At 41.2% G+C, this 62,836-nt stretch overlaps 1 long non-coding RNA gene across 1 annotated transcript; it reads left to right on the top strand.

Annotated features, from left to right (window-relative positions):
- Positions 1–23,435: 23,435 nt before the first annotated feature.
- LOC129814456 (uncharacterized) lies at positions 23,436–62,525 on the top strand. Its single transcript, XR_008753262.1, has 3 exons — positions 23,436–23,861; positions 61,383–61,551; positions 61,721–62,525. It is a non-coding gene; the product is annotated as an uncharacterized LOC129814456 (long non-coding RNA).
- The last annotated feature ends 311 nt before the right edge of the window (positions 62,526–62,836 follow it).

Raw genomic sequence — 62,836 nt, 5'->3', positions numbered from 1 at the left:
ATGGCGCCGGGCAGATTGCTTGAGTAGTTGGACACTATTTCCATTGTGTAAGCACGATTTGTGCCGCTAAATATGCACATTTTCTAACAAACTCTATATGTATGTTGTAATATGATGTTACAGGAGTGTCATCGGAAGAATTCTGAGAAGGTTAGTGAAAAAATTAATATATTTTGGCGATGATAACGTTATCACTCTCTTTGGCTTGAATCAATGCTCGGGTAACGTTTGCACATGTGGTATGCTAATATAACGATTTATTGTGTTTTCGCTGTAAAACACTTAGAGAATCTGAAATATTGTCCTAATTCACAAGATCTGTGTCTTTCCATTGCTATGCGCTGTGTATTTTTAAGAAATGTTTTATGATGAGTAAATTGGTAATACACGTTGCTCTCTGTAGTAATTCTAGTCGCTTTGGTGAGATTTGTGATGGTGGCTGCAATGGCAAACTATGATTTATACCTGAAATATGCACATTTTTCTAACAAAACCTATGCTATACAATAAATATGTTATCAGACTGGCATCTGATGAAGTTTTTTCTTGGTTAGTGGCTATTTATATCTTTATTTGGTCGAATTTGTGATAGCACCTGATGGAGTAAGAAACTGATGGAGTTAGAAAAGTGGTGTCTTTTGCTAACGTGGTTAGCTAATAGATTTACATATTTTGTCTTCCCTGTAAAACATTTTAAAAATCAGAAATGATGGCTTTATTCACAAGATCTGTATCTTTCATTTGGTGTCTTGGACTTGTGATTCAATGATATTTAGATGCTACTATTTAATTGTGACGCTATGCTAGCGATGCTAATCAGTGGGGGGTGGGTGGGGGGTGCTCCCCAAGTGGGACGCAAGCGTCCCGCGACCCCAGAGAGGTTAAACGACATCATAACCGCCATCGTTAAGAGACATTACTGTGCAGACGTATTCATCGACCTAGCCAAGGCTTTCGACTCTGTCAATCACCACATTCTTATCGGCAGACTCGACAGCCTTGGTTTCTCAAATGATTGCCTCGCCTTGTTCACCAACTACTTCTCTGATAGAGTTCAGTGTATCAAATCGGAGGGCCTGTTGTCCGGACCTCTGGCAGTCTCTATGGGGGTGCCACAGGGTTAAATTCTCGTGCCGACTCTTTTCTCTGTATACATCAATGATGTCACTCTTGCTGCTGGTGATTCTCTGATCCACCTCTACACAGACGACACCATTCCGTATACCTCTGGCACTTCTTTGGACACTGTGTTAACTAACCTCCAGACAAGCTTCAATGCCATACAACTCTCCTTCCGTGGCCTCCAACTGCTCTTAAATGCAAGTAAAACTAAATGCATGCTATTCAACCGATCGCTGCCCACACCTACCCACCCATCCAGCATCACTACTCTGAACGGTTCTGACTTAGTATATGTGGACAACTACAAATACCTAGGTGTCTGGTTAGACTGTAAACTCTCCTTCCAGACTCACATTAAGCAACAAAGCATCCTTCACTCATGCTGCCCAACGTACCCTCGTTAAACTGACTGTCCTACCGATCCTCGACTTCGGCGATGTAATTTACAAAATAGCCTCCAACACCCTACTCAACAAATTAGATGCAGTCTATCACCGTGCCATCCGTTTTGTCACCAAAGCCCCATACACTATCCACCACTGCGACCTGTATGCTCTCGTTGGCTGGCTCTCGCTTCATACTCGTCGACTAACCCACTTGCTCCAGGCCATCTACAAGTCTATGCTAGGTAAAGCCCCGCCTTATATCAGCTCACTGGTCACCATAGCAGCACCCACCCATAGCATGCGCTCCAGAAGGTATATCTCACTGGTCACCTCCAAAGCCAATTCTTCCTTTGGCCGTCTTTCCTTCCAGTTCTCTGCTGACAATGACTGGAACGAACTGCAAAAAACACTGAGGCTGGAGACACATATCTCCCTCACTAGCTTTAAGCACCAGCTGTCAGAGCAGCTCACAGATCACTGCACCTGTACATAGCCCATCTGTAAATAGCCCATCCAACTACCTCATCCCCATACTGTATTTATTTATTTATCTTGGTCCTTTGCACCCCAGGATCTCTACTTGAAAATGTATCTTCTGCATATCTACCATTCCAGTGTTTAATTGCTATATTGGAACTACTTCGCCACCATGGCCTTACCTCCCTTATCCTATCTCATTTGCACATACTGTATATAGACTTTTTCTACTGTATTATTGACTGTATGTTCGTTTATTCCATGTGTAACTCTGTGTTGTTGTATGTGTCGAACTGCTTTGCTTATCTTAGCCAAGTCGCAATTTCAAATGAGAACTTGTTCTCAACTATCCTACCTGGTTAAATAAAGTTGAAATAATTTTAATTTAAAAAAAATGTATTTTTGTAAATATCAGCTGGTGCACGATATCTAAGGAAGTCTCGAGCTATTGCTCACCTGAGGTGTAGTATCTCATGATAAACTGTAGACCACACTATCTACCTAGAGAGTTTTCATCTGTATTTTTCGTGGATGTTTACATACCACCACAGTCAGAGGCTGGCACTAAGACAATATTGAATGAGCTGTATTCCGCCATAAGCAAACAAGAAAATGCTCACCCAGAGGCGGCTCTCCTAGTAGCCGGGGACTTTAATGCAGCGAAACATAAATCCATTTTACCAAATTTCTATCAGCATGTTAAATGTGCAACCAGAGGGAAAAAACTCTGGACCACCTATACACACAGACGCATGCAAAGCTCGCCCTCGCACTCCATTTGGCAAATCTGACCATAATTCTATCCTCCTGATTCCTGCTTACAAGCAAAAATTAAAGCAGGAAGCACCAGTGACTAGATCAATGAAAAAGTGGTCAGATGAAGCAGATGCTAAGCTACATGACTGTTTTGCTAACACAGACTGGAATATGTTCCGGGATTCCTCCGATGGCATTGAGGAGTACACCACATCAGTCATTGGCTTCATCAATAAGTGCATCGTTGATGTCGTCCCCACAGTGACTGTACATACATACCCCAACCAGAAGCCATGGATTACAGGCAGCTTCCGCACTGAGCTAAAAGCTAGAGCTGCCGCTTTCAAGGAGCGGGACTCTAACCCAGAAGCTTATAAGAAATCCCGCTATGTCTTCCGACGAACCATCACACAGACAAAGCGTCAATACAGGACTAAGATCGAATCGTACTACACTGGCTCAGACCCTCGTCGGATGTGACAGGGCTTGCAAAGCATTACAGACTACAACGGGAAGCACAGCTGTGAGCTGCCCAGGGACACAAGCCTACCAGACAAGCAAGATTTGTTCTATACTCGCTTCGAAGCAAGTAACACTGAAACATGCATGAGAGCAACAGCTGTTCCGGAAGACTGTGTGATCATGCTCTCCTCAGCCAATGTGAGTAAGACCTTTTAAACAGGTCAACATTCACAATGCCCCATGGTCAGACGAATTACGAGGACGTGTACTCTGAGCATGCGCTGACCAACTGGCAAGTGTCTTCACTGACATTTCAACCTGTCCCTGACTGAGTCTGTAATACCTACATGTTTCAAGCAGACCACCATAGTCCCTGTGCCCAAGAACACTAAGGTAACCTGGCCAAATTACTACAGCTCAGTGTTCAACACCGTAGTGCCCTCAAAGCTCATCACTAAACTAAGGACCCTGGGACTAAACACGTCCCTCTGCGACTGGATCCTGGACTTCCTGATGGGCCACCCCGTGGTAAGTGTAGGTAACAACACTTCCACCACGCTGATCCTCAACACGGGCCCCTTGGGTGAATGCTCAGTCCCCTCCTGTTCTCCCTGTTCACTCATGACTACGTGGCCAGGTACGACTCCAACACCATCATTAAGTTTTCTGATGACACAACAGCGATAGACTTGATCACCGACAACGATGAGACAGCCTATAGGGAGGAGGTCAGAGACCTGGCTATGTGGTGCCAGGACAACAACCTCTCCCTCAAAGTGATCAAGACAAAGGAGATGATTTTGGAATTCAGGAAAAGGAGAACCGAGCACTCCCCCATTCTCATTGATGGGGCTGTAGCGGAGCAGGTTGAGAGCTTCCAGTTGATTAGTGTCCACATCACCAACAAACTATCATGGTCCAAACACACCAAGACAGTCGTGAAGAGGGAATGACAAAGCCTATTCCCCCTCAGGAGCCTGAAAAGATTTGGCTTGGGTCCTCAGATCCTCAAAAGGTTCTACAGCTGCACCATCGAGAGCATCCTGACTGGTTGCATCACTGCCTGGTATGGCAACTGCTCGGCCTCCGACCGCAAGGCGCTACAGAGGGTTGTGCGAACGGCCCAGTACATCACTGGGGCCAAGCTTCCTGTCATCCAGGACCATAGGAAGGCCCTAAAAATGATTGAAGACTCCAGCAAGGATGGCAAGCGGTACTGGATGGCAAGCGGTACCGGAGCGCCAAGTCTAGGTCCAAAAGACTTCTTAACAGCTTCTACCCCCAAGCCATAAGACTCCTGAACAGCTAATCAAATGGCTACCCAGCCTATTTGCATTGCCTCCCCTCTTTTATGCTGCTGCTATTCTGTGTTTATAATCTATGCATAGTCACTTTAACTCTACCTACACGTACATATTACCTCAATTATCTCGACTAAACAGTGCCCCCCCGCACATTGACCCTTTACTGGTACCCCATGCATATAGCCTAGCTATTGTTATTTTACTGCTGCTCTTTAATTATTTGTTACTTTTATTTTTTATTCATCAATTTTTTTCTTAACACTTATTTTTCTAAAATCTTGCATTGTTGGTTAAGGGCCTTTAAGTAAGCATTTCACTGTAAGGTCTACACCTACCAGTATTCAGCGCATGTGACAAGTACAATTTAATTTGAACTCACAACCTCTTGGTTCACAGATCTTCCTGCTACGCCACCATTTCTGTCTCAGTTACTAGTTAATCTGACTGTTCTCTCAGCATTTGTAGGGCTTTTTGTATAGTTTCCTAATGTTGGTGGGGCATATAACCCCTTTTAATCTTACTCCTGAATCACTATGATAAATATAATTGTTTTTCTTGAGGTGTACTTATAACAGAGCTAAGATTAACTTTTTTTTGGAACCAATCAAATTTCACCCAAACATAGACGTTAAGATTTGGTCCGGTCCGGCTTTGATTCAGCCCAAACATAGACGTCTATAATTGGTTCAGATTTGTTTCAGTGCGGACCAAATCTGAACCAATCATACAGTAGACATCTACAGTGCCTTCGGAAAGTGTTCACACCCCTTGACTTTTTCCACATTTTGTTGTGTTCCAGCCTGAATTTAAAATGGATTACATTTAGATTTTTTTGTCACTGGCCAACAAACAGTACCCCATAATGTCAAAGTATAATGTTTTTTTTCTTCTCTAAATTCTTACAAATGAATTAAAAAAGAAAAGCTGAATTGTCTTGAGTCAATAAGTATTCAACTACTGTTGTGGCAAGCCTAAATAAGTTCAGGAATAAAAATGTAAGGGCTTTGTTGCAGATCTTCAATAATGAGAGGTAAGACACATGTTAGTGATATGACTTGGAAGCATGTCCAGGGAAGCATGTCCATCAAAGGGGGGCACCGAAATCAAATCTCACTTAGGGTCCCAAATCCTCTTGAGCTGACACTGCTCCTGTCTCATGGGGAAATATTTTCTATTTGCACTGTAATGCACTGTAAATATTTTAATATTTGATAAAACATTCAGCCTATATTCAGTCAGCAAAACAGGCTTTTTCAAATTCAAATGAAGTAATCAAAGTAATACCTGACAGATTGATGATCAAAAGAGTTGTTAGTTGCAGCTCTAAAAATAATACTTAAAAAAACACATTTGTAACAGCTTTTAGTTCATTTGCCTGAATAGTGTAGGCTCACAAGAATAATAAATTTGGCAAGCAGCAGTGGTGCAAGCCTCCACAGTCGGGCCATGCTGCCCTTCCCGGCCTGCCGCCAAAACAAGTAACCTAAATACCTGTGGGAAACACTGGTCAGGATAGGTGGCAAAGCAAGCTAGGTGTTGAAAATCTTGGAGAGTCCCTTTAAGCTGTCCAGGAAATAATGCATTAAATATCCCAAAAGCCTGATTATTAAAACACCCTTTTACATACAGTTTGTAATTGACCAAAAATGTCCTCAGAGTGAATATAGTTCAACAAAGCTGGTGTTTTTTTCAGAGTCAAATTTGCAAAAATGTTGTGTTGATCGACAACTGTACCAATCACAATGTATCTCTTATCTTTCTCGGGCTTTTCATCATTCTTGTCAGGGTCGTTGAGCCATCCTCTATAGTTTCAACTTGCCTCAAGTGTAGCCCCTGAGCAAATTTGCAATATTGAAACAAAGAAATTGACAATAAAACCCCAAATCTTTTTTTCATATATTAAACCCACGATACCCCCCAGACAACCCATTGAGACTCAGCTTTTGGTAACACAACCATACCGTTCCCTTAAACAACATTCTCTTCAGCCTGGAGAGACCTGCTCGCCGTACCTTGCGCCACTTCTGTACTAAACTATGCCATACAACGTTAATAACTAACATAGAATTACTTTGCAGAGAGACCCACACTCACCAGTACCTTGTGTATGTTATTAAAAATCAAAGAGGTCTAAATTATGTATTTTCTGACTTTGGCAGGTCTACCACTAGCCCAACTATTTAATCATCAATGAAGCATCCCATCCCAGAGTAAAAACAAAAAAAGTTTTACGGATTTTTGGAAGCTCTTTTGGGTAATGTATGTGAACCACTTTCTAAAAATGTCATTATCCAAAACTTTCTTAGTGAGTCAAATTCATTAACCTATCGATGAAGAAATGTTACCCAATCCGTATGTGAATTGTGCTCCCTATTATCACTTAGTGTCTGTCCTTCTCCAATTGTTCTGGATGGAGCAGGACGTAGTCTGATGATGCCTCCTCTTGTTTCGACAAATCCTGCAAGGAAACATGCACATTTAACTCAGACACAGATGCGTGTTTTAGAGATAAGTGATCATTGAGATTGAACGTAGTCTCAGTAATTCTATTACATTCAATTCTATTGTACTATGATTATTCATGCTTTTTCAGTAGCAATAGGAATACATCCACATTGTTAGAAATAGGAGAACAAAAGCTTTCCAGACAGACATGAAACATATTGAGTGATAGGCTGCAGGCCAAAGGTAGACCAGAAGAGTGTGCGTCTCCTTAGCTCTTCACTCACTCTACATGGGCTTGCAGTCCAGAGTGTCCAGAGTTGGAATGCAGCCTGGACACAGAGGAGCACAAATTCTTATAGGAAGACTGGAAATTACATGTCTCTCAAAGCACATATGAAGGACACTGGCCACTGGAAAGCTTAGATTATACGCTTCAATGTATGTTCATGGTATTTAAAAAAAAAAATATGTTCAGGCTGGTGAAATAATTTATGGGTCAATGTCAGAGGAGGATGGTGGAAGGAGCTATAGGAGGACGGGCTAGCTCCAAGTTTAACTCTAGAGCTGTGTCTCTAAACCTTACTAGCTGTTAAATCATTCCTCTGACCTTGTTTTCTCTGACAGGGTTTAAGAAGAATTCTTACGTGTCTTTATTTTGTTCACGCCAAATTACACAAATATGACTCTGTGTATGCGACAAGAACACAGCATGTCATGAATGTTTCGTTTCACATCACAAAAGGGGCGGGTCCAGGTACGCAAATGCATTCATTCATGATCCCATTTTGGCAGAAATGTTCAACCAGTGTAGACTACTGCCTGATTGGCTTGGCTGCATTCATGCAGAAAGAAATATAGGTACAGTGCCTTTTCCCTATTTTGTAGCATTACATCCTGTAATTTAAATGGAGTTTTTGGGGGATTTCATGTAATGGACATACACAAAATAGTCCAAATTGTTGAAGTGAAATTTAAAAAAAAAACATAAAAATATTTTTTTTTACGGAAAGCGGTGCGTGCATATGTATTCACTCCCTTTGCTATGAAGCCCTTAAATAAGATCTGGTGCAACCAATTACCTTCAGAAGTCACATAATTAGATAAATAAAGTCCACCTGTGCACAATCTAATTGTCACATGATCTCAGTATATATATATATACCTGTTCTGAAAAGCGCCAGAGTCTGCAATACCATTAAGAAAGGGGCACCACCAAGCAAACGGCACCATGAAGACCAAGGAGCTCTCCAAACAGGTCAGGGACAAAGCTGTGGAGAAGTACAGATCGGGGTTGGGTTATAAAAAAAATATCAGAAACTTTGGAAATCCCACGGAGCACCATTAAATCCATTAATAAAAATGGAAAGAATATGGCACTACAACAAACCTGTCAAGAGAGGGCCGCCCACCAAAACTCACGGACCAGGCAAGTAGGGCATTAATCAGAGAGGCAACAAAGAGACCAAAGATAACACTGAATGAGCTGCAAAGCTCCACAGCGGAGATTGGAATATCTGTCCATAGGACCACTTTAAGCCGTACACTCCACAGAGCTGGGCTTCATGGAAGAGTGTCCAGAAAAAAAGCCATTGTTAAAGAAAAAAATAAGCCAGGCACTCCCCAAACATGGAAGAAGATGCTCTGGTCAGATGAGACTAAAATTGAGCTTTTTGGCCATCAAGGAAAACGCTATGTCTGGTGCAAACCCAGCACCTCACATCACCCCAAGAACACCATGGTGGCAGCATCATGCTGTGGGGCTGTTTTTCATCGGCAGGGACTGGGAAACTGTTCAGAATTGAAGGAATGCTGGATGGCGCTAAATACAGGGAAATCCTTGAGGGAAACCTGTTTCAGTCTTCCAGAGATTTGAGACTGGGACGTAGGTTCACCTTCCAGCAGGACAATGACCTTAAGCATACTGCTAAAGCAACACTCGAGTGGTTTAAGGGAAACATTTAATGGCCTAGTCAAAGCCCAGACCTCAATCCATTTGAGAATTTGTGGTATGACTTAAAGATTGCTGTACACCAGCGGAACCCATCCAACTTGAAGGAGCTGGAGCAGTTTTGCCTTGAATAATGGGCAAAAATCCCAATGACTATATGTGCCAAGCTTATAGAGACATACCTCAAGATACTTGCAGCTGTAATTGCTGAGAAAGGTGGCTCTACAAAGTATTGATTTTGGGGAGTGAATAGTTATGCCCGCTCAAGTTTTCAGTTTTTTTTTGTTTTACTTCTTGTTTGTTTCACAATAAAACATATTTTGCGTGTTCAAAGTGGTAGGCATGTTGTGTAAATCAAAAGATACAAACTCCCCAAAAATCCATTTTGATTCCAAGTTGTAAGGCAACAAAATAGGAAAAATTCCAAGGTGGTGAATACTTTTGTAAACCACTGTAATCTCATGGAGGTATAACAATAAGTGTACTTGCTGAAAGCAAGAACACTCTTGTTTTTCTGCATAATTAATATTATTACTCCTCTTCCGCCCACTTTCTGTGCACCCTATCTACTTTAAAAACAGTTTAAACTAGTATCACCACTGAAACTGTATTCAGTCTAGTGTTACATGCTATTTCCAGCTATGACTTTTCTTCTTGATACTACTTTTACTTTTTATGTTACAGATCTTTTAATACCCCGAAAGCTCCCGTAGTGTCACGGAATGCTAGGTGTGTGAGGGAAGAATCAGGCGCAGAGAGTTCCATAGGGAGAAGTACACTTTAATATGGCACCAAAAGCAATGCCCAGGGCACAGGGCACGAAAAATATGGACCAACCCAAAACACAGGGTACCCGGTCCGGAGCACGAACACACCCAACAACACAAACACGTAACACAAGAAATAATCCCGCACAAAACAAGGGCGGGTAAACTAGCTTTAAATAAGGAAGCCCATCAGGCAAGCACAAATAGACACAGGTGCAACTAATAAGACAAAACAAACAGAAAACGGAAAAAGGGATCGGTGGTGGCTAGTAGGCCGGTGACGACGACCGCCGAGCACCGCCCGAACAGGCAGGGGAGCCAACTTCGGCGGAAGTCGTGACACATAGACTCCTATTCAATGTTCTCAACATTCCAGACTGGCCATTGTTAAGTCTGCTGAGTTCTATCGCTTGTCATTTCAAATTAAAACAGCTCCTGAGTTAAGGGCTGCGTAACTCCCATTTTGATACCATTTGTTTTCTTCTTTCTTTTTCTTTTTTCTTTCTTTCTTTCACTACCCTAAATATTCCAACTACTCTAAATACCCTGACTACTAATGTATGGAATTCTATGAGAGATATGCTTCTAAATCGGCACATGCTCATTGTTTAATCAATTAAATCTTATCAATGCCAAACCGTAGCGCGTGTGTGTGCCAGTGAGTGTGAAATGGAGGGATTCAATTCAATGCTTTGATAGCCCTATTGATTATTTACCTGAACACAAATAAAAAATTACTTGGTTGTGGTGGGTTGTCGGTGTGCTGCATGCACCGCACAGTCAGGTTCAGCAATCATTATATTCATGTGTAACTGGAAAAGGTTTGTTTTGTAACATATGACTTACTCTCCCATTATCTTTCAGGGGACAACGTTGACAAGATGTGTGAGTCGGCTCTGATTTTTCAAGGTCAGACAGCTCGTCATCCACTGACAGCGGAAATGAAAAAAAAGAAGAAGAGGGAAACAAAATTGACCAACAAAAAGACAGCTAAATGCAGAGGTGTGTCATGGCACTGCACAAATTTAAATAATGTATTCATTGAACTCAACGAGCATCCGACACTTTTTCTAAACTAAACTGTCTGCACTGGCAAAAGTTTTGGAAAACCTGGTGAACTCACATTTTGAAGACTTTCTTTATAATAACTCAGTTTTATCTCAAATCCATTTGGGTCTTAGAGCCAAGCATAGTACAATTACTGCTGCAAGTAAGGTTGTAGGTGACATTCTAGATGCTCAGGACAAAGAAAATGACTGTGTTTCACTTTTTATTGACTTATCGAAGGTCTTCGACGCTGTTGACCATGCCCTGCTGTTTTATAGACTAAAAAAGGTTGGTTTAAGTGTTGATGCATTGGATTGGCTCCAAAACTACCTTTCTGACAGAACACAGTGTGTAGCTCAGGAGGGTAGGAAATCTGAGTTTCGAAGGCTTAAAAAAGGAGTTCCCCAGGGCTAAATTTTAGGTCCGATCTTTTTACACTGTATATAAAGGATATAGGGAAGACTGTTGACTCTGCAAATCTCCATCTGTATGCTGATGACCCAATTATTTATTCTAGCACGTCTGATATTGAGAAGGCTTTTCAGGGCTTACGGTTGGCCTTTGATGTTATTCAAAGGCAGCTTTTTCAATTGAAACTTGTGCTTAACGAAAGGAAAACATAATTTATGATTTTCTCTTTCCTGAAAGTTAACAGATGGAGTCACTTGCAGATTTTAACTAAAACAGGCCAGCAAAATGATAGGGTCACCTCCTATAAGTATCTTGGGATTTGGTTAGATGAAAAGTTGAATTTCCAACAGCACATTGATACCTTGACCGAAAAACTGAAGTTGAAATTGGATTGCTATTACAGGAACAAATCTTGCTTTTCAATGTTAGTCAGAAAAGATCTTGTTCAAAGCACTTCTTTTTTTACCGGTGCTGGATTATGGTGGTGATATTGTCTATATGCAGGCCTCAGTAAGTACCTAAAGTCCTGGGGCACTTTTGTGGACAAAGCATTGATAGGACAACTCCCTTTGTATCTCTGTTCCTTACTGACCAGATCAGTCACTCAATACAGTCTTTGTTCACAGTCGCTGCTGTCCTTGTCTGTTCCTAAGGCTAAACATTTTTCACATAATGCCCCTTCACCCTGCAACATGCTTCAGAAGATTTTAAAGTTAGGGGAGTTAGTGTATTTTCCTGTTTTTAAGACTCTGATCGACAACAATGTTTGTGATAACTGCAGTTGTATCTTTAACTTGTGACACTTTGTCTTTTGTGTGTGTTCTCTATTTTTTTGTTAGGTTTTATGGACACGCTGCTATCTTCTTGTTTTGCCTTCTTGCCACGTCGCCCTCGCAAAAGAGGTTTCTAACCTCAATGGGTTTTACCTGGTTAAATAAAGGTTAACTTCTTATGGCTGCAAGGCAAAGTGTTGAGTAGCCAGTGAAATCGTGCCCATTTCAAACGGCCTCCTACTCAAATCTTGCTCGTACAATATGAATATTATTATTCTTTTTGGATAGAAAACACTTTCTAGTTTCTAAAAGAGTTGGAATTATTTTTCTGAGTGAAACAGAAGTCCCTCTGCAGCACTTTTCCTGACCAGGAAGTGAAATGTCAGAAATCGATGCTCTTTTCAACTTGATGCCTATACATGGTCTTAACACTTAGGAGTCTGCTGACACTCTATACGCCTTCCTATTGGTGTAAAGAGGATGTCAGAGAATATTTTTTTTTGCTCCTCTTGGTCTGTGGGGGGGGGAAAAACTATTTCTTTGACGTGACGGTCCACTTCCGGTACTCTGAAGGAAGTGGGATTGACTTCTGTTTTGCCTTGGTAACGAACGGCTAACGTCTCCGGCTCGATTTTTTTTTATACATGTGACCATATCATCGTAATGTATGTTTTTTCAATATAGTTTAATCAGATTATTGAAACTTTATTCTGGAGTTTTGCCGTGTTCCGTCCTCTGACTGTGTTTACGTTGGAGAAATTTATGCCACTCGGCTAGTGCCAATGCTAATTGAAGAGGGAAATTTGCCATTCTGAATCGAAACAACGACTCATCTGGACAGAGGACACGTTCTTCAACATTCTGATGAAAGATCAGCAAAAGTAAGACCCATTTTATGATGTTATTTCATATATCTGTCGTACATGAACTGGCCGTGGGCGCCCAATTATTTCTGTCTATTGTAGCTACGCTAATATAGCGATACATTTTGTTTGCGCTGTAAAACATTTAATAAATCGGAAATATTGTTTTGAATCACAAGATGCCTGTCTTTCAATTGCTGCAGACTATGTATTTTTCAGAAATGTTTTATGATGAGTAATTAGCTATTTGACGTTGGTGTCTGTAAATATTCTGTCTGCTTTCGGTGCAATTTCGGATTGTAGCTGAAATGTAAACTATGGTTTATACATGAAATATGCAAATTTTTCGAACAAAACATATGCTAATAATATGCCAATAGATATGTTATCAGACTGTCATCTGATGAATTTGTTTCTTGGTTAGTGGCTATTTATATCTTTATTTGGTCGAATTTGTGATAGCACCTGATGGAGTAAGAAACTGATGGAGTTAGAAAAAGTTGTGTCTTTTGCTAACGTGGTTAGCTAATAGATTTACATATTTTGTCTTCCCTGTAAAACATTTTAAAAATCGGACATGTTGGCTTGAGTCACAAGATGTGCACCTTTCATCTGGTGTCTTGGACTTGTTAATGTGTGAAAGTTAAATATAAAAAAAAAAATAGATTTTGAATTTCGCGCCCTGCACTTTGAGCTGGTTGTTGTCATAAGTGTACCGGTGTCGGGCTGCCCCCGTAAAAGGTTAAATAAAATATATATAATATGGCATGCATATTCACTAATGCACATTTTTTAAATTTAAAGTTCTCTCAATACTACCATAGAGTAGAAATGTAACAACATTTCCCCACACCCACGGAAAATCCCAAGGTTACGTCGGAACGGCACGATAACTGTAAGGGGAACAGAAGTGGCCAGCTCCCTCCCTCTCCCAGCAAAATTTCTACGTTTTACAATTAAGGTCATACGTCTTTGAATTGCTATCAGCTTTTTTGACAAAAGCATATTATAGTCTGCATACATGTCAACACATACAGTACCTAATGTTTATGTCAAAACATATTCCTGTTAATTTACTCAAATCAATTTGAAGTTCAGCTAGCTCACTCCTGCACAGGCTAGCCGGCAAAGAAGCATTAGATGGTAAACTTGAGCTGGCATAAGTTTAGCCTTGTTTAGTTGCTTGGGTCTTCCCTCCTGTCATAAAATAGTACATTGTGCATTAAAACAAAAAAAAATTGTGTGTACTATTGGCAAATTTCAACTGCTTACGAGTTCTGTAAATGACCTACGTTGTTACTTTTGTGGATATTTTAGCGTGGAACCTTGTCTTTAAAAGCAAGTTTTAAGCATAATATACATGGGCAGTTGTCACTTTAAGGCTAAAACACACCAACCGGACGGTTGGCTGACTGCTCCTCACCCAACATGATGGGGCTCCCGAGCGGCGCAGCGGTCTAAGGCACTTCATATCAGTACAAGCGGTGTCACTACAGACCCTGGTTTTGATTCCAGGCTGTATCACAATCGGCCGTGATTGGGAGTCCCATAGGGCGGTGCACAATTTGGCCAGCATTGTTAGGGTTTGGCTGGGGTAGGCCGTCATTGTAAATAAGAATCTGTTCTTAACTGACTTGCCTAGTTAAATGAAGGTTAAATAAATAAACATTTAAAGCATAGGATAGAGAAGACCAGAGTTAACCACAAAATCATTATATAAACACAGTGTTCACACAGCCCCAAGGTTGAGTTATCACATCATTTAAACAGCTTGTTCTGTGCCTGTGCACAAGTGGAGCCAGCTGGCAATTTATATTAATACTACCACTCGGATTTCCAACACCTTAATTAAGGTTACTCCACACTATAATTTTGGGCCCAAAAGCCCCCTGGCAAAAGCCATATGGCATATTTGACATGGCTTAAAGTATAAAATTAGCAAATTACCTGAGTAGCGATAGTAACTACTTAGTATTAATTACTAGATAGTAATTATGTTATTAACAATATGTTGTTTTATTGGAATTGCAAGTATGTAATTACATGGTAATATTGTTTAGAGCCATAGGTTATTTCACAGGGGGAACAAGGTATGGGGGAGGGGTGACTCAGGGGGAGGCATCCTGTAATAACATCACCAAACTCTAATTCCATTGCACTTACTATTTACCTACAGTGTTGTTACTAACAGCATTACTATGTAGTTACTATATAACATCAATTTAAGAATAAGTGTTATCGTGCTTTCTAATTCAACATCCTCAATCATTCTGCACATGAATAAATTGCTTTATGGTGTATATGTTAACAGCCCAAACCCTGGACGACATAGCAAAAAGGTACAAGAAAGTCCTGGCGGCCTACAAAAAGAATGGAAGCATATCCACTGCTTTCCACAGCGACGGCGTGGATCGCAACACTGCGGTAATGAGTGCCCCTCTGGCAGAGATCATGCTAGTGGCGCCGGAGTTCCTTCGCTTGACAGCTCTAAAGAGACGCTCAACCAATAGGCAAAAAGGATCACCAAAAATACAACAGCAGAGATGAGCGACGCCATAAAAGAGAAGAGGCGTAATGAACTGCTCCCTATCACTTACATAAGTTCAAATAAACACTGTTTATGCACACTCAAACACACCACATCACTCACATCACACACACACGCACACGCACACACACTAGGTAGAGAAAATGTGAGAGAAAGTAAGATACAATGTCTGTTTTCGGAAATGAGGTGCACGGAACTGCTTCATATCCCCTATAAGTGTGCTTTATTGCACACATTTATGTTTAAATGTTAAGGATACAGCATATTATGGCTGTACATTTTTGATAAAAAACAAAATATAGTGAGTGGTTGACGTTTGCTCCAGACGTGAAGTGGAGAGAGCAGTAATGTACACCATGTAAAGATAACCTCTGAATTGACATTAAGTTGCTTGTTCCTGTGTATAAACATTGTAATTACAATACTATTCTTTGAAATGACATTGTAGTGACTGAAATTGTGATATACCCTGCCAAATGTTTAATATTAAAAGTACATAGTAATGCCACTTAAAGTTGCTGTAACAACTTTTTCCCTAAATTGAGATGGATTCCCATTGATCACAACTACAAGTACTCTACTGGGTGTCTGCCATCGTTGTAACATCGTAAATACATTAGTAATTTATGATGTGTTTCACTTTACATTAAGTTCCATGTTCCTGTGTAGAAAAATTGTAATTGAAATACTTGTCTTTATAATGACAGTGTAATAATTGACCTTTTGATATACTGTACCCTGCAAAATATTAAATAATATTGACAGTACATAGTGATTACACTTGAAGTTGCTGTAGCAAGGTTTTTCCGAGATTAAGATGGATTCCCATTGATCACAACTACAAGAAATATATATTGGGTGTCTACGTAAATTGTAACAGTAATAGTTACGACATAGTAATTACATGAGTAAATCATAATGTGTTACACTTAACATGAAGTTGCTTGTTCCTGTGTGGAAACATTGTAATTACAATACTTTTCTTTATAACGACATTGTAATAACTGACATTTTGATATTCCAAGCAAAGTATTTAATAATATCGAAAGTACATAGTAATTACACTTAAAGGTGCTGTAACAGCGTTTTTCCTAGGTTAAGACGAAGTGTTCTATTGAGAGTAACTACATTTACAATGTGTTTCACTTTACATTGTTGCGTATTCCTGTGTAGAAACATTGTAGTTATTGCACTTTTCTTTATAACAGCATTGTAATAACTGTAAAATATGAACTCGCATTGAAAGTACATTGTAATTACACTGATAGGTGCTGTAACAACACTATTCTACATTGAAGTGTCTTCTCCCAATGATTGTAATAAAACTGTTTACCCTATTGTGTTTCACTTCACTTAAAGCTGTTTGCTCAGAAGTACCTACATTAACCTCTACCGAGCACCTACCCCGGGTCCGGGAGCACCCCCCACCCCCCCACACTGATTAGCATCGCTAGCATAGCGTCACAATTAAATAGTAGCATCTAAATATCATTAAATCACAAGTCCAAGACACCTAATGAAAGATACAGATCCTGTGAATAAAGCCACCATTTCAGATTTTTATAATGTTTTACAGGGAAGACACAATATGTAAATCTATTAGCTAAACACGTTAGCAAAAGACACAATTTTTTTACTCCAACAGTTTTTTCCTGTGTCAGTAGCTATCACTAATTCGACTAAATAAAAATATATATAGCCACTAACCAAGAAACAACTTCATAAGATGACAGTCTGATAACATATTTATGGTATAGCATAGTTTTTTTTTGAAAAATGTGCATTTTTCAGGTATAAATCACAGTTCTACATTGCAGCTGCAATCTGAAATAGTGCCGACGCAGCCAGAACAATTACAGAGACCAACGTCATATAACTAATTACTTGTCTTAAAACATTTCAGAAAAAATACACAGCGTACAGATATTGAAAGCCCAACATCTGGTGAATCCAAACAATATTTCAGATTTATTAAATGTTTTATAGCGAAAACAAAATGTAGCGCTAAATTAGCATAGCCACGCCAGCCAGAACCAGCTGGGCGTCCCCGACCAGTTCACATGCACGACAGATATATGAAATAACATCGTAAATTGGGTCTTACTATTGCTGATCTTTCATCAGAATGTTGATCAAGGTGTCCTTAGTCCTGATGAGTCGTTCAATCCATTCATAATGGCAACTTTCCCTCTTCATTTAGCATAGGTACTGGTCGACTGGCACGGTTCTGTCCAAAGTAAAAAAACTCACAGAACGGAACACGGCAAAACTCCCGAAAAAATTCAAATAATCTGATTAAACTATATTGAAAAAACATACATTAAGATGATATGGTCACATGTATCAAACAAACTTCGAGACGGAGATAGTTTTCATCCGTAACGGCAGCATAACAGTAGACAATCGCACCTCAAAATCGCGAGATTCAGAGAACCGGAAGTTGTCGGTCACGCCAAAGAAATAGGTCTTATTTCACGTCAGTACAAGATAAACAAAAAATTTCTCCTCTGACGTCCTCTTGACACCCAGAGGAAGACGAATGAAGTGTGTTTCGGGTCATAGGTGGCGTGACCATATATAGGCAGAGCGTTGAAGCGAGCATACACATCTTGCATTCTTCTTCTTGGTCAGGGAAAGTGCTGTCAAATGACTTCTGTTTCACTCAGAACCAAAATTGAAACGGATTTATCATCATAAATAGTTCTTACTATGAGCTGTTCTTCCATCAGAATCTTGGGCAATGAATCCTTTCTCCGGTCTAATCGTCTTTTGGTCGAAAGATGTCCTCTTGTCCCGTCGAAATGGCCACTAACGTTCACCATGCACTCGAAAAGTGCCCAGCTCCTCGAAGTGCGTCACACAGAAATGCCATAAAATCGCCCTAAACGGATATAAATTGCTATAAAACGGTTCAAATTAACTACCTTATGATGTTTTTAACACCTATAACGAGTAAAAACATGACCGGAGAAATATTACTGGCTAAACAACAGCTTGGAAGGAGGCAAGTCCGACGTCCATCGTGCGTCAGGCGCAGAGACGAAAAGAAATGTACTTCCGGTCATTGGTGTTTTATACAGGCCCTGATTGCGCAATCGACTCCATTCAAAGCGTCACCACTTACTGACATCTAGAGGAAGACGTAGGCAGTGTTTGTTTCTCCATAGCATTTACAGGGACATTACAACTGACATGGGAACAGGGGCCAAGATTTCTGAAATCTCACTCCCTGTCATGAAAAGTGCTGTAGAAGGAGTTCTGTTTCACTCAGAGACATAATTCCAACGGCTATAGAAACTAGAGAGTGTTTTCTATCCAATAATAATAATAATATGCATATTGTACGAGCAAGAATTGAGTACTAGGCAGTTTAATCTGGAGACCGATTTATGCTAAGTCGAAACAGCACCCCCTATATTCGCAAGAAGATAAACTGAACAAGTTCCATAGACATGTGACTAACAGAAATGGAATAATGTGTCCCTGAACAAAGGGGGGGTCAAAATCAAAGTGACATTCAGTATCTGGTGTGGCAACCAGCTGCATTAAGTACTGCAGTGCATCTCCTCTGCATGGACTGCACCAGATTTGCCAATACTTGCTGTGAGATGTTACCCTACTCTTCCACCGAGGCACCTGCAAGTTCCCGGACATTTCTGGTGGGAATGGCCCTAGCCCTCACCCTCCGATCCAACAGGTCCCAGACGTACTCAATGGGAATGAGAACCAGGCTCTTCGCTGGCCATGGCAGAACACTGACATTCCTGCCTTGCAGGAAATCAAGTACAGAACGACCAGTGTGGCTGGTGGCATTGTCATGCTGGAGGGTCAAGTCAGGATGAACCTGCAGGAAGGGTACCACATGAGGGAGGAGGACGTCTTCCCTGTAACGCACAGCGTTGAGATTGCCTGCAATGACAACAATCTCAATCCGATGATGCTGTGACACACCGCCCCAGACCATGACGGACCCTCCACCTACAAATCGATCCCTCTCCAGAGTACAGGCCTCAGTGTAACGCTCATTCCTTCGACGATAAACGCGAATCCGACCATCACCCCTGGTGGGTCAAAACCGTGACTCATCAGTGAAGAGAACTTTTTGCCAGTCCTGTGTGGTCCAGCGACGATGAGTTTGTGCCCGTAGGCGACGTTGTTGCCGCTGATGTCTGGTGAGGATCTGCCTTACAACAGGCCTACAAACCCTCAGTCCAGCCTCTCTCAGCCTATTGTCTGAGCACTGATGGACGGATTGTGCATTCCTGGTGTAACTTGGGCAGTTGTGGTTGCCATCCTGTACCTGTCTCCGCAGGTACCGATCCTGTGCAGGTGTTGTTACACATGGACTGCCACTGCGAGGACAATCAGCTATTCGTCCTGTCTCCCTGTAGCGCTGTCTTAGGCGTCTCACAGTATGGACATTGCAATTTATTGCCCTGGCCACATCTGCAATCCTCATGCCTCCTTGCAGCATGCCTAAGGCACGTTCACGCAGATGAGCAGGGACCCTGGGCATCTTTCTATTGGTGTTTTTCAGAGTCAGTAGAAAGGCCTCTTTAGTGTCCTATGTTTTCATAACTGTGACCTTAATTGCCTGCCGTCTGTAAGCTGGTAGTGTCGTAACGACCGTTCCACAGGTGCATGTTAATGAATTGTTTATGGTTCATTGAACAAGCAGGGTCCTGAAAAAGGGACGTTTCTCTTTTTTGCTGAGTTTATTTGGTTACATATTAATTTATGTACAATAAACGTAAAGTTTTATTCTTTTTCTCACACAATACCCCATAATGACAAAGTCAAAACATGTTTTTAGAAATGTTTGCAAATATATTGAAAATGAAATACATTTACATAAGTATTTACACCCCTGAGTCAATAATTTGTCGAAGCACCTTTCTGGAGTTTATCTCTAAGAGCTTTCCATACCTGGATTGTGCAACATTTGCCCATTATTCTTTAAAAAATTTCTTCAAGCTCTGTCAAACTGGTTGTTGATCATTGCTAGAAAACCATTTTAAGGTCTAGCCCTTATTTCAGTGTAATTACATAATATTTACATGTAGCTACTATGTTATAAATATATTTATTGCTATTTAGTTACATAGTAATGAATGTACATCTAAGGGAAAGGTGCTTCTACAAAAACAGTACAGTACAGTAAAAAAAAGCAGAGTCTAGTGCAGTTAAGTACAGTACAATACATCGAGCAGCAAAAAATAAGTTGTGTACTGTACCCTACCTTACTCTAATGTACTCTCCTGAACTAAACTGTACTCTACGGAATAAAACTATTGTCCTGTACCGTACCATACCATACCATATTGTAATGTACTCTGTTCTACTGTGCTCTACTGTACTAAACTGTGCCATACTGTACTGTGATGTTCAAACTTGTGGAACATAGCCTACATACAGTACCGACTGTACTTGTTTGGGGGAGGAGCTCATTAAAATAATACCCAGCATGCTTTGCAAGCGTTCGTTTTTTACGTAAAGATGTTGGTCCTTTAGTTGATAGCAGCGTCTGCTAAGGTAGATAAACAACAACATATCACAGTCATAGCAAGAAAGAAAAAAATCTGTAATCGCCACTCAGAGGTTTGTTGTAGTTCAAGTGGTCTGTTGGTTTATTCTGTAGTTTGGAAAATTTTCAACATCATCGCTGTTAGTTTTAAAGATTTTGTAAAAGCTAACATAAGTACATGTGATAGATGAGAGCAATAATACATATTTTGTTACAATCTTCAGTTGGCACCTCTTTCCTATTAACTTCTTATGGCTGGGTGGCAGTATTGAGTAGCTTGGATGAAAAGGTGCTCAGAGTAAACTGCCTGCTACTCAGGCTCAGGGGCGAAGATATGCATATTATTAGCGGATATCTGTATGGCTTATTTGGGCTCTGAGCGCTGTACTCCGATTATAGCATGGTGTGCTTTTTCCATAAAGTGTTTTTGAAATCTGACACAGCGGTTGCATTAAGGAGAAGTTTATCTAAAGTTCCATGTATAATACTTGTATCTTTTATCAATGTTTATGATGAGTATTTCTGTAAATAATGTGGCTCTCTGCAAAATCACCGGATGTTTTGGAGGCAAAACATTACTGAACATAACGCACCAATGTAAACTAAGATTGTTGCATATAAATATGAGCTTTATCGAACAAAACATACATGTATTGTGTAACATGAAGTCCTATGAGTGTCATCTGATGAAGATCATGAAAGGTTAGTGATTCATTTAATCTCTATTTCTGACCTAACATACCTAACATAATCATTTGGTGTGCTTTCGTTGCAAAGTCTTTTTGAAATCGGACACTGTGGTGGGATTAACAACAAGTTTATCTTTAAAATGGTGTAAAATACTTGTATGTCTGAGGAATTTCAATCATGAGATTTCTGTTGTTTTGAATTTGGTGACCTGCACTTTCACTGGCTGTTGTCATATCGATCCCGTTTATGGGATCTCAGCCGTAAGACGTTTTAAGAGTTGAGAACAATTATTGTGGTGTAAATTCAACACCAGGGACACCTGAAGTCAAGAATAAATTAAGTACTCTTTATTATCAGTTAACCGGAGAGGTTACAACAAACACACATACAAAGTACAAGTCTACCACAAGCTCTACAAGGGCGGTTCCTTCAGTCCTCTTATATACTGCTACACAAAAAGCTACATAGGCATGGTTCATAGGGTTGGTTCCCACAGGTGACTGGCTGTTATCGCGTGGGGTCAGTTTCCCAAGAAACTGAGCAATGTCTCCTATCTTAATTTCCAGAACATATTCTAGGCGTTCTGCCAATTGGTCGGAGGAGGAGGTCACAGGAGGAGGTCACTGCACGAACCAAGATAGAGTGAGACAAGATTGTCACGACTTCCACCGAAGGTGGCTCCTCTTCCTGTTCGGGCGGCGCTCGGCGCTCGTCGTCACCAGCCTACTAGTTGCCACCGATCCCTTCTCCCCTTTCTGTTGGTTTTGTCTTATTGTTTACACCTGTTTCTTGTTTAGGTTTTAGTTGGGCTATTTAAGCCGGTGATGCCCGCTGGCTTTTGTGCGGGCTTATTTCCTGTGTTTGTGGTTGTGCGATTTTCTTGTTTTTCTCCGGACTGGTCGGGTCCTGTTTTTGGGCCGGTCTTTGTTATGCGCCTGGTGTTTTGGCGTGACCGTTTTCCTGCGCCGGAAAAAAATAAATAATTGTCCTTTACCCTCTGTTTCCTGCGCCTGACTCCGCACCCACTACTCATAGAAGTGCGTTACAAAGATGCATACTGTGTACAATTCAAGGCTATCTCTTCAGACAATAAAATGTTCCCTTACAATATAATGCTTACTTAATTGATCATGTATAGCAGTTGAAATTTCATCCAAAAATCAATGACCCAAAAAATACATATTTTCAATGTCTGCAAATTGTATTTTTTCACCGTCAATAAAATATGTATTTTTTACGTCCTTATAAGACGTCTGTTCAATGTCCGTATAAGATATATTTTCGATGTCCGGAAAATACGTATTTTAACCTTTCATTCAGCACCTGAAATGCACGTGATGACAACGTCTGGAAAATACGCCTAAAATACATATTTTCTACATCATTGTCAATGTTTTCCCTCTTACAAATCACCTTAGTACAACCTACAGTACAATTCGTATACAATCACAGTCCCCGGATATAACTATTAGATGGATACTTGCTTTGGTGTCAACCCCATTGAGAAATCAATCGAAATTCCATGAAAAACTAAGTATCAGCCCACTGTCTCGCATCGCCACCTCATTGGTTCAAAATCTTCATGCATCATCCACGGTGCAGATTCTCGCCTAGCAACAGCCTCTAGTGTAGCCACTGCAGAGGTCCACCGACTGACTGGAAGAACAGCTGATAGATGAGGCAGAAGGAAGGGCAAGTATGTGGCGAGAGAACAGCACAGACTCACACATGTACACAGACAGAGAGAGAGAGAGCGAGAGATAACATGTTTCCCATACCAATAATCCCCCTTGAATTGTTGAATTGAATTGAATTAAGAGAGAGATAGAGAGAGAGAACAGCATGGACCTGACACACATGTACAGTACATACACACACAAAGAAAGAGAGTGAGCAAGCGAGAGAGAGAGAGAGAGAGAGAGAGTGAGAGGGGAGGGAGAAGCACAGACAGCCACACACATGTATTTACACAGTGCACACACACACGAGTGATAAAAAATGGGACAAAATGGAGCCTAATGTAGCTACTGATTCCTCTCACTAAGTCACCTAACATGTAAGTAACCAAGCGCCTATGAAACCGTCATGAATTAACATCGACTGTCAATGGAGACACATTTCTTCTTCTTTCTGACCACGTTAACACATCAAGACATTACATTCACAAATGAGCACGTCCACGTGTTCAAAATAGATATATTTAGATATAGAACACCTGCCGAACGGCTGTGAATAATGAACGCATAACTAATGCCTGGAGTAATGAACGCCTGCAGAACAGCCGTGACTAGTGAACGCATAACTAACGCCTTGAGTAATGAACGCATGTACGTGACAGGTACGTGTAAAATATGTGACTATAAATTAAAACTGATTTCTGTTAGAATTGCCTCTGGCTTGTGTTTTTCATGTCCCAGTTACCAGGTTCACTCTGTGGTGCTGAATTGACAGGACAACTATCTATCCAGCTGTAATTCTTATCGTTTGTGTACAGGCCAGGAGACGGTTTGTGGGCCCAGTTCGTTACACACGCCCTGATTACGTCTTACAATTTTGAATAGGCTAATAAGCAGTTATTCTCATGTTGATTCAATATAGTAGCCTAGGCTGCAAATTGCAAAGCAAAATGCATTTAGGCCTACATTTACTTTCAAATTATGTCTATTTGTATGTCCTTATATCACTGACTTCTTCAATCAAATCATTCTGTAATGTAATGAAAACACAGTGTTAGAATTGCATGTATTAGACATCTCAATAGTTTAAATATGGACATTTTGTTAGAACACTTGTAAATAAAATATAATAAATATCTTTATTTATCATCATAATGCGCATACATTTTTGGGGAACAGTTACATTTTAAGATTGGCATGAAAACTGGCGCACAAATGGATATGTTGACATCCTGCACGGTCACACTTGCTAGGACACATAAAATGGCAAAAAAAGAACACATCACCCACACCAGTATCGACAGCAGGAGTCTGTCCTGTGTATTTTGAAATGCATCTGACATTTAGGCTATTCATTCATCACCACCAGCCAATCACATATTACACCAGAGCTACTTCTCGCCAGTTCATTTTCGACACTGCAGCCTACTTTATAAGTTGCTTGTCTCCTTGACTATCAGTTTTATTCCGGTGACATGCATTGAGCTATAGGCTACTCGTTCGGTAGAAGAGCTATCAGGAATAGAGAGAGGAGAGGGGGAAGAGAGAGAGAGAGGCCAGTGGAGCTGATGTGATGCCAGCGGTGATGTGTGAATTGTGCAAGACTGGAACAATGACGACAGAGAGATGTGTTAACTTGAAATGAGGGTCATTTTTTTACATTAATCTATCATTTTTTGTAGGGCTATCCTGCCATATCATCTGAAAATATGCTACGCAAGATAGAGACACATAATATCAGCTGGAGACAGATCTAGATCGGCCTATCTTACACACTAATTATAATGCGGTGTCACCAATCAGCATACACTAAAACGTCTAATCGTCTAATTGTTGTATTTCATCTTCCTCATATGCCTACTATCGCATAGCTGTCTCTCTATCCCCCTTCAAACTTTCCTTGTCTATTAATTTGATAGACTACATTGTTTAGCATTATCCTATAGGCCGAAGTTTTTAATAGCCAACATTTTTAGGAAAAGAGAAATGTGATATGCTGCTGTGGGTTTGAGATGCGCTGGTGGCTTTGATTGATGGGTAAGCTACTTCTCTCAATGTTCATTCAGAAAGGTTCCGAAAGTAAATTCATTTCTGTTATTGCATTGTGATGAGACTGTCGTGTTATCAATTTGGCCGCACGCTCGGCCGCCGGCCATGGTCCTGATATTGTCAATCCCGCTGCTGAGACGCACAAAGCAGCCCAGCGCTGGGCCTGCACTTCGTCTGGATGACACAGGTTAGCCTATACTGTAACCATAGTATTGTTATGTGTTGCAGTGGGGACACTAATATGAGCAACACTCGTTGCTACCATGCTACTGCAGTGACCCGCTGGTCACTGTATTGATGCTGAGATGTTCACCATTAATAAATAACAGTTAACCAAGTGAAATGCTTTAACCATCCATTTTTTATAGCGGTAAAATCTATAGACAGAATAGATATGAAACATGGTGATAGCAGAGACGAACTTGTCGGCAGAAAAATTACTTTTGCCATTGTCGTGTCTTTGGCTATGCCGGATTAAGTGATATGACATGCTATTCAATAAAATCCTTTCTCCGTAATTAATATTACCTGATTGAGCTAATCATGTAAATGTAATTAAATAGAGAGTCGGGGCACCACAAAATAATATTTATAGAGCTGTTTTCTTCCAAATAAACTCTTAAAGACATAGTAATATTTTACATCAATAGCAGTCAATATTAATCGTCACCTTAATTCAGTCTCATCTGAAAGTTGTAAATTATTGGTTATCTTCACGAACCCTGGCTAACAAGTTGAATCAGCAATACAAAATTGGGTTTAATTATTTATTTACTAAATACCTAACTAATCACACAGAATTACATATACACGGAATGAATCATACCTTGATTACAAATTATGTCATAAAGGAAACCGTCCCTAGCGGGCGTAACAGATATGACAGCTGGTTACACAAAAGAAAAGGGTCTGGGTTTCCCGCTCTTAGTGAAAGAGCGGGAAGACTTTGAGGAACCAAGGGCGAAGCTGTGCTATCGTAAATACAGTATCTTATGCATTCTAAATTACCGGCCATTTGGAAAAGGAAAATGCAATAAATATTTACTCTGAGCTGCGCTTCGGTAGGTTGGTGGTAGATGGGAGGCCATGTTGCCCAACCGAGTCCTTTGAAGAATGTCTCTGGTGGTCAATTGGATACGTTGTAGTAACGTTGTTGTGTGGTAGACGGGATACTCTGTCTGTTCTTTCCTAGCCCGCCTTTGCAGCTGCTGTTGCTAACTCAACGGCTAGGAGGTATCACTTCTGTAGTGAATAAGAGTGCAAAGCTCATACCATTCGCAACCAAAGCTCAAGCTGAGGTTGGCTTAGTTCTGCAGTTGATATGTTAGTCCTTTTAACGCAGAGGCTGCAGAACTCACATACATGGAACAGGAGGTTACATTTTCGTCAAGGCTTTATATAGTGGAGCGAGAAGGGTGTGTTTGAAAAGTTTATAACCCATGTCTCTTCACAGGGGCGGGCCACTGGTTGAGCAGAGCCCTAAACTTATGAAAACCCAAATCTCTCATTTGGAAGCTAAAATTAAATTTAATCTCTTCACCAATAATTTTATATTCAAACATTTACATTGAACAACAATTCCATGTGTCTCCGATAACTACAATGTGCAGACTTTCCACTGTAGAGTTTATGTCATGCTATCATTGATGAGAATGTCCCAGATGACAACCGAACTGACATCACATTCATTAAGTACCACCGCATATGTTCAATTGGTCGGATTACCAGAATATAGTTCATTTCCCCCCACCTTCTGATGTTCCCAGAATCTCTATGTTAACCAAGGGGTTTTCAAATTTCACATCAGTAGGGTAGAGAGAGGAAAAAAGGGGGGAAGAGGTATTTATGACTGTCATAAACCTACCCCCAGGCCAACGTCATGACACCATTGAGAGACTGAGTAGCAAACATGGAAGTGGCTAGCCAACAGTGAGCTATGTAGCTAGCGAGAAAGAAGGCCGACAAAGCAGCTGACAGCAGAGAGAGAAACCGTGTTGCAAGATGGAGAGCGCACTTGGATTAAAACCACCATTGACATTATGCTTCGACACAAACAACCTGGCGAAGACATGGAAGTCGTTGAAAGAGGAGTTTACAATCTACCTGGATCTTACACCGAGAAAGTGAAACTTTTCTACTATCTAATTGAAGAGAGTGGTAGGGAGCTGTGTGAGACATTGATGTGTTGAGGAGGACAGTGAATTTAGAGGTACAGTTGAAGTCGGAAGTTTACATACACTTAGGTTGGAGTCATTAAAACTCGTTTTCCAATCACTCCACAAATTTCTTGTTAACAAACTATAGTTTTGGCAAGTCGGTTAGGACATCTACTTTGTGCATGACACAAGTAATTTTTCCAGCAATTGTTTACAGACAGATTATTACACTTATAATTCACTGTATCACAATTCCAGTGAGTCAGGAGTTCACATACACTAAGTTGACTGTGCCTTTAACTTCTTATGGCTGCAGGGGCAGTATTGAGGAGCTTGGATGAAAAGGTGCCCAGAGGTGCCCAGAGTAAACTGCCTGCTCCTCAGTCCCAGTTGCTAATATATGCATATTATTAGTATTGGATAGAAAATACTCTGAAGTTTCTAAAACTGATTAAATGATGTCTGTGAGTATAACAGAACTCATATGTCAGGCAAAAACCTGAGAAAAAATCCAACCAGGAAGTGAGAAATCTGAGGTTTGTAGGTTTTCAACTCATCGCCTATTGAATACACAGTAGGATATGGGTCAGTTTGCACTTCCTACGGCTTCCACTAGATGTCAACAGTCTTTGGGACCTTGTCTGATGCTTCTACTGTGAAGTGGGGCCGAAGGAGAAGGGAATGCGTAAGGTCTGCCATGAGCTGACCATGCTCTGACCATGCGCGTCCATGTGAGAGTGAGCTCTGTTCTATCGCATTTCTGAAGACAAAGGAATTCTCCAGTTGGAACATTATTGAAGATGTATGTTAACTTCTTGCGACTATAGGGGGTGCTGTTTCAAATTAGCATAATTGTCTCTACAGATGAAACGGCTTCCTACTCAATTCTTGATCGTACAATATGCATATTATTACTATTATTGGATAGAAAACATTCTCTAGTTTCTATAGCCGTTGGAATTTTGTCTCTGAGTGGAACAGAACTCATTCTACAGCAATTTCCCTGACATGGAGTCAGATTTCACACATTTTGGCCCCTGATCTGGAGTCAGTTTAAAGGCCACTGTGAATGCTATGAGGATACGGACACTGCTTACGTCTTCCCCTGGATGCCTTTACGTGATGACGCTTTGAATGGTATCGATTGCCCAATCACAGCCACTATAAAATAAAAAAACCTGTAGGTAGGAACTCTTTTCCAGCTGCGCCGGACGCGCGGTGGACACCGCCCTGCTCTTTTTCCAAGCATTAGTGTAGCCAGTAATATTTCTCCGGTCATATTTTCACCCGTTATAGGTGTTAACAGCATCATAAGGTAGTTAATTTGAACCGTTGTATAGCAATTTATATGCTTTTAGTGCGATTTTGAGGCATTGCTTTGTTGTGCACTTTGACGCGCTGGGCACATTTCGGGCTCCCGGTCGTACGTTAGTGGGCATTTCGACGGACAAGTGGATATCTTTCGACCAAAAGAAGATTAGACCCAAGAAAGGATTCTTTGCCCAAGATTCTGATGGAAGAACAGCTCACAGTAAGAACAATTTATGATGATAAATCGTGTTTCTGTCGAAAAATGTTAAAGCTTACGCCGCCATCTTGTTTTGTATAGCTTCGCTTGGCGCAACCTGTATTGAAAAGTAAGGATAATTTAAAAAATGTAAATCAGCGATTGCATTAAGAACTAATTTGTCTTTCGATTCCTGTCAACCCTGTATTTTTTAGTCAAGTATATGATTAGCTATTGATTAACCTCTACCGAGCACCTACCCCGGGTCCGGGAGCACCCCCCACCCCCCCCCACACTGATTAGCATCGCTAGCATAGCGTCACAATTAAATTGTAGCATCTAAATATCATTAAATCACAAGTCCAAGACACCTAATGAAAGATACAGATCCTGTGAATAAAGCCACCATTTCAGATTTTTATAATGTTTTACAGGGAAGACACAATATGTAAATCTATTAGCTAAACACGTTAGCAAAAGACACATTTTTTTTACTCCAACAGTTTTTTCCTGCGTCAGTAGCTATCACTAATTCGACTAAATAAAAATATATATAGCCACTAACCAAGAAACAAGTTCATAAGATGACAGTCTGATAACATATTTATGGAATAGCATAGTTTTTTTTGAAAAATGTGAATTTTTCGGGTATAAATCACAGTTATACATTGCAGCTGCAATCTGAAATAGTGCTGACGCAGCCAGAACAATTACAGAGACCAACGTCATATAACTAATTACTTGTCTTAAAACATTTCAGAAAAAATACACAGCGTACAGATATTGAAAGCCCAACATCTGGTGAATCCAAACAATATTTCTGATTTATTAAATGTTTTATAGCGAAAACAAAATGTAGCGCTAAATTAGCATAGCCACGCCAGCCAGAACCAGCTGGGCGCCCCCGACCAGTTCACATGCACGACAGATATATGAAATAACATCGTAAATTGGGTCTTACTATTGCTGATCTTTCATCAGAATGTTGATCAAGGTGTCCTTAGTCCTGATGAGTCGTTCAATCCATTCATAATGGCAACTTTCCCTCTTCATTTAGCATATGTACTGGTCGACTGGCCAAAGAAAAAAAGTCACAGAACGGAACACGGCAAAACTCCCGAAAAAATTCAAATAATCTGATTAAACTATATTGAAAAAACATACATTAAGATGATATGGTCACATGTATCAAACAAACTTCGAGACGGAGATAGTTTTCATCCGTAACGGCAGCAAAACAGAAGACAATCACACCTACAAATCGCGCGATTCAGAGAACCGGAAGTTGTCGGTCACGCCAAAGAAATAGGTCTTATTTCACGTCAGTACAAGATAAACAAAAAATTTCTCCTCTGACGTCCTCTTGACACCCAGAGGAAGACGAATGAAGTGTGTTTCGGGTCATAGGTGGCGTGACCATATATAGGCAGAGCGTTGAAGCGAGCATACACATCTTGCATTCTTCTTCTTGGTCAGGGAAAGTGCTGTCAAATGACTTCTGTTTCACTTAGAGACAAAATTGAAACGGTTTTAGAAACTATAGATTGTTTTCTATCCAATGGTATTAATTATATGCATATAGTAAGAGCAATAATTGAATAAGAGGCAGTTTAATCTGTAGAGGAAATTATGCTAATGCGAAAACAGCACCCCCTGTATTCTCAAGAAGTTAAACTAGATCACTCAAAGATGGCGACCGACATTTCCAGGCTTGTTTTGCTACTATTTTCATTGTATAACCACGTTTTTTTATGGCTAAATATGCACATTTTCGAACAAACTGTATATGTATGTTGTAATATGATATTACAGGAGTGTCATCTGAAGAATTCTGAGAAGGTTAGTGAAAAAATTTATATATTTTGGCGATGATATGATATCGCTCTCTTTGGCTAGAATCAGTGCTCGGGTAACGTTTGCGTATGTGGTATGCTAATATAACGATTTATTGTGTTTTCACCGTAAAACACTTAGAAAATCTGAAATGTTGTCTGAATTCACAAGATCTGTGTCTGTCCATTGCTATGTGCTGTGTATTTTTAAGAAATGTTTTATGATGAGTAAATTGGTAATACAGGTTGCTGTCTGTAGTAATTCTAGGAGCTTTGGTGAGATTTGTGATGCTGGCTGCAATGGCAAACTATGATTTATACCTGAAATATGCACATTTTTCTAACAAAACCTATCCTATACCATAAATATGTTATCAGACTGTCATCTGATGAGGTTTTTTCTTGGTTAGTGGCTATCAATATCTTAGTTTAGCCGAATTGGTGATAGCTACTGGTGTTGAGAAAAAATGGTGGACAAAGAAAAAGGGTGTCTTTTGCTAACATGGTTAGCTAATAGATTTACATATTTTGTCTTCCCTGTAAAACATTTTAAAAATCTGAAATGGTGACTATTCACAAGATCTGTATCTTTCATTAGGTGTCTTGGACTTGTGATTTAATGATATTTAGATGCTAATATTTAATTGTGACGCTATGCTAGCGATGCTAATCAGTGTGGGGGGGGGGGTGGGGGGTATTCCCGGATCCGGGGTAGATACTCGTGAAAGGTTAAAAACATCCTAAAGATTGATTCAATACATCGTTTGACATGTTTCTACTGACTGTTGCGGAACTTTTTGACATTTCGTCTGCTTTTAGTGAACGCGCTTTGTTTACCCAAACGCGCTAACAAAAGTAGCTATTTGGACATAAATGATGGACATTACCGAACAAAACAAAAATTTCTTGTGGAAGTGGGAGTCCTGGGAGTGCATTCGGACAAAGATCAGCAAAGGTAAGTGAAGATTTATAATGTTTTGTTGACTACACAATTTAGCGGGTAACTGTATGGCTTGCTTTTGTGGCTGAACGCTGTTCTCAGATTATTGAATATTGTGCTTTTGCTGTAAAGCTTTTTTGAAATCTGACACAGCGGTTGCATTAACTTCTCTGCGCTACGGATCCCTTTTACGGGATAATTTTCCTAAACAACCGCTGAATTGCAGGGCGCAAAATATTACTACAAATATTTATAATCATGCAATCACAATGATTGAAATATACCAAAACACAGTTTAGCTTGTTGTTAATCCACCTATCGTGTCAGATTTTGAAAATATGCTTTACAGAGAAAGAAATCCAAGTTTTTGTGAGTGTATCAATCAATGCTAGAACAGCTAGCCCCAAATTAGCATGGTCACGAAAGTCAGAAAAGCAATCAAATTAATCGCTTACCTTTGATAATCTTCAGATGTTTGCACTCACGAGACTCCCACTTACACAATAAATGTTATTTTTGTTCGATAAATATTACTTTTATAACAAAAAAATGCCATTTGGGTTGCGCGTTATGTTCAGAAAACTACAGCCTCGTTCCGGTCCTGAGAGCCAGAAGAAAATTCCCAAACGTATCTGATTCAAAAATATTATTAAAAATATTTATAATCATGCAATCACAAGTGAAATATACCAAAACACAGTTTAGCTTGTTGTTAATCCACCTATCGTGTCAGCCTTTGAAAATATGCTTTGCAACGAAAGCAATCTAAGCTTTTGTGAGTGTATCAATCAGTGCTAGAACAGTTAGCCTTATATTAGCTTGGTTAGCTTGGTCACGAAAGTCAGAAAAGCAATAAAATTAATCGCTTACCTTTGATAATCTTGGGATGTTTGCACTCACGAGACTCCCAGTTACACAACAAATGTTCTTTACACAAAAAACTATTACTTTTATAACAAAAAAAACGCCATTTGGGTTGCGCGTTATGTTCAGAAAACCAAAGCCTCGTTCCGTTCAACGAAATTCCAAAAGGTATCCGTAATGGTCGTAGAAACATGTCAAATGGTTTTTATAATCAATCCTCAGGTTGTTTTTAAGAACAAGTTTATCTTTAATTATATGTAAAACATGTATCTTTCATCAAAGTTTATGATGAGTATTTCTGTTATTTGATGTGGCTCTGCAATTTCTCCGGATATTCTGGAGGCATTTCTGAACATGCCGCCAATGTAAAGTGAGGTTTTTGGATATAAATATGAACTTTATCGAACAAAACATATATCTATTGTGTAACATGAAGTCCTATGAGGCTTATCTGATGAACATCATCAAAGGTTAGTGATTCATTTTATCTCTATTTCTGCTTTTTGTGACTCCTGTCTTTGGCTGGAAAAAAATGGCTATGTTTTTCTGTAATTTGGTGGTGACCTAACATAATCTTTTGTGGTGCTTTCGCTGTAAAGCCTTTTTGAAATCGGACACTGTGGTGGGATTAACAATAAATGTATCTTTAAAATGGTGTGAAATACTTGTATGCTTGAGGAATTTTAATTATGAGATTTCTGTTGTTTGAATTTGGTGCCCTGCACTTTCACTGGCTGTTGTCATATCGATCCCGTTAACGAGATTGCAGCCCTTAGAAGTTTTAAACCGCTTGGAAAATTCCAGAAAATTATGTCATGCCTTTAGAAGCTTCTGATAGGCTAATTGACATAATTTTAGTCAGTTGGAGGTGTACTTGTGGATGTATTTCAAGGCATCCACAATCAAAAGAAATCAGCCAAGACCTCAGAAAAAAAAATTGTAGACCTTCACAAGTCTGGTTCATCCTTGGGAGCAATTACCAAGCACCTGAAGGTACCACGTTCATCTGTACAAACAATAGTACGCAAGTATAAGCACCATGGAACCACGCAGGCGTCATACCGCTCAGGAAGGTGACGCGTCCTGTCTCCTAAAGATGAACGTACATTGGTGCGAAAAGTGCAAATCAACCCTAGAACAACAGCAAAGGACCTTGTGAAGATGCTGGAGGACACAGGTACAAAAGTATCTATATCCCCAGTAAAACAAGTCCTATATCGACATAACCTGAAAGACCTCTCAGCAAGGAAGAAGCCACTGCTCCAAAACCGCCATCAAAAAGCCAGACTACAGTTTGCAACTGCACATGGGGACAAATATCGTACTTTTTGGAGAAATGTCCTCTGGCCTGATGAAACAAAAATAGAACTGTTTGGCCATAATGACCATCGTTATGTTTGGAGGAAAAGGGGGGATGCTTGCAAGCCGAAGAACACCATCCCAACCGTGAAGCACAGGGGTGGCAGCATCATGTTGTGGGGGTACACTTCACAAAATAGATGGCATCATGAGGGAGGAAAATGATTTGGATATATTGAAGCAACATCTCAAGACATCAGTCAGGAAGTTAAAGCTTGGTCGCAAATGGGTCTTCCAAACGGACAATGACCCCAAGCATACTTCCAAAGGTGTGGCAAAATGGCTTAAGGACAAAGTTAAGGTATTGGAGTGGCCATCACAAAGCCCTGACCTCAATCCTATAGAACATTTGTGGGCAGAACTAAAAAAGTGGATGCGAGCAAGGAGGCCTACAAACCTGACACAGTTACACCAGCTCTGTCAGGAGGAATGGGCCAAAATTCACCCAACTTATTGTGGGAAGCTTTTAAAAGGCTGCCCGAAACGTTTGACCCAAGTTAATTAAACAATTTAAAGGCAATGCTACCAAATACTAATTGACTGAATGTAAACTTCTGACCCACTGGGAATACGATGAAAGAAATAAAAGCTGAAATAAATCTTTCTCTCTTCTATCATTCTGACATTTCACATTCTTAAAATAAAGGGGTGATCCTAACTGACCTAAGACAGGGAATTTTTCTAGGATTAAATGTCAGGAGTTGTGATTTAACGTATTTGGTTAAGGTGTATGTAAACCTCCGACTTCAACTGTATTTGAGGCACATTGCAACCCAAAATTGAATGATACTTAATGTATATTTTCTTTGTAAGAAATCAAGGACAGATCTTATAGTGCTAGCCAGTGTATGCAATTTCAGTGATACTAATGACTCATTGATCTGTGATAGAATGGTTTGTGGCACATGGAACTCTCATCTTAGAGAAAGACTGCTAAGAGAGGAAACCCTGACGTTAGAAAAATGTATGCAGATATGTATAGCTGCTGAGTTGTCACATGAGAACAGTAAAACAATTAAAGGTAATACAGTTGAGAAAGTGCTTGCAATGAAACAGAGCAAAGAAAGAAAATGACAAATATGCAATCTCATGCAAATTCTGTCGGGAAAAAAGCATGAGAGGAATAAAAGGAAACGCCCAGCTTTTGGAAAGCAGTGTAAAAAGTGTGGGATGGACAATAATTTTGCTGCAAAGTGCATGTAAAAGTAAGGGTAAGGAAAATCAGTGCAAAAATTGACTAAGACAGAGGAGAAATATGTGGAGATTCTGCGTGTTACTACAGAGACTGTAAATACAGTAAAAGACAGTACAGACTAGTCAGTTGTTTGCAGCAATGCTCATTGGCAAAGAACTAGTGAGATTGTGGCTCAAGCTGTAATATTATCCCAATAAATCTACTGAACCCGGTCACACAAGTTGAAAAAAACAAACCAAGTCCTAGTGATGTACAACAAGAGCACACTACAGCCACTGGGCAAATGCAAGATTAAACTGAGAAATCCACAAAACAAGACTGTACCGTCTAGAGTTTCTGGTGGTTGACAAGCGCCAATACTAGGCAGTAAAGCAGTTCAGGCCATGAACCTAGTGAAAGTGCAGTTTGAGAACATTCTGACTGTGGATAGCATTGTGACAGAGGGTACGGACACAGAGGGTCAATGGACTATAGAGAATATAAAGAGATAATATTCAGATGTCTTCACGGGTGATTGGTGTCTCGAAGGAAACTACAAGATCAAAATGAACCAGAAGGTGGAGCCGGTGAAAATACCTAAAAGAAGAGTTCCAGTTGCAGTGATGAAGCCGTTGAAAGAAGAGCTGAGCAGCTTTCAGCGCAGAATGATTTTTTACACCTGTGGAGAAAAGCACCGACTGGACAAGCAGCCTTGTGATCGTGAAGAAACCAAATGGCAAACTGAGAATGTGGAGACCCTAGACCACTGCCTAGACCACTGAACAAAGCACTAAAGACAAGTCAATTTCCCCCACCAACAATAGATGACATCTTATCGGACCTGTCTAAAGCAAGAGTATTCACAGTGTGTGACATCAAGCTATCTGACCACATTCTCTACACCGTGTGGCAGATGGTTGATGATGCCAATTGGGATTAGCCCAGCACCTGACCTTTTTTCAAAGGAAATTGAGCCAAGCACTGTTCTGATTACAGTACTGTAGATGTGAGGAGGGGTCCTAGTGTCTGTGTGCAGACATGTTGTGAAAGGTGTTGGTGACAGAGAGGCTATTGTGTTGATCAAGGTGCTATTGTATTGGGACCTATGGGGACACGGTGGGGGTTGATGTGATGGGTTAGTTAGGATGAGGGTTCCATGTCTGGGCATGACACCCATACCCCATTGTCCAATTTCTGTAATCAGAATGAGCTGTGAGAATGCTTGAAGTTGTGATGGGCTAATCAGGAGGGAGGTTTTTGTGTTTGTATGTATTGGTGGGGAGGGGCTGGTGATGTGGGTCTGGAAAGTTCTACTCCAAAAACGCTTATGTTTGGGCACGAGTGGAACATTTCAGATGGCCAAGTCTGTGGTTATTTTTTCTTGCCCTGTGTGTGAGGGTCTTGTTGTGATCATGGGGGTAGTGTATAGGGCTATATGTTTTTTTAAATGTAACATTTATTTAACTAGGCAAGTCAGTTAAGAACAAATTCTTATTTACAATGACTGCCTACCCTGGCCAAACCCAGATAATGCTGGGCCAATTGTGTGCTGCCCGATGGGACTCCCAATCAAGGCCAGTTGTGATACAGCCCAGATTCAAAACAGGGTCTGTAATAACGCCTTTTGCACTGAGATGCAGTGCCTTAGACCAATGCGCCACTCGGGAACCCTTATGTAAAACAAAATACTTGGTGCTTTTGATCGAGTTGAGTTGTTGTTCGGTTATACCCTTGATTAGTGGTAGTGTATTAGGCTATTTGGGGAGCCAAAGTTCGGTTGTGACTTTTGATCAAGTTTGTGGGTTAAGAGGAAGGGGGTTGGGCATGTTGAAACCGTTTTAGTGTTTAAGGTATGGGATTGGTTAGGAAGCCTATTGAAACTGTTTTGGAATGGGGTCTGGGTTGAAATCCAACAATTTTAATCAAACTGGTTAGGGGTAGGCTTAGGCCTGGCCCAGTGTGTCACACCCTGATCAGTTTCACCTGTCCTCGTTATTGTCTCCACCCCCTCCATGTGTCGCTTGTTTTCCCAGTGTATTTATCCCTGTGTTTCCTGTCTCTCTGTGCCAGTTTGTCTTGTATGTCCAAGTCAACCAGTGGTGTATTTCCTGTTGTCCTGCCTTTAATATTCTCCCTTTTTCTAGTCCTCCCGGTTTTGACCCTTGCCTGTTTCTGGACTCTGTACCTGCCTGCCTGACCATTCTGCCTGCCTTGACCTCGAGCCTGTCTGCCACCCTGTACCTCCTGGACTCTGAACTTGTTTTGACCTTTTGCCTGTCTACGACCATTCTCTTGCCTACTCCTTTTTGGATGATTAAACATCTAAGACTCCAACCATCTGCCTCCTGTGTCTGCTTCTGGGTTTCGCCTTGTGTCATGATGCAATGGGGAATCAACAAGCAGTTGTCTGGACTTCACAGAGCCTTGGAAGTTAACCTTTTTTTCATCATTTTGGTGCAATGTATGTGGAATATTTTCACAACTCTAATCACATAAATCAAAACGGTGCATTTTTCAAAACGCACAAATCAATTGGCGCATGTTTCAAAATTCACATTTTCAATTGACTGAGTAAATCAAACCAAGTGATCAAAAATGTTGACACTGTATATGACGTTCATTTTATTATATGGAAATATGAAGTGCGCATTTAGAATCACGAGGTACAGTAGATCACCCCCAGATGCCATTGCAAGGGTTAAATCTGCATTAACATAGGGTGACGGCAAATAAACTAAGACAAGATGGCCCCTCTCTAGATCCTTTGTAATTGGACTTGTAGCCGTAGCCTGGTTTTGAGTACGATGAACATAGATTTAATTATTAGATTCGATTTTTAAGATCAAGAAGGATCTCCCTCTCTCTCTGTTTTATAGAATTAAGGATTAAGTTTTAAATCCTAGATATTAGTGTTGGGCACCAGTATCGCTATTTCAATCTTGATATCAATATGAGAAAGGCATATCATGACATTTAAATTCTCTGAGCTCTTTACAGCACTGATAATTAAAATATACAATTATATTTGGGGAGCTTATTGAAACTGTTTGGCAATTGGATCTGGGTTGAATCCAACATTGTAATCAAACTGGTTAGCGGTAGGCTTAGGCCACCAGAGCATTACACCTGCCCCAGTGAGAAATCAAAAAGCACAGTTGTCCGGACTTCACAGAGCCTTCTTTTTCAATCACTTTGGTGCAATTTCACAAAAGTATGTGGCACATGAGCACACAACTGCTTTTCAAAATGCAATATTCACTTTACTTTAATAGAACTTTCTATCACTTAATCAAACTGCTCAAAACTACTAACTACTGAACCAAAATGATGTAGTGCCTAGTCAACGGACATAGTTTGATAACTGCTGAAGACTGTAAAGGTGTATATTTATGACTCATTCCAGGAAACTAGGCGTATATTGCATGTCACTACTTCACAGGAGAGGCATTTGAACGTATGCATGTATTCTTTTTAATCAAAATGCATTTTGGGCAGAAATGCCTTCTGGAACATGTGAACTTTCACGTACCTTAATAACAAACGTGTATGCCCTCTGTAAATACAAATAAAGATAAATGTATTACCAGCCTAGTTGGTTTAGCCACATAAAAAGACAAGAACCTTCCATCTACCCATGATTGGCTGAGAAAATGGATGGGTTGGACATACCGAGAGATGCGTTCAGATTGGTCTGCCATGTAGCATGCTTCTGTCTTTAACATGAACTGCTCAGTATGTGTAGATCATTTCTACCACAGCATTTATTAAAGATATTATGAAGAACTACAAAAGTGTTGCTCCTGCGCTCCACTTTCTGGAGGACGAGCGTGCCATGGTGACTCTCTCTGACTCTGAAAAATAATCAAACGATGAGGAAATCCCTGAATTAAGGAGATGAGATCGAATTTCAATATTGAAACAATGTTGCAAATGTTGGAGAGACAGACACCAAGGTTTATACAAATCTCTGCTGTTGAAAAACGAAATGTTAGTCTCAAAGAAATGTGTGATAATGTCTAGATGCTTTTTATAGTGGAAATCAAGTTTATGAAGTGCCTGGCTGGGCTGATGAGACAGTGGATTGCGCAGTCAGATGGAACAGAGTAAATAGACATTTTAACGTCATAGATTTAGCCAGTGGTAACTTGTGGAATAGACACCGGCTGGAATGCAGTTTTAACCAATCATCATTCAGGATTAGACCCATCCGTTGTATAAAACAACATATTCCACTCATTATACGCATTTCATTGATACACATACTTATATTGTTAACAAATGACAAAATTGTAACGATCACTTAATCAAACTGCTCAAAACTGATAACTACTGTACCAAAATGATATAGTGCCTAGTAACATGCACTGAACAGAAATATAATCGCAACATGTAAAGTGTTGGTTTCATGAGCTGAAATAAAATATCCCAGAAATGTTCCATATGCACAAAAAGCTTATTTTTCTCATTCTGTGCATACATTTGCTTACTATACAACCCAGTTTGTAGTTGTATTTATTAAGGAGTGAGCTGTTAGTGAGCATTTCCTCTTTGCCAAGATAATCCATCCACCTGACAGGTGTGGCATATCAAAAAGCTGATTAAACAGCATGATCAGTACACAGGTGCCCCTTGTGCTGGGGACAATAAAAGGCCACAGTAAAATGGGCACAACACAACCCTGCAGATGTCTCACGTTTTGAGGGAGCGTGCAATTGTCATGTGGACTGCAGGATTGTCCACCAGATCTGTTGGCAGATAATTTAATGCTAATTTCTCTCAAATAAGCCGCCTCCAACATCATATTAGAGAATTTGGCAATACATCCAACCGGCCTCACAACCGCAGACCTGGTGTAAACACACCCACCTAGGACCTCCACATCCGGCTTCTTCACCTGCGGGATCGTCTGAGACTGGCACCAGGACAGCTGATGAAACTGGGTTTGAAAACTGAAGAATTTACGCACAAGCTGTCACAGTCATAGAGAAGCTCCTCTGTGTAGTCTTTGTCCTCAACAGGGTCTTGACCTGACTGCAGTTTGGTGTTGTAACCAACTTCAGTGGGCCCACCTTCGATGGCCACTGGTACATTGGAGAGGTGTGCTCTTCACGGATGAATCACATTTTCAACTGTACCGGGCAGATGGCAGACAGCAAGTATGAAGTCGTGTGGGCGAGCTATTTGCTGATGTCAGCGTTGTGAACTGAGTACCCCATTGTGGCGGTGGGGTTATGGTATGGGCAGGCTTAAGCTACGGAAAACAAACACAATTGCATTTTATCGATGGCAATTTAAATGCACAAAGATACCGTGACGAGATCCTGAGGCCCATTGTCATGCTATTTATCCGCCGCCATCAACTCATGTTTCAGCATGATAATGCATTGCCACGTGTCGCAGAGGATCTGTACACACTTCCTGCATGCTGAAAATGTCTCAGTTCTTCAATGGCCTTCATACTCACCAGACATGTCACCCATAGAGCATGTTGGGATGCTCTGGATCGTTCCAGTTCCCACCAATATCCAGGAACTTCGCACAGCCATTGAAGAGGCGTGGGACAACATTCCACAGGCCACAATCAACAGCCTGATCAACTCTATGCGAAGCAGATGTGTCATGCTGCATGAAGCAAATTGTGGTCACACCAGATACTGACTGGTTCTCTGAACACACCCCTACTTTTTTTAAGGTATCTGTGACCTACAGATGCATATCTGTATTCCCGGTCATGTGAAATCCATCGATTAGGGCCTAATGAATGGATTTCAATGATCTGATTTCCTTATATGAAGTGTAACTCATTCAAATCTTTTAAATTGTTGCATGTTTTGAATATATTTTTGTTCAGTGCAGTTTGATAACTGCTGAATACTGTACATTTTTATGCTTTTACCTCAAATGTATTGATTTGGCATCAATTAATGTTTGCAGGTAAATATCTAATCATATATTAATGTGGCTTTAAATACTACATCATAGGACAAAGTGTAAAGAGTCACTTTGTGCTACTATTTGGCATCGCAGTGTAGTGTACAATGCACTGCTGAAATACCTGGGTTCTGAATATGTAACGGGTGTGAACTGGCGGCAGAGAAGTCAGACGCAGGAGTGAAATAACTGTGTTTCCAACGGCGCAGTTTATTTACAAAAAACCCACCGGAAAACAGAATAATAAAAATCAATGGGTAACATAACCCGACGCACACCAGTACAGACGTACACAAACACTTACAATAAACAATCACCGACAAGGACATGAGGGGACACAGAGGGTTAAATACACAACATGTAATTGATGGGATTGGAAACAGGTGTGATGGAAGACAAGACAAAACCAATGGAAAATGAAAAATGGATCAGTGATGGCTAGAAGGTCGGTGACGTCGACCGCCGAACGCCGCCCCAACAAGGAGAGGGACCAACTTCGGCGGAAGTCGTGACAATATAACAATATTTTCCACTCATTATCTGAATTTCATTGAAATACCGTAAGCAGAGAGGCAGGCAATACTGTTGACATGTCACATTAAAAACAGGTGCTCTTGTATAATGTTGCATGGAGCAGAAATGGCATACAACACTGCTACATTGTTAAAGTAGCCAACTGTTTTACAATACCCCTATTTCTGAGGATTTTTCCTACGTATGTACTGTATAAGGATAATTAAACTACAATATAATTGTGTCGTATGACTTTACAATGGAATCAGTTCCTAATCTACTGAAACTTCATGGCCAAGTTGTTTTATATAAACATTCTAACATACCCCCGGTGTATTACACTGTAAAAATACTAAGTCTCAAAACACCATGATTCTGTAATGAAACCATGAAAAGTAATACACCTAAGATTAGATCTGGTGTTTAGAGGGCGTTTGAATGTAAACCCAATACAAGTGCTTGAATACAAAGAATGTGTTTTGAAACAGAAATGAAGTACTCTGAAACCTGATAAGAGTTTTTTTTGAGAGTGTTGTGAAAACACTTTTTGGGGTTTCAGTGCATGTAAAAGGCAACATCAAAACACAAATGTGTTTGTCATATAATCAGTGGTTTAGAAATGCAAATGATTTATAGCCTAAATATTGATTGATAGTAAGGGTCTATGATTTTTTTTTCAATGCTTTTCTTTAGACAGATTAGGAAGAGCAGGAGCAGTAACATGGTAGATTTTGTTGGTATTTTACCCACACAGCCCCACTACAATAAATTATTCTGAAGTTCATTTAAATTGACAAAGAAACAAAACATTCTTAATAAAAATGAATGCAAGCGGTAATGCACCCGGCACCAGGGGTTAAATTCCGGCGCCAACTCTTCAATCTGTTTCTCCCACCTTTCTGTATAGCCTCAGTTATGAAATTACAATCTCAATAAAAAGTGTCAACACAGAAATATGTTAAAATATATTTTGGGTGCAAGTCGTTTCAAATGACTTGTACATTTCATTATACCAAAATAATCTAAAAATCCAACTCAATATGTTGCTAAAAACTATCAGTTTGGTCGGGTTGGTCGGTTGGTCAGTGTGGTCGGTTGGACGGTTGGTCAGTGTGGTCGGTTGGTCAGTGTGGTCAGTGTGGTCGGTTGGTCAGTTCGTCAGTTTGGTCGGTTGGTCAGTGTGGTCCGTTGGTCAGTTTGGTCGGTTGGTCGGTTTGGTTGGTTGGAAAGTTGGTCGGTTGGTCGGTTTGGTTGGTTAGTGTGGGTGGTTGGGCAGTGTGGTCAGTTGGTCGATTGTTCAGTGTGATCGGTTGGTCAGTTGGTTAGTGTGGTCGGTTGGTCGGTTGGTCAGTGTGGTCAGTGTGGTCCAACGAGAGAGAATATTGAGTGATTGAACTCATTGGATGACTTTGGCTTTAAATCACCTTACATTTCTGATGTTGCCACGTGACTCTGTTTTTAGAGAATTGTGGGTAATTAACATTGTACACAATGTTGTACGCATGTTTGAAGAAAGAAAAGTATATTTCTATACTAGTGTTAAGCTTTTTGTGCCATCAGGTGTAATGGATCACGATGAACGGATATCAAAACCTTCAGGCAAATTGAAGACGATTGTGCAGAATCTTTCATTCGTGCAGTTCAACATCCAGTTAGTGCTGGGGGTTAGAAACACTGTGCATGACGACAAGTGGCGGAAAAAGTACCCAATTGTCATACTTGAGTAAAAGTAAACATACCTTAATAGAAAATTACTAAAGTGAGAGTCACCCCATAAAATACTGCTTGAGTAAAAGTCTAAAAGTATTTCCTTATATTAAGCAAACCAGACGGCAACATTTTTCTTTTAATTTACGAGTAGCCAGGGGCACACTCCAACACTCAGACATAATTTACAAACTAAGGACGTGTGTTTAGTGAGTCTGCCTGATAAGAGGCAATAGGGATGACCAGGGATGTTCTCTTGATGTGTGTGAATTGGACCTTCTTCCTGTCCTGCAGAGCATTCAAAATGTAAACAGTACTTTTGGGTGCCAGGAAAAATGTATGGAGTAAAGTACATTATTTTCTGTAGGAATGTAAAAGTTGTCAAATATAAATTGAGTTACCCCAAAAAAACTACTTAGTTCTTTAAACACCAGCCAAAATGATATAAAATGGCAAATTATTAAATACAGAAAACAATGTTAAACATCAAGACACTTTAGAAAAGTGATCTAATTCTGCACTAGACAGGATTCAAAACATCATAATGTTAAAAAGAAACTTTAACGAGACAACACCAAAAGAGAAGGTATCTAATTCTGAACTAAACAGGACTCTAAACACCGAAATGTTGTTTTCAATCTTTCCGTTAGTGCTCCCAGTCCATGGCAAGTTGTTTCACTACACTTAAGTGGTGTTGCAACACACTGTCGTGACGTGACTATCATTAATGTGATGACTGCTACTTATCAAGTACCTACTATGTTTAATTATTACTCAAATGAATCATGTAACAATTAACTCATTTAGGAACAAGAAAATAAACAAATCTGATATGGGCCGAAATCTTAAATTCTTGTTAATCGAACTGCACTGTCCACTTTACAGTAGCTATTACAGTGAAAGAATACTATGCTATTGTTTGAGCAGAGTGCACAGCTGTGAACTTGAAAATGTATCAATAAACCAATTAGGCACATTTGGACAGACTTGATACATTTTGAACAGAAATGCAATGGTTAATTGGATCAGTCTACAACTTTGCACATACACTGCTGCCATCTAGTGGTCAAAATCTAAATTGTGCCTAAACTGGAATAATACATTGTGGCCTCTTCCATTTCAAAGATGATAAAAATTTAAAAAGTTTTAATTAAAAAAAATTCTTATCTTTTACCAGATCTAATGTGTTAAATGTGTTAAAGAAATGTCCTCTCACTGTTAACTGCGTTTATTTTCATCAAACTTATATTTGTATGAACATAACAAGATTCAACAACAGAGACATCAACTGAACAAGTTCCACAGACATGTGACTAACAGAATTGAATAATGTGTCCTTGAACAAAGGGGGAGTCCAAATCAAAAGTGACAATCAGTATCTGGTGTGACCCCCAGCTGCATTAAGTACTGCAGTGCATCTCTTCCTCATGGACTGCACCAGATTTGTCAGTTCTTGCTGTGAGATGTTACCCCACTCTTACACCAAGGCACCTGCAAGTTCCCAGGCATTTCTGGGGGGGATGGCCCTAGCCCTCACCCTCCAATCCAACAGCTCCCAGATGTGCTCAATGAGATTGAGATCCGGTCTCTTCACTGGCCATGTCAGAACACTGACATTCCTATCTTGCAGGAAATCACACACAGAATGAGCTGTATGGCTGTTGGCATTGTCATGCTGGAGGGTCATGTCAGGATGAGCCTGCAGGAAGGGTACCACATGAGGGAGGAGGATGTCTTCCCTGTAACGCACAGGTTGAGATTCCCTGCAATGACAACAATCTCAGCCCAATGATGCTGTGACACACCGCCCCAGACCATGACGGACCCTCCACCTCCAAATCGATCCCGCTCCAAAGTACAGGCCTCGGTGTAACACTCATTCCTTTGACGATAAACGCGAATCCGACCATCACCCCTGATGAGACAAAACCGCGACTCGTCAGTGAAGAGTACTTTTTGCCAGTCCTGTCTGGTCCAGCAACGGTGGGTTGTGCCCATAGGCGACGTTGTTGCCAGTGATGTCTGGTGCGGACCTGCCTTACAACAGGCCTACAAGCCCTCAGTCCAGCCTCTCTCAGCCTATTGCGGACAGTCTGACCACTGATGAAGGGATTGTGCGTTCCTGATGTAAACTCGGGCAGTTGTTATTGCCATCCTGTACCTGTCTCGCAGGTGTGATGTTGTGATGTACCGATCCTGTGCAGGTGTTGTTACATGTGATCTGCCACGATCAGCTTTCCGTCCTGTCTCTGTAGAGCTGTCTTAGGCGTCTCAATGTATGGACAGGCGTCTCACTGTACGGACAGCATGCCTAAGGCATGTTCACGCAGATGAGCAGGGACCCTGGGCATATTTCTTTTGGTGTTTTTCAGAGTCAGTAGAAAGGCCTCTTTAGTGTCGTAAGTTTTCATAACTGTGACCTGAATTGCCTACCGTCTGTAAGCTGTTAGTGTCTTAACGACCGTTCCACAGATGCATGTTCAGTAATTGTTTATGGTTCTTCGAACAAGCATGGGAAACAGTGTTAAAACCCTTCACAATGAAGATATGTGAAGTTATTTGGATTTTTACGAATTATCTTTGAAAGACAGGGTCCAGAAAAAGGGACTTTTCTTTTTTTGTATATTTTATGTATATTTTTTTCTTACAAAATAGTATCATTTCAACAAGACCTTTTGGTGATGTATTTTTGTGGGTAGTTGGAGCAAATTAATAGACGTGGAATAATGGGAAATAAAATGTATGCATGTGTGAGAACAGGCCACATCAATTTATTTATTTGTTTTTTGTCTAATATTTGTCAAACTGTGGTCAAATGGGTCCAGTATTTTTTTATACTGTCTAGTCACATTGAGGCTGAATTTCTCTCCAAAAGGTTCTCAAAAGGTCAAATTACAAGGTGTGAAATGACAGAGAATCATCCCCTGCTCTCTTTCCCGCTCTCTTTCCCTCTCACAGAAATAAGCCCACGCTTAGTTCATCCCTCCCTCTCTCGTCGTCCCATCTACTCCATACATGTTTCTTCTTCCAACGTGCAAACGGTTTCCATAGCAACTCTGCTTGGGTCACATTCTGCTCCCCTGTCTCTTTCTCTCTCCCCTGCCTGCCTACCACCCCAGTTGGAGCAGCCAAGCTCCCTCTGCAGAAATGAAGCACTAGCCCCTTTCATATTTAACAGAAAATCTATACGAGCAAGGCAAACAGAAACACGATCAATATTTGGGAAACGTAGCGTTTCTGTTTGTCGCAGCTGGCTGGCCAGACTTGCACTGATTTGAAGTGATTTCTTTATGTCTTTATTTACCCATCTCGTCCCTTTGGAGCAAACACGAAACGCGATCGAGTCGATATTCTTTGAGATTTTCTAAGGTGTGGCTGCTTTTAATGTCGGTGTAGAGCTTGTGTACTGTACGGTCCATTCATGAGGGTTTGAAGTGAAAGATCTGATGTAAATTGAGTACCTTTCAGGCAGTGGTGTTGTGGAGTGTAAAGATATTTCTTGACCACTGCATCACTGATTGCATGAGATTGAAGGCGCATTTAAAAATCAAAAATTACACTAGATTTGAAAAGAGTGGAATTCAAATTGTCTAAGCGTTGTCAAAAAATGTGTGCTCTCTTAAGTCTACAGGAATTTCTTAAACTACTATCCAGAACTCAATGATTTACCTTCATGCCCTTCAAGGCAACATGGATCAACTAATATGCTACCTAAATGCTTCCCATTGAATTACCTGGGGTCTCATACGGTCTGAGTCCAAAATGGCACCCTATTCCCTACATACAGTCGTCCATTACTTTTGACCAGAGCCCTATGGGCCCTGGTTAAAAATAGTGCAGTATATAGTGAATAGGGTGCCATTTGGGACTCAGACATAGCCTTCAGCTCAGTGTTAGCCGAGCAGACGAGACAGAGGAAGAAGCATGTGCACCGAATCCATCTTTATTGAGAGTTTAAAATGTAACAGAGTAAAATACATTGTATTATGTCAACATTGAAATCATAGTCGAAATTGCTGATGGACTTATGACAGAGTAACAGTTATTGTATGAATTGTCATCTAATTAGCTTACAGAGTTGGGTAGGTAACTTTCTAAATGTAATCTGTTACAGTTACTAGTTACCTGTCCAAAATTGTAATCAGTAACGTAACTTTTGGATTACCCAAACTCAGTAACGTAATCTGATTTCATTCCGTTACTTTTAGATTACTTTCCACATCAGAGGCATGAGAAGAAGACAAAAATGTATGTTGAACGACATCTATTGCAGGATAAATCAATGTTAAAGTTTACATAGCTGGCCAAATAGGGTTGTTCAATTTTACTTTGTGTTGGTTCTTCTAACCCATCGCTTTCTACTACATATAATATTATGATTAAATTATCTTTTCATTAAAAACTAAAGTCTATCAGAATTCCACTCATTCCAAAAAAATGTATACCCCTCGATCTTCAAGAATTGGACTTGGAAATATGGAAGTTATACCTGAGCATGACCCAAAACTAAGGACTTATTAGCCAACCCTACTCTGTTGTTTATGGTTTGTTGTCATGAAGGACTGATTGGGCTCATTGATTCTAGATGAAAAATAAATGCTGCGCTCATGGAATGGCATGCTTTGAGCACTACTGAAAAGTTCTATTTATGTGTGAAAAATGAATGCCATATGCTGCATTAGCTATAGGCCTATTGTTTACCTTTTTGTTGGTGACACTTTGATATCTTGATATTATGCAGATGTTTAAGGGGCAAATCCACAGAAGAAACAATAACAAAACGGTCGCCCCACCTCTGTTTTGGTAAAAAACTGAGGGATGGGCCCGGAGAAATGTAACCACTCTCAGATTAATAGACAGAGCGGGATTCTCATGGAGTGTGACGGTTGAACTAAGCTCATGATGCATTTATAACTTATATTCTTCAAGAATCAATGGATATATATATATACACTACCGTTCAAAAGTTTGAGGTCACTTAGAAATGTCCTTGCTTTTGAAAGCACATTTTTTGTCCATAAAAATAACATCAAATTGATCAGAAATACAGTGTAGACATTGATAATGTTGTCAATGACTATTGTAGCTGGACATTTTTTTATGGAATATTTACATAGGTGTACAGAGGCCGGTTATCAGCAACCATCACTCCTGTGTTCCAATGGCATGTTGTGTTAGCTAATCCAAGTTGATCATTTTAAAAGCCTAATTGATCATTAGAAAACCCTTTTGCAATGATGTTAGCACAGCTGAAAACTGTTGTTCTGATTAAAGAAGCAATAAAACTGGGCTTCTTTAGACTAGTTGAGTATCTGCAGCATCAGCATTTGTGGGTTTGATTACAGGCTCAAAATATCCAAAAACAAAACCCTTTCTTCTGAAACTCGTCAGTCTGTTCTTGTTCTGAGAAATGAAGGCTATTCCATGCGAGAAATTGCCAAGAAACTGAACATCTCGTACAACGCCGTGTACTACTCTCTTCACAGAGCAGCGCTAACTGGCTTTAACCAGAATAGAAAGAGGAGTGGGAGGCCCCGGTGCACAATTAAGCAAGAGGTCAAGTACATTAGAGTCTCAAAAACACCAGTCTCAACGTCAACAGTGAAGAGGCGACTCCGGGATGCTGGCCTTCTAGGCAGGTGGACTACAATCATGATTTGGAATGCACACACCTGTCTATATAAGGTCCCACAGTTGATGGTGCATGTTAGAGCAAATACCAAGCCATGTGGTAGAAGGAATTATTCATAGAGCTACGAGACAGGATTTTGTCGCGGTACAGATCTGGGGAAGGGTACCAAAAGATCACTGCAGTATTGATGGTCCCCAAAAACAAAGTGGCCTCCATCATTCTTAAATCGAAGAAGTTTGGAACCACCATGACTCTTCCAAGAACTGGCCACCAGTCCAAACTGTGCAATCGGGGGCGAACGGCATTGGTCTGGGAGGTGACCAAGAACCCGATGGTCACTCTGACAGCGCTCTAGAGTTACTCTGTGGTGATTGGAGAACCTTCTAAAAGAACAACCATCTCTGCAGCACTCCACCAATCAGGCCTTTATGGTAGAGTGGCCAGACGGAAGCCACTCCTCAGTAAAAGGCACTTGACAATCTGCTTGGAGTTTGCCAAAAGGCACCTAAAGACTCTTAGACTATTTTAAACAAGATTCTCTGCTCTGATGAAACCAAGATTGAACTTTTTGGCCTTAACGCCAAATGTCACGTCTGGAGGAAATCTGGCACCATCCCTTCAGTGAAGCATGGTGGTGGCAGCATCATGCTGTGGGGTTGTTTTTCAGCAGCGGGGACAGGGAGACTAGTCAGGATTGAGGGCTTGAATGGAGCAAAGTAGATAGAGATCCTTTACCTGCTCCAGAGTGCTCAGGGTCTCAGACTGGGGAGAGCGTTCAGCTTCCAACAGGACAACCACCCTAAGCACACAGCCAAGACAAGTCTCTGAATGTCCATGAGTGGCCCAGCCAGAGCCCGATCAAACATCTCTGGAGAGACCTGAAAATAGCTGTGCAGTGATGCTCCCCATCCAACCTGACAGCTTGAGAGGATCTGCAGAGAAGAATGGAAGAAACTCCCCAAATACAGCTGTGTCAAGCTTGTAGCATCATACCCATACTTATGTAAATGTGATATTTCAGTTTTTAATAAATTAGCAATCATGTCTCAACCTGTTTTTGCTTTGTCATTATGGGGTTTTGTGTGTAGATTGATTTGAGATTTAAAAAAATCTACTTTAGAATAATGCTGTAATGTAATAGAATGTGGAAAAAGTCAAAGGGTCTGAATATTTTCCGAAGGCAATGTATATTGTCCTTTTGCTCGTTTGATGACTCTGCGGAAATCGTAGACTTCTTGTACTTGTTCCTGTCCTCAGCCATAGCCTCAGGGTTGTCTGTGGTAGCCCTGTGTGCGGTAGCCCACTCATTTAGTTTAGAGCTAACCTCAGTGTTAATCCAGGGGCTTTTGATTGGGGAAGCAGCGAACCTTCACTGTGGGGACATCTTCACCGATACATCTCCTAATGAGGTTGGTGACAGATGTGGTTAGCTCGTCGATGTTATCGGCGGAGTCTCGGAACGTATTCCAATCGGCACTAGCAAAGCAGTCCTGTAGAATAATCTCTGATTGCGCTGACCATTTCTCAACGGTGCGAGTCGGATGGGGCCACAGTGTCTCCTGACCCTTCCTATCTCAGCCTCCAGTATTTATGCTGCAGTAGTTCATGTTTCGGGGGGCTAGGGTCAGTTTGTTATATCTGGAGTACTTCTCCCGTCTTATCCGGTGTCCTGTGTGAATTTCAGTACGCTCTCTCTAATTCTCTCTTTCTCTCTTTCTTTCTTTCTTTCTTTCTTTCTTTCTTTCTTTCTTTCTTTCTTTCTTTCTTTCTTTCTTTCTTTCTTTCTTTCTTTCTTTCTCTCTCTCTGAAACCACGGCAAGGTGACTTGGAAGATGGACGTGTACAATCAGACCAGCTATGACCGCCATAAGGTTATCAAATTGGCAAAACGATAAAGTGCAGTCACAATTCTCTGGCTCAGACAAGAGATGTATATGGCAGGCAATGTTGCCTCCAAGCTGTGTGCGGCCGTTCACCTCCTCCAGGACTGCCGCGCAGATGAAATGCTAGTCAGTGCAGAAATGCAAGAGATTGAACTTCACTGAGTTTGCCCCATTAGTTTGCACCTTATAGATCAAAATTGGTGTTCAATTGCCTGCATTGAATACCACATAAAGGTGAGCTATATCATAGAAATCTAAATCTATTTCCATGTGAAAATGTTATGGGATTTGCTCCATTGGTTTTGTGGGTAGGCCTACATTATGCTCAAATAGCCACAATACACTATTGGCTACTGTCTAAAATTGAATCAGTACGGCCTCAGTGTCAAGTTGCACAAAATTCTCAGAACTCAAGACCAGAAAAATACATTTAAGCATATTAACCCTATCAAGGCTGCTGGCTCAGACGGCAACCTGCGTCCTCAGAGCATGACCACTCACTTCTGTCATCATGAAGTGCTTTGAGAAGCTAGTTAAGAATCATATCACCTCCACCTTACCCGACACCCTAGACAAAGGGTCTCCAACCCTGTTCCTGGAGAGCTACCATCCTCTAGGTTTTCGCTACAACCCCAGTTGTAACTAACCTGGTTCAGCTTATCATCCAGCTAATTATTAGAATCAGGTGTGCTAGATAAGGGTTGGAGTAAAAACGTACAGGATGGTAGCTCTCCGGAAGAGGGTTGGAGGGCCCTGCCCTAGATCCACTCCAATTTGCATACCGCCCCAACAGATCTACAGAGGATGCAATCGCCATCGCACTGCACACTGCCCTATCCCACGTGGACAAGAGGAATACCTATGTAAGAATGCTGTTCATTGATTACAGCTCAGCCTTCATCACTAAGCTCGGGGCCCTGGGTCCGTGTTTTTTTGCAGAAATGCCTTCTGGAACATATGAACTTTCATGTGCCTTAATAGTAAACTTATGCCATATGTAAATATGAATAGAATTGTTAAATTACCAGCCCAGTTGGTTTAGCCATGGAAAAAGACAGAAACCTTCCCGTGTGTGGGAAAACGTATTCTCTATTTAAAATAAATAATTAATTAATATCAAATCAAACTTTTTGTCACATGCGCCGAATACAACAAGTGTGGAATTTACCATGAAATGCTTACTTACAAGCCCTTAACCAACAGTGCAGTTCATGAAGAGTTAAGAAAATATTTACCAAGTAGACTAAAATAAAAAGTAATAATAAAAAAGTAACACAATAAGAATAACAATAATGAGGTTATATACAGGGGTCACCGGTGCCGAGTTTGTGTGGGGGTGTGTGGGGGTACAGGTTAGTTGAGGTAATTTGTACATGGAGGTGGGGGTGAAGTGACTATGTATAGATAATAAACAGCGAGTGAACAGTGTACAAAAGGGGGGGGTGGTGTGTCAATGTAAATTGTCCGGTGGCGATTTTATTAATTGTTCAGCAGTCTTATGGCTTGGGGTAGAAGCTGTTGAGGAGCCTCTTGGTCCTAGACTTGGCGTTCCATTACAGCTTGCCGTGCGGTAGGAGAGAAAACAGTCTATAACTTGGGTGACTGGAGTCTCTGACTGAAACCTGCCTAAAGATCTGAAGGGGAGTGGGGCGGGTGGATACCACATCCCAAACATAGGAACATTGAGAGAGGTGAGCTTGAACATTTTCAATAGGTTGAAGCCCCTGTTGAGGGTACGCCCAGAGTGTGGCACTCTGAGAAAGAGAGGCCATGCCTGGGGTGACTAGCAGGACTGGGCTAGGTTGATTGGGTGTTTGTAAGTGAGTTAATCCTTAGACACATTCATTAACCGGACAGTTGAGGGCTAAAACAAAAGTCCAGGGCCGTGTCTGGTTTGATCACAGCAGGACTATTGAGGCTGTGTGAGAACAAAAGGCCAGGGTGTAAATAAACTTCTCGCAAGAGTTTCTTGGCCTGGTGAGTAAAATGTAATAACGTGCATTTGCTTCATAGTGTTCTTAGAGGGCATGCCCTGGGTGACCGTTGTTAGATGTTATTGTGAAAGTTTTGTTATACCTGTTCTCTCCCCTGAAGTTGAAGTTAGAAAATATGAAGTAAGGCTGGGACCGCGTTACACAACATGATACGAGGCGCGGGTATTCAGTAGGTAGTTTTGCATTTTTGGATAGACATAGAAGGATCTACACCACAGTAATCGCAGTAGGGGATATTCCTGTTTTGAGGAAACTCCCCTTCTTGGGGCCATTAATTAGACAATATTTTTGGAGATATGATTTTTACTTTGCATATGGAAAGGTTAAGATAAGAATAAAATCATAACTACCAGAATTTCTCCATTTGTTTGTGTGTGTGTTTTCTGTGAGTGAACGAGTGACCAGAAACCACGATGGGAGTACAAGGACGCAAAGGTGACGGCCTACCAGACCCCTTGACGGGACCCCTGAAGATTATGGCAGATAAGTTGGGAAGGGACATTCTGGACCAGGTTCAATTATGGCACAGGGAAGGTGCTTTTCCATTGACCGGGACACTAAGTGTGACACTGTTCGATGAAGTAAGGGAGAGATTGACAAAATATGAGGGAAAGAAGCAGAAGAAAAAGGACAGAATAGAGTGAACTAAGTTCGGAAAGTGGGAGAGAGAGGCAGACAGACATACCCAAAGGCAAGACCCATTCCGGGAAACCCCCCGCCAGAATATCAAAGTTCAGACCGAGGAAGAGGGAAAAGATAGAATAGAAAAGACGATGAGAGGGATTTTCCTCCTCCCTATTCTTCTCCCCCTCAACTCTACCCAGCATTGCCGATGCCTGATGGACTGCCTCCACCACCTCCTCCCCCTCTGCCCCTGGTAGACCTGCCGAACCCTCTGCTGCCAGACCCAGCCATGCCAACTGCGCCGCCTGGCCCTGCTCCTACAACCCCGCCTACACCTGTCCAAGGCTCTCCAGGAGTAGATTTCATGAACCATCTGGCTGCTGGTATCACTAGCATGATGGGAGGGGCATCCCCTACCGCGTCAGCAGGCTGGAAGGACGCAGTTGAAAGTGCTCGTATTAAGGGAAAGGGAAAGAAGGCAAGAAATCCCTTTACCCAGACTGGGACCAAAGGGCCTCCGTGGTAGATGACACCAGCAGCAGCTCCAACTCAAATCAAATTTTATTTGTCACATACACATGACTAGCAGATGTTAATGCGAGTGTAGCGAAATGCTTGTGCTTTCAGTTCCGACAGTGCAGTAATATCTAAGTAATCTAACAATTCCCAGAACTACCTAATACACATATCTAAAGGGGTGAATGAGAATATGTACATGTAAGTATATGGATGAGCGATGGCCGAGCGGCATAGGCAAAGTGCAATAGATGGTATAAAATACAGTATATACATGTGATATGAGTAATGTAAGATATGTAAACATTATTTAAGTGGCATTATTTAGAGTGCATTGTATAAAGTGATTAGTGATCCATTTATTAAAGTGGCCAGTGATTGGATTTCAATGTAGGCAGCAGCCTCTCTGAGTTAGTGATTGCTGTTTAACAGTCTGATAGCCTTGAAATAGAAGCTGTTTTTCAGTTTCTCGGCCCCAGCTTTGATGCACCTGTATTGACCTCGCCTTCTGGATGGTAGCAGGGTGAACAGGCAGTGGGTCGGGTGGTTGATGTCCTTGATGATCTTTTTGGCCTTCCTGTGATCGTGGATGCTGTAGGTGTCCTGGAGGGCAGGTAGTTTGCCCACGGTGATGAGTTGTGCAGACCGCACCACCCTCTGGAGTGCCTAGCGGTTGAGGGCGGTGCAGTTGCCGTACTAGGCTGTGGGTGACAAGCCAAATTTCTTCAGCCTCCTGAGGTTGAAGAGGCGCTGTTGTGCCTTCTTCACCACACTGTCTGTAGTTGGACCATTTCAGTTTGTCTGTGATGTGTACACCGAGGATCTTAACTTTCCACCTTCTCCACTGCTGTCCCTTCGATGTGGATAGGGGGGGTGCTCCCTCTGCTCTTTCCTGAAGTCCACAATCATCTCCTTTGTTTTGTTGACGTTGAGTGAGAGGTTGTTTTCCTGACACCACACTCTGAGTTCCCTCACCTCCTCCCTGTAGGCTGTCTTGTCGTTGTTGATAATCAAGCCCACTACTGTTGTGTCGTCTGTAAACTTGATGATTGAGTTGGTGGCGTGCATGGCTACACAGTCGTGGGTGAACAGGGAGTACAGGAGGGGGCTGAGCATGCACCCTTGTTTGGCCCCAGTGTTGAGGGTCATCGAAGTGGAGATGTTGTTTCCTACCTTCACCACCTGGGGGGCGGCCCGTCAGAAAGTCCAGGACCCAATTGCACAGGGCGAGGTTGAGACATAGGGCCTCCAGCTTGATGATGAGTTTGGAGGGCACAGTGTTGAATGCTGAGCTATAGTCAATGAACAGCATTCTTACATAGGTATTCCTTTTGTCCAGATGGGATAGGGCAGTTTGCAGCGGGATGGCGATTGCGTTGTCTGTGTACCTGTTGGGGCTGTATGCAAACTGAAGTGGGTCTAGGGTGACCGGTAAGGTGCAGGCAATGTATTCCTATGTGGAGAGAAGTCAATGCAAACAGTTTGATATAAACACCTTCTTTTCACTGTTTAGGGGTAATGCCACACGGTCAAGGTTTGCACAGATCGAGAGGACCTCAGAAACGTTCCTGAGGTCGAATTGTGCTTCTCACCCTAACGGTTCTCCCACTGTCACGCAAAAGCACCTGAAATTTAGGGCCAGGCTTCATTTTGGGCCTTCTTTTTTACACGGTCGCTGCACTCAGACCGAGCGAGCTACGGTCAAGCGGGGCATATCGTTGAACTCGGCACAGCCTAGAGATTATGGTAATGCCATTGCAGGCTCTGAGTGTCTTTAAGCACCGCACTTTTTCACTCCATCCTTGCTGTGTGTGTGTGTGTGTGTGTGTGTGAGAGAGAGCTTTTCTTTGACGTATGTTGGGAGAAATGACTGATTTACAGTTCATGAGGGTTGCCTAATGACACATGAAGTTTTGAAAAGATCTGACCTTTTTAACCCTTCGAAACAGCATCTATGACACCATTTTAAGGTACGTCCGGTTGGCACAGGAAGCTGAAAGTGAACACATATCCTCCTTGGGGTAGGCTCTTATGGAATTTTGGGTTTTAAGTATTTATGTTAAGAACTAACATATTTACAGAGGGTTGAATGAGTGTGTGTTATTTCAGAAAATCACAGAAATCTCGCAGAGCTCCGAAACCCACTTAAAAAAGATTTGTCTGAACACGCTGCAACTGGATCTGTAACTTTTTGGGGAAAAAATTATTATTTTTTGAACATCACCAAATGTACATTGTATGATTTCTCTTAAATTACGATAGATAAATGGCTGGTTCTTTTTTTCCTGACACCGTAGGTTCATGTACTTTGCCGTGAAGCGGTCAAATTAGCGCTCTATTTTGGTTTTTGACCTTTAATCCCAGAAAAATGGCCATAACTCAAAGCGTTGAGGCCTCGACGCAATCTTGTTCAGGGCGTTATGCCAAACCTATGCTCACCAAGATTTGTCTGTTCAGTTTAGGAGAAAAGGCCACGTCGTGTTTGGTGATGTTTTGTACATATGCAATATGATTCCATTCGCCCTCTGGTGGGATTTACCGGGACAGCGGAAAAAATGACATTTTTTAAAACATTTTATAAAACGGAAACCGGTTGCCCGAGAGACTTCGTTTGATGATTTGCCGGAAGATTTGGCCCCCGTGCACGGCCCACCGCCGTCCACAAATTTTACAAACATTCGCGAACATCTAGTAAGGGACCGTTCATTTGCAATATGGAGTTTCTCATCAACCATACAGCAAATGTCAATGTTCCCTTCGTGTATGTCAGGCTACTGTAGGGCGTGGCTGCCTGGCTATGCCGAGGTTGTTTAGCGTCACAAGATGGCTATGAATGGACCCCTGAAGGACTGACTTCCCTGACAAAATTGAAACAACTCATGACTACCTCACCCTGTTTGGGACTTCCTGATCATTCTGAACACTTTAACCTCTCTAGGGGGTGTGGGACGCTACCGTCCCACCTGGCCAACATCCGGTGAAATTGCAGAACGCCAAATTCAAAAACAGAAATACTCATAATAAAAATGCATAAAACATACAAGTGTTACACATCGGCTTGAAGATTAACTTCTTGTTAATCCAACCGCTGTGTCAGATTTCAAAAAGGCTTTACCACGAAAGCATACCATGCGATTATCTGAGGACAGTGCCCAGCACACAAAACATTACATACAGTTAAAAGATTTAGATGCACTATTGTAAAGTGGCTGTTCCACTGGATGTCATAAGGTGAATGCACCAATTTGTAAGTCGCTCTGGATAAGAGCGTCTGCTAAATGACTTAAATGTAAATGTAATGTAAGTTACCAGCCAAGTAGTTAGTCACAAAAGTCAGAAATAGCAATAAGAGGAATCACTTACCTTTGGTGATCTTCGTATGGTTGCACTCATGAGCCTCACACAATAAATGTTTGTTTGTTCGATAAAGTCCTTCTTTATCTCCAAAACCTCAGTTTTGTTGGCGCGTTTTGTTCAGTAGTCCAATCCAAATACTATCAGTAGAGTTTTTAGAAACATGTCAAACGATGTTTATAATCAATCCTCAGGTCGTTTTTAGTCATAATAATCAATAATATTTCAACCGGACAATAGCTTCGTCAATATAAAAGAAAAGCAAGAAAGGCACGCTCTCGGTCGGGCGCAGCAAACAGCTCTGGGGACTTCCCACTATCCACTGACTCAGAGTGGTCTTGCTCCCTCATTTTTCAGAATACAAGCCTGATACAATTTCTAAAGACTGTTGACATCTAGTGGAAGCTATAGGAACTGCAACCTAGGTCCTAACCATTGACATACTGTATAGGCAGGCAAGAGAAAAGCACCCACATCAAAAATATCCCACTTCCTGGATGGATTTTACTCAGGTTGTCACCTGCCATATCAGTTCTGTTATATTCTCAGACATTATTTTAACAGTTTTGTTTTCTGTCCAAATCTACCAATTATATGCGTATCCTAGCTTCTGGGCCTGAGTAACAGGCAGTTTACTTTGGGCACGCTTTTCATCCGGAAGTGAAAATAGTGCCCCCTACCCTAGTGAGATTAACCTGTTTGTGTGTGAGAAGAATGGTTCAATGTCATCTGTACTAACACAAGATCATGGGGGGAAACAGAGACTTGTGGGTTACTGCTCTAAGCTCTTGGATAGTGTGGCAAGAATGCTGGTGTACTGTTTGAGAGCTGTGGCTACAGCTACTGAAGCTGTACTCGCCTGTGCTGACATTGTGGCTATGTGTGAACTAACTGTGCATGTACCACATGCTGTTCATGCTCTCATTTCAAATAACATGCGCCGGATACAACAGGTGTAGACCTTACTGTGAAATGCTTACAAGCCCTTAACCAACAATGCCATTTTAAGAAAATCCCCCCCAAAAGTAAGAGATAAGAATAACATATAAGTAAAGATCAGCACTAAATAACAATAGCGGGGCTATATACAGGGGGTACCAGTACAGAGTCAATGTGTCAATGTGCGGGGGGCATCAGTGTTGAGGTAATTGAGGAAATTATGAACATGTAGGTCGAGTTATTAAAGCGGCCATGCATAGATAATAACAGGGTAGCAGCAGCGTGGGGGGGGGGGGGGGGGGGGGGGCAATGCAAATGGTCTGGGTAGCCATTTGATTAGCTGTTCAGGAGTCTTATGGCTTGGGGGTAGAAGCTGTTTATAGCCCTCTTGGACCTATACCTGGCGCTCCAGTACCGCTTGTCATGCACCGCTTGCCGTGCGCTAGCAGAGAGAACAATCGATGACTAGGGTGGCTGGTGTCTTTGACAATTTTATGGGCCTTCCTCTGACACCGCCTATTATATACGTCCTGGATGGCAGGAAGCTTGGCCCCAGTGGTGTACTGGGCCGTTCGCACTACCCTCTGTAGCGCCTTACGGTCAGATGCTGAGCAGTTGCCATACCAGGCGGTGATGTCGAGAGTTGGTGCAGCTGTATGGTGCAGTTGTAGAACCTTGTGAGGATCTGGGGACCCATGCCAAATCTGTACAGGCTCTTGAGGGTCGTGCCCTCTTCACAACTGTCTTGGTATGTTTGCACCATGATAGTTGAAACTCTCAACCCGCTCCACTACAGCCCCGTCGATGTTAATGGGGGCCTGTTCGGCCCACCTTTTCCTGTAGTCCATGATCAGCTCCTTAGTCTTGCTTACATTAAGGGAGAGGTTGTTGTCCTGGCACCACACTGCCAGTTCTCTGACCTTCTCCCTATAGGCCGTCTCATCGTTGTCGGTGATCAGGCCTACCACTGTTGTGTCGTCAGCAAACTTAATGATAGTGTTGGAGTTGTGTTTGGCCATGCAGTCGTTGGGTGAACAGGGAATACAGGAGGGGACTAAGTACATACCCCTGAGGGGCCCCAGTGTTAAGGATCAGCGTGGCAGACTTGTTGTTGCCTATTCTTACCACCTGGGGGAGGCCCGTCAGAATGTCCAGGATCCAGTTGCAAAGGGAGGTGTTAAACTTTGAGGGCACTATGGTGTTGAACGCTGAGCTGTAGTCAATGAATAGCATTCTCACATTGGTGTTCCTTTAGTCCAGGTGGGAAAGGGCAGTGTTGAGTGTTGAGTGCAATAGAGATTGCAATAGAGATTGTACAATAGAGATTGTATCATCTGTTGGGGCGGTATACAAATTGGAGTGGGTCTAGGGTTTCTGGGATGATGGTGTTGATGTGAGCCATGATCAGCCTTTCAAAGCATTTCATGGCTACAGACGTGAGTGCACGGGTCGGTAGTCATTTAAGCAGGTTATCTTAGTGTTGGGCACAGACACTATGGTGGTCTGCTTAAAACATGTTGGTATTACAGACTCGGACAGGGAGAGGTTGAAAATATCAGTGAAGACACTTGCTAGTTGGTCAGTGCATGCTCGCAGTACACGTCCTGGTAATCCGTCTGGCCCTGCGGCCTTGTGAATGTTGACCTGTCTAAAGGTCTTACTCACATTGGCGGCGGAGAGCGTGTTCACACAGTCTTCCAGTACAGCTGGTGCTCTCTTGCATGTTTCAGTGTTATTTGCCTCGAAGCGAGCATAGAAGTAGTTTAGCTCGTCCGATGGGCAGCTCTCGGGCAGCTCTCGTTTCATTAATACCGTTTTCGTTTCACAAAATAATTTTCAAAATCATTGTAATCGTAAAAATGTGAAGAAAAACGAAAAAATCTTAAAGTTAAAATTCAACTAAGGCGAGAGCACCAGACTCTGCCATATGGACACATATAGGCCAATGCAGCAGTAAGCCTATCACTTAATCGTCAACTAAATAAAATACATAGGCCTAAAGTCAACATGTAAAAAAAGTTGAAAATACTTCACATTCTTCTCTCTTCTAGGCCTGTCTGCCTCCCTTTTTATCTGTCTTGACTTGAGCTATTGCTAGGGAAGTGCAACATTGTATGAAATCATCAACTGGGTCGGCCCAAGCTGTCACTAGCGAACTTGCAACATTATATCAACTGTTTTTTTTATATCAACTGTTTTTTATGATGTTTCCAATATATGGAATCATCAGATCATGAAATTTTGCTCTTTCAGACCGAGGCTGGGTGATTATTGAGGCCAGGAGTGTTGGAAAGATTTTTCAAATAATGAGGACTTAATAATGAGGATTTATCATTCACGTGTCATTCATGTAAAAAAACTTTTTTTTTTAAATACAAATTGTTGTCTTACTGTGTGAGGTGAAGAAAATATGACTGACAAGCTCAGCTTACTAGTGGTGAACATGGTGAGTTATGACAATCAGAAATCAGACATTCCAACATTATCAGGGAAGAGAAACCAGACGCATGCTCATTGCTCACATAGAGCACGCCAAACAAAAGACAATGACAACTTTTTCAAAACTTGTAATAGTTATAAAACTAACCCAAAACTTGTTACTCACAAGTGTAGTTGGTTGTGAACTCCATAAACAACTATGTTTCCAATCCAAGAAGAAAAACTGTAACGGACTGTAATTAATACATGCATTAACAGAAATTAATGTAACCAAATGACAGGGGATTAACAGTACATTTACTAGGCCTACTGGTATGGAACGCCGATTGGGTCTTAAAGCACGTGGTCAAAAGGCGATCTTTTTAATGCTACGTGTGTAAAGTAAGCAGGTGCAGACGCTAAATTAACGTGTTCACGCATTAAGTTACCATCTCCATACGCTAAGTTAACGTCTATACATGTCAAATAAGAGCGTGCAAATTTGCTTGCAGGCGGTCCAACGTGCTAAATAAACGGCTACAAGCGGTCCTGCACACGTCAAATTAACACCTTCAGCTGCTAAATATACACCTACACACGCTGACCTAACACGTTGTTTAATATGCGAATTTTACCAGACAATTTCCCTAGCTCCTCCTTTCATTAAATTGGTGTACGGTCAGTCAATTTGTGACAGCTACAATAAAGTTAAAGTGTTTTTGGAATGAGGGGGGTGGGCGGTGTCACAATACATTAAGTAGCCTAAACGCAGTGTTGTATTATTGTTACAGCCAGTTCCGGTTACCGGGCTCCTCGGACATGGGGAGGAGCTAGAGGTGCACCTTGTTATGTCATCACTCAAGAGCAACGGAGGTTTCTGATGTCCTGTGCCTTCAGTGTGTCTCAAATGATAGATATTCTACTACATGTGTCCCGATCGACAGTCAACTGTCGTCTAAGGTCAGTTGTGATTGGGAGTAATGCTATAAACTACAGACTTTAGATGCATGGTTTCCAGTTTCTTACCAATCAAACCATTTAGAATGACTACAATCAAGACAGGACTTTAAAATGACTATGATGATATACATTACCTCATCCCTGACCATTGTTACTCTTTTTTTCCCAGACACTCAATCTGTCACATGCACCGTTGGCTCTGGATGAAAAGATTAAGGACTTGGTGGCTGGGAACGACAAACATGGACCGGAGGCTGTTCGAGCACAATTAAGGGCTCCGGGCGCAGAGTCGCAGAGTGAGTGACAGCATGCTTCGTGTTAACCCAAGGGCGGCTGCCCTCAGAGCAATGACGCAGAGGCTGCATAGAAGGTCATACCGTGTTGCTGGACCAAACTCGAAATGGCACCTTGATGGAAACCACAAACTGATAAGGTTTGTGATAGACACAAATATCTTTATTACTGGTGAGAAGTTGTTCTTTGTAACATCTCAAATCGGTCATCAACAACTTGTTCATCAACAACTAACAGTTCAGTTTAGCAAGCAACGCCCCTTGATACCATTGATATCATGTGGATAATAATTGTTTTATTGTGTTTCTGCTACTTCTGTGATTGATAGAATATCTGCATCATGAAATGAACAAACATGCTTATATTGAGGACATATGGAGGTGTAAGGTTCTGCTTTTCTATTCTTAATCAACCTTGTGTTCTTTTTCTTTGTGTTCTTGAACATAGTCCTGTTTCTTTGTGTTCTGGAATGTAGTCCTGTCTTTAATTTTTGTTCATTGATTTCGCCTGTGTTCTTTTCTCACCTGGTCTCATCAGCTCCCTATTTAGTTAAGTTCTTTCTGTTTGTATGGTTGTGAGGTATTGTTTGTTTTTGACTGCCTACCTGTGTTTGACCATTGCCTGCCTGTGACTACAAATCCTGCCTTCTGTGAAGGCTTAATAAAAATCTGCCGGGCTCTGCGCAGGAATCTACACCTTTTTCTCCCTGCGTATTCATTACAGGACGCAAAAGCAATTGGAGCAAAGTATTTGTGCCTAAGTGTGAACAACAGGAGAGTCTGTCCTCTTGACTCATCAAGATAAACTTGGTTATTTTTCCAATTGAAGTAGATATTGTAATCACATCCAAATAACTTCACAGATCTTCGTTGTAAAGGGTTTAAACACTGTTTCCCATAAACAATTAACTTCTTTGGTATAAGGGGCAGCATTTTCACTTTTGGATGAATTTCGTGCCCATAGTGAACTGCCTCCTACTCTGTCCCACATG

This window comes from Salvelinus fontinalis, chromosome 17 (genome assembly GCF_029448725.1).
Source record: "Salvelinus fontinalis isolate EN_2023a chromosome 17, ASM2944872v1, whole genome shotgun sequence".
NCBI classification, from domain to species: domain Eukaryota; kingdom Metazoa; phylum Chordata; class Actinopteri; order Salmoniformes; family Salmonidae; genus Salvelinus; species Salvelinus fontinalis.
The sequence above is the reverse complement of the archived record's forward strand: the minus strand, read 5'-3'. Positions and strand labels throughout refer to the sequence as shown.